The sequence below is a fragment of the Hirundo rustica genome, chromosome 11 (assembly GCF_015227805.2).
Source record: "Hirundo rustica isolate bHirRus1 chromosome 11, bHirRus1.pri.v3, whole genome shotgun sequence".
NCBI classification, from domain to species: domain Eukaryota; kingdom Metazoa; phylum Chordata; class Aves; order Passeriformes; family Hirundinidae; genus Hirundo; species Hirundo rustica.
In genome coordinates this window covers 10390664-10452716 of record NC_053460.1, presented here as the reverse complement: position 1 = coordinate 10452716, position 62053 = coordinate 10390664, and the positions used below count along the sequence as shown (strand labels likewise).

At 41.3% G+C, this 62053-nt stretch overlaps 2 long non-coding RNA genes across 2 annotated transcripts; both read left to right on the top strand.

Moving 5' to 3' along the window:
- The first annotated feature begins 1625 nt into the window (after window positions 1-1625).
- On the top strand, window positions 1626-50624 carry LOC120758017 (uncharacterized). The gene is made up of 5 exons (XR_005702744.1): window positions 1626-1704; window positions 42508-42609; window positions 44667-44745; window positions 46507-46629; window positions 50529-50624. It is a non-coding gene; the product is annotated as an uncharacterized LOC120758017 (long non-coding RNA).
- A 1520-nt stretch (window positions 50625-52144) lies between these two features.
- LOC131378625 (uncharacterized) lies at window positions 52145-53555 on the top strand. Its single transcript, XR_009208227.1, has 3 exons — window positions 52145-52240; window positions 52605-52648; window positions 53434-53555. It is a non-coding gene; the product is annotated as an uncharacterized LOC131378625 (long non-coding RNA).
- The last annotated feature ends 8498 nt before the right edge of the window (window positions 53556-62053 follow it).

The following is a 62053-nucleotide window of genomic DNA, read 5'->3' as shown; positions in this document are numbered from 1 at the left end:
ACTGGTGCAGAGGGTTTCAGGCACACTGGGTGGAGAATTGTATTTACATAATTTCTTTTTGGAAGGGTTTACAACAAGGTTTACAATGCAGACTGTTTTCTAGCACTATGGGTAACTGGCTAAAAAGAACAAGGAATTGGTATGACGGAGTTTATATTTTTGTGTTGCTCTTTTTGTTGTGCCCTACCAATGGTCCCCATTTTTTTCCAGGACGAGTTAATTATCCCCCTGACCTACCAGCATAAATACCATTGGAAAATCCAGCAATCCAGGTTTGCTTCCATTTCATGTTCCCCAGGAGGTTGCAGTTCAGCTTGGCAGGACATCAGGGAGATGGCTGCAGCATCCCTGGGTGGGCTCCTGCTCATGGATTCACTGGGTGTTCGGGGAAGTACAAGGGGGACAGGCTTTAGCAGAAAAACTGGGCAGTTGGTGCAGGTGAGGCAGCTTTTTAAGGCCAAAAGTGCCATCTGAAAAACCTGGCTCAATACCCAGCTCATCATGCTTGATCTTTCTTCACCATTTTTTCCCTGTGATGTCCACACTGCATTCAGAGCCAAGGCCGATGGTGCCCACCTCACTGCAGGGGCTGTCTGGGGGGGCTATGGCGTATTTTCTGCAAGGTGCAGTTACAGCTGCATTTAAAACAGAAAGAGGAAAAGGGAAGAAACCAAACCCAGGCACTGTAAAACAGCCCCTGCTGTTGTGTCCCAGCCTGGTGTGTGGGCTCTCAGCTGGGCAGTGATGAACAAGGCTTGGCTCTGCAGTCCTTGGTGGCCCAGGGTGGTACAGGGGGTGTCCCGCCTGCCCTGGGTGGGACACCTGGGCCAGTCCTGAGCCCCAGGGACTGCAGGGCTGGGGCCACCCCTAACCCTGAGTGCATCAGAGGGTGGGTGAGGGTCACCCCACAGGGCTAGGGATGAGAATCACCCCATGGGACTGGTGACTGCACAGGGGACTGGGTCACCCCATGAGTTTGGGGACTGCACTGGGAGCAGGGTTACTTGCAGGGCTCAGCACAGCACTAGGGTTGGAGTCACCCCTCAGGGCTGGGGATGGCACTGAGGACAGGGTTGCCTTACGGGTCAGTGGGTGCCCTTGGGGTCAGGCTCACCCCCCGGATATCTCAGCAGGTCTGTGGCCATGTCCAGCCCATGGGGATCACAGTGCTGCCAATCAATCCCCACACAGAGAGAGCTGCTCTCCTCAATCCTCTGCTTTCACCTGCTCCCACTCAAGGTGTTTAAGTGCTGGCCCAGCCCAGTCCCTCAACATTGCTGGTTGCTGCCCTGGGTCCCTTGGGCTGGGCTGAGCTGGGGGTGGCGTGGAGCCCTACCCTGTGATGCCCAAAGGCTCCAGTGCCTGTGTTGGTGGAACAGCCTGTCCTGACACACTGGTGCTGTGCACAGCAGCCCCTGGCCCTGGGGTGCTGCTGCCCTGGGCTGGGTCAGGCTGGGGGAGAGCCATGTGCCAGCCACAGCCATTGCAGTGCCAGCAAGCACATTCAGCTCGTTACTGAGCTGGGCTAATGCTGACTCTGGGGGTACTGAGGTGCAGCAGCCTGTAAGTGGTTAACACTTTAACAAGGCACCATGACTCAGGGCATCGATTGTGAGCAGCAGCCTGGCCGTAGGAGGGGCTGGTGGTGGGCAGTCCCACAGCAGGGATGTGTGGAGCACTGCTGGGACTCTCCCTGTGTGACTGGTAAGTACAGGTTGTCCCAGCATGGCCAGCCAGGTTCTAGGCTGGTGGTGCAGCACCACCCTGGGATGCAGACACTTCAGTTGTCCCCCTCTGTAACACCTCTGGGAGCAGGTGCTGTCTCTTAACCCTGTTGTTGACCCTCAGATCTTCCCTTTCCATTCTCAGTGCCAAGTGTCTTCCAGGCCTTGTTCAATGGAGGTTTTGTTGAATGAATATTGGCAAGTTTGGCTGATGCACACGCGTAGGAAGGGGTTACATAAATTTTGCCACCTAACAGAGAGTTCAGATGAAGTAAGCATGAGTTTCATGCTTAAGCTTTCTCTCAAGGTTAAAGAAATTCAAATAATGATGGGTATCACGATGACAAGAGATATGAGTCAGGAGGCTCTGGGTTCCCTGTTTGAAGGTTTGCAGTGAATAGTAAAGGCTAATACAGTATGTCCTTAGATACATGGTCGTCTTGTCTCTCACAAGGTGTTTGTACAGCAGAGCTAGATACTTCCTGAGCTGAGGGAGGGAAAGGCAGGGAACTGCAGGTGAGCCATGGAGACCGAAATCATAGGCACCAGCAGTTCTACTCAACTGCTCAGGAATGAGCCTGGAGACACTCAAGTGCCTCAGAATGGGTGAGTGGCAGAAATATGGATGGGGAGACATCTGTGCAATTCCAGGCTGTCTAGGAGTGGTACAGGCTTTTCCCTGAAAAATCATGGTGGGTAAATCCCGAGCTCTGCAAAGCAAGGTGAAGTCCATAATTACTGAATAAGTACAGCCTTTATTAAATACTAGTGTGAAACAGAGGGAAATGTGAAGAAAATATGTTTTGAAGCAAGACTAGCATTTTTTTCTATTTCCATCATATAAAATAATTCTAAAATTCTGACAACACATATGATGCTTTCTGTAAAATCCCATTTTAATCAGTGATGACAGTTTGACATTTTTCCAGCTGCTTAGAAGCAATAGACAGTCAAGTATCTCAGTAGGACATGGGTTGGCATGCTGGGATGTATGTAAGCTTTAACTTTCCTCTTACTCACCAACTTACGATGGTATTCGAAGAACGGGGGGTAAAAAAATCTTTCTGCAGGTTTCACATCAGCTTATGCCATCTGTGATTTTAGCTTTGTCTTGTGAAAGTAAAATCTTTGCTTTGAGAGTGCATCCAGATGCTGTCAGCTAATATTATCATTCTCAGGAGCAAGTGAGGATTTTATTTATAAAATGTCCCAGCTTTTGCTGAACAATAAATGATTCTGCACACTTGAGGGACATATAAATAGCAATTAAAACACAGTTTAGAGTAATGCTTAGGCTCTTAAAGAAAGTGACATCAATTTAAGGGGAAGGGTAATGTGCTGGGCTGGACATCAATCAAAAGGAGGGAAGAAAATATTGTCTAAAAAGCATTTAAATGATGGGATAAAACATCTGGGTGAACAGGCTCCAAAACACGGTGGCTTACAGATAAAAGATGCCTGGGTGAAGCCACTGTGCTCGATGAAACCACCCTTTTCAGATGTGCTTGCTCCAGAGTACAGTGTCATAAATGTGCCTTATAGCCTGTTTCCTTTGGAAAGAGATCTCATTGGGGGAGGGAACGTAGTCTAGAGTTAAAGGGGATGATTTCTCACTTATTTAGCATCTCCTATTGCATCCTAGTCAGATGTCTTATCCTAATCTATCTCAATCTACCTTAGATTTGACCTTAGCGACCACCACAGTGGTTACTTGCCACTATTTGCTCACCATCTCCTCTTTCTTACTGTATCTAAGTTCCCTATGCTCTTCTGAAGTAGGAAAACACTGAAAAACCCTTTTAATAAATGGGAATCTGATGTGAAATGTGCCCATTGTCTCACTGTTCACTGCTATGAACTATTGTGTCATGTGTCAGGTTATTTCTGTAGCACTCTGCCCAATCCCTCTGCCTTACTGCTCCTGTCATCTCTTGTTGCTTGTAGTTGTTTCTTCCCTTCTGTTTTTCAGTGGAATGAACCCCAGTCTGCTCTCCAGTGCAGAGGTTTTTTGTTTAGATTACAATTTCTGTGGAGCAAGACACCAAGTTTTAGCTCACAGGCCCCTGTTTACACACACAGCTGCTTGTTAACCACATAAACAATGAGAATAAATTAGATTCAAATTGTCAGTATTGTAGTGGCACGAGGATAGGCAAGTAAAATCAATGCTATGGACCTAACCTGCATGTGTAGTTACTGCAATTATGCACAAAACCAATCATTTTGTGGATTGGTAGGGACATTTATCTTGACATGCACTTGCACAACTACTTAGTGCTCACACAGTTTTAGGCAGAAATGCCCCCCGTGAGTTTGTATGGCACTGGGGATGCTGAAACTGGGCTCTCAATCAGAAGCTGTTGGTTTATTTTTAGTTACAGAATTGTGTTGCTGGATTGTTTGTGGAATTCATAAGTGTTGTCTGAAGAGTTTTAAAAGCTCACTTCTCCCCATGTGGGCATTGTATCTTTCCGTTTCAGATAGGGGATTGGGTATATTATTGCTGGCATTACACTTCCATGAAGAGTGGGCATTAAGTTGAGGAAACTGCTATAAATAAGTGCAGAATTTGCACCTGCAGATGAAAAGACTTTGAGAAATCAGGTCTACATTTTTGTCTTTGTTTATTCCTGCACTTAATGTATTTTTTAAAATTAGTTTTAAGTAGCAGAATGCATGAAAAAAACAAGACATTTAGATCAAGGAGTTAGAGATCTAATCAGAACGTTGATGACTTATTTACAAGTGTTTTCTCAGCCCTGTTGCTTTTCTTTAATTTCTACAGGATATCCTTTTCCTTCAAAGTCTCCAGAAATTACAAGACAGGCTGCATTTCTTTGGGGACTATTTGTGAGGAGTCTGACAAGATGAATTAGTCAAATAATTGCTGCTAAACTCATACAGTGCCTGCTATTTAAGGTGTTTAGTCTGGGTAAATTGTTCTCTGTTAAGACACAGTCATTGTCTCTCAAAAATATATCATTTTTGATAAATTTCCATCTCTATTTACAATGCTTATTTTAGCTTTCCTAATATCTAATGATGTATGCAGTGTAAAACATTACTTGGTTTTATGCTGAAAAATCTATCTCTTTCCTCCCTTCAGATTAAAGATCCTTGGGGCAAAAAAAGAGTTCAAATACTTTATTTTAAAATATTGATTTTGGTGGTAATTATCAAAGATTTAGTTTCTTTAACTTCAGATGAAGCATTAACCATGTCCCCAGCTTGTAAATCCAGTTATTAATGAAAATCTGCATGAGTGAACTCTGACAGAAACTTTGGTGCACGTCTCTGTGGGTTTTTCCAGGGAGGCTGCAGCAGTTCTAGTACTCAGAGAATCCCCGGGGCTCCAAAGATGATTAATGATAACAAAGCTTTCCCTATTGTGTTAGCGGATAGGAAGGAAGAGTACTCTAAAAAGAGAGTGCATAGAATTTCTGAGCATTGAAGTCCAGGAGTAGAGTTTAACCCTTGAAATCAGCTACAAAATGTCTTCCAGTTACGTGAGGAGGATGAAATCTACTTTCCTCATTTTCACAAAATCTGCCTACTGGCTGCACGATCAGATTTCTACACCAAGTATGTGCAGAGGGAAACCAGTGCACTGAGATGTAGCAACACTTTCAGATTTGGGCTGCTTGCAATGCAGCAAACAGGCATACATACCCACAATCCACTTAGGTTTAGCTTTTTGAAATGTGTTAGAGATTTCTGCTAATGGGTTTTCCCTGTGGGCAGCATTACCAACCTGATTATACAGGTTTTAAGAAACTCTCTTAGGAAGATTCTTTTTCATCATAAGTTTTGACATTGACCTACTAAACTAGGTAATTTAGCATTTTATTTTGTAAGAATGAAAAAGAAAATTGAATATTTCATGACAAGAGAGGGATTATAGTAACACTCTTCTTTATAGGAAACCTATCATGTCCGGGGGCCAGATCATGCTTCTGAGATCTGTGCATCTACATGGAGATCTCAATGCTTGCCTTCAGAACAGCAACAGGAGCCCTTTGGTTGTGATATCCACCCCAATTTCTTGCTGTGGAAGCTTCTACCATATGTGCTTCTGAATTTAGCTTGGGGATAGCATTGAGAGGTGAATAAAATACCTTCCTACTAGAAAATTTCAGTGGAAAGTGATACATTTTCAAACCACGACAGTTTTTGTAGGAATTTTCTATTTCAAGAGGAACAGGGAGATCATGGCAAAGATGGTTCTGATTGAGTCACCTGGAGCCTCTGAAAAGAGAGGTCTGATGGCCAAAAATCTCAAGGTTTCTCCAGGATTAACTGTGGCTTTTGAACAGAGGTGGTGAACAAACTTTTGCCTTCTCCCACTCTGACACACTGCAAGAGAATCTTTCTGAAGAAATTTTGGTGGAGATTGCATCACAGAAAACCCAGTCCTAAAGCAAACTGTAAGGATGTGGCAATTTAGCCCCAGTGATTTAATTGCTATTTAGTAGCAATTGTTCTTTTCTATTAAGGGGAATCAAGCAGAACCTGATTAATTGTTGGCTGAAAAACAGGAGTGCTTAATTTCACTAAGGCATGCTACTCGATGCATTGGAGCTGGGATTCCATAAACAAAACAAAACAAAACAAAAACAAAAACAAAAAAAAAAACAAACACCAAAAAAAAACCCACCACAAAAATACAGAACTTTTAAACTGGTTTTAGAGCAGGTGAATTTTATTAAGATATTTCCCTTTAAAAAGAATCTCAAAAGCTGTAGTACCTGGCCAGCTGTCCTGCTGCTATGCTATGGTTTAAAACAGTACATTTGCCCACTCCAGCCCCCCAGTATCACGTATCTGGTCACAATTCTGGTCAGTCTGTGCAAAACAGTGTTTTACAAAAGTGTTGTTTAGTATCTCCTTTGAGCTTTAGAGTGAAATATTCAAACTTGTGCTTTCAAGGATTCCTTTTGGTACTCATTGTTTTACTAATTCGTTAGTAATTTGCTACTATTGTTAAACACGGAGTTTAGAAGCACATTTCTAACCCTCAAGCTGATCCCAGAGAAAAGTAATGGCTTGTTGGGATTGTGATATTTGATAGTTTCCTTCCTCTCAGTGCCTTCATCTTTGTGTTCTCCTTTCTCTACTTGACTTTTCACTCCGGAGTGTCCAGAGTTGGAGGATGTCCAAACACAGCAAAGCACTGTGAGGATGTGAAGCGATTCCATGGTCAGCTGAGGAAGGGGGGGAAAAGCATCTCAAAGAACGTCCAGAAAATTAAAAAATAACGTGGTGTTCACTCTGAGAGTGTATCTTTGTGTGTGACCATTCTTACCTGACTGTGTAATTGATGCAAGTATGGAAAACACAATGTGCACGGCAGAGGGGCAACATCGTGCTCTTCAGTAATTTTCTAAACATAGCCCAGAAAAAGAGTATTTAGCATGTCTGCGATGCCTGTTATAATGTCTCAGAGCGCTTCTCCAGCGTGACTTTAGTTTCAAAGTATGACTCCAGCAGAAGTTTTTTGTTCTGCCTTTGGTGTTTACGCTAGCGCTGGTTGGCAGAGCTGCTGCCCGCGACTGAGCCCCACATGCGGCCAGGTCCTTGCAGGTTTGCAGCATTCTCTGCCTCAAACGTAGGGTTAAGGCTTCTTCCTGTGCTCTGACCCCGTTATGGTAGGTAAACAGGCCAGAGCAGCATAAAAGGGCTGAAGGGCCGTTCCTGGCTGGGGCGGAATTCCCTCGGCACAGCCCCGCAGAAGAGGCGCTGAGGCACCGCACAGACTCTCCCCCAGATGTGTGCTACCTTTGGTATGCAAATGCTGGGGACCCTGATCGGCGGCCAGCACGGAGCCTTTCAAGTTCTCCTTTAGCTCCTGCTGTGTGTCTTTCCCCTCTTACTGCAGAGAGGAGAACACTCTGGTTTTGTTATGTTTGAATTAAACTATCTTTTATATTAGAACAGATCAAAAAAAAGCTAACACCCAAACCGTTTTCAGCTTGCGTAGCTATATAAGCAACTGTTTCGTAATTAAAGTATTTAATTAAAACGTACATACGTCCTCAACAAAGGAAAAATTGTTCTTTAGCGTTGCTGCTAGCGTGAAGTTTGTACAAGAAGACGTTCAGAGATTTCTCAGTCACTTACTACGTAAAAACAATTCCAATCCCACCTTTAATGTAACCCACAAAATTCTTCATATAAATAAATATTTCACTGGCATAATTTATAAATTACTTTGGTTAAAAATGTTAAATTGCCAAGAAGTCTGACTACAACTGGTCTGGTTCCTCTGTTTTATATACATATGAAAAAAAAAAAGAAAAGAGAATGTTGAAACAGCTGAGGTTGGTTTGGTTGAGGGTTAATGTTTGGGTAAGAGGCCTCCAAGGAAAACTGAAGTGCTGAATGAACACCACTCTATGGTAATTAGTGAGTGGTATTTTTCCCTTGGAGTCAGTTGCTGAATCAATGTAATAGCTAGTGATGGGAACGAGGAGGGACACTGGATGGAGGAGATGATAAATTTCTCAGTGACGCAGTGTTGAGTTTGTGGCCAGTTCACTAAGGAAATATATGTGCTTCTAGCAGAAGAAGGCATGCAAGTTTTGTTGCATTGGCTAGAGTTTGATTGATTTAAGTTAGGGGGTTTTTTTTTAGTTTTTTTTTTTTCCTGGTTTTTTTGGTTGGTTGGTTGGTTGGTTTTGGTTTTGTTTCTTTAATTTTAATATCCTCAACTGATATATGGGTAATGCGGTACCATAGTAAATTGTTGCTGTCTTCCATGTTTGAGATACCTGAATTCAGAGGCTGGTAAAATGTTCCCTGTTTATATAGTCATGTCTGTAAAATCTGCAGGGCACTTTAGGATCTCTGAAAAAAATATTGGTCATTATATTGAACTTTGAATGTACTCTTCTGCACAGAAATAGAATATTTTTATTCAGAGATATGTGAAATGTGGATGGATAGATATCTCCTAAAAGTGAGCATGTTAGGAGATAAAAAAGTAAGACTTTGTTTTATTCAGTTCCACAGCTTCCACTACGAACATCTATATAGTTTCAGACCTGTTAAAGCAAAGACTCAGTGAATCAGTTGGTGCAAGAACTGTGAACATTTTTCCCTGTCCCTTCCAGAACAGTCAATCAACTTAAGGCTGGACATTTTTTGCACAGAAGAGAGTTTTTGAGAGGGAGAAAAAGGTTCTCCACTAAATAGAAATCAAAATTTAATTGAAAATATTGTGATTTTTTTTCTGAAAAATCCAAACATCCAATCACAATACTTAATGAAATACAAGTGTATGAATGAATGTGGGAAATGCACCAAGACCGCAAGAGTTTCCTCTTGACCCTTCCTTTTCCAGACCTTATGCCATGAATAGCTTCTTAGCAGGGGAGATGCAGGCCAGCCTAGAGTGGCAGCTTGAGGGCTGCTTCTGTGGCCTTATACTGGAGTCAGCCAGCTCCCTCAGCCCTGGGACACGTCTGAGCTGGGATCATGGACCTGTGTGAGTCCTCCTGGGAGCTCAAGGACCTGTGTGAGTCCTCCTGGGAGCTCAAGGACCTGTGTGAGTCCTCCTGGGAGACTGCTCTCTTGGCCCTAAAGGGAAAACCCTTGGTATTGTGTGGTGGTGCTTTTGAATGCAGCCTCTACTTTAGCAAAATAGCAGTCATTTGCCTTAAAGATAAAGGAAAAACAATTCTTTTTAGTGGAATTATCTGATTTAAGAATATATGGCATATGCGGGTTTTTAAGGGTGTCAGGCTTTGATTTTAATAGACAAAATGTGCCCACCGAGAAAACTCCTGCTCCTCTGGAACAGCACAGAAGACCTGTGGGTATCAGTGGGATCAGGTTTTCTCCAGAATCTTCTCTGGCTGTGAGTGGCTGTGGTAGCTTCTCACCATCTTTAGGGTTATGCCTTCAGTGCTGTTCCCTTGGACACTGTTTACACCTTTTTTTGGAGGTAGGTTGAGGGGGTTTTATGGTAATGGTGGGCAGAGGTTTGTCAGGGTGCCCAAACTGATGCTGCACATTTAGGTCCTTTGATGGGAGTCAGTGGCTTTTAGAGAATACGTCACATTCTTAAAACTAGGCATGTGTGAAGCAGTGGGTTAGCTAAGGCTGTAGATCAGGTTTTGTGTATTGTGGCTGTGGACTGTTCTTTCCATCTATTAAAGTGATATCCTGTTTTCCCAAGAATATCATATTTAGGAGAAAGCTGGTAAAGAATTCTTCTAAGTAAAAGACGGGTTTTTTTCTGTACTTCACATAATAGCAGTTCAGTCAGATAAAAATAGTACAGAAAACAAATTAGACTTACAAATGAGAGGATATTAGACTTTGGTCATCTTAAAAGTTGGTATTGGCCTTTTTTCTGAGAGATTATTTTATTTGTTTGGGGTTTTTTCTTTTTATTGATCTTTTTCCCCCTCAATGTTGCCAAGGTTTCTCACTGTTTTGTTGTTGCTTTCTCATAAAACTCTCCACAATTCTTAAGGGAAACATTCTCATTAAGGTCACAGTGGTAAAAGAAATCTTTATGGCAATGTTAGGAAGTATTTCTAATGATTTGGAAGTATTTTTCAAGGCAATTTATCCTTACAGTGGTCATTTAAAACTAAAATAAAACTCCGAGTAATAAGAGCCATTCTTTTCCACCAAACCACGTAGAGTCTTGGACTTCAACAGGGGATGATACATGAAACCATTGAACATGGTGTAGAAGAACAGCAAAACCAGCTTTCCAAATGGAGAGTAAAAGAGTTTTAAAGCTCTGTCTAAATAATTTTGCTACTTTTAGCTTTGCTGATAATTAATTTGATGCAAATATGCTGATGTTTCTCATACCCAGGAGTGGGAAAATGCTTACCTGCATGGAAGAGTGACTGCCAAATAGGTTTGGTGCTCCCCCCCCCCAGATACAAAGGCTACATTTAGAGCAGGAAATCAAACAAGGCTGGAGAGCATTCCCAAGCACTGGCACGTGCAAAGCCGTGCTGGGAAGTTCTCGGGAGGGTTCTTGATGGGCTTCTGACCATTGCCAGCTGCCCTGTGCTGCAGCCTTGTGCCTGTGGCTGGGAGCTGGGGCGGGATGGGGTTTGCAGGCAGCCAGTTTGCTCTGATGGTGCAGAGATGTGAGCTCTGCGTCCGTCCTTCCTTGGTGCCCTGCAGTGTTCCCAAGCACTTTTAATTTGTTTTACTGGTGAGGCTACTAGAGGTACAAGTGCATTTGTGTGAGGTGGTTTGCTGTGTTTTGCATGAGAGTAAGCTCCCTCACCTCACATGAACATGCAGTAATTAGCGTGGAGTTAATAGTACACCTGAATGCTGCAGCTTATTATACAGTCACACTGCCATGTAGGCCAGCCCTGTGCTGTACAGAAGTAGGGCATGTTTGTGCTGCTGTTACTATATCAACCCTACAGCCTGCACTACACTGGGTTACAAATACCTGCTCTAACAAATATAATTAGATGAGCATGCAAATGTCTGAGTGGCCTTAGTGGTAGTGAGCTGTGAAGAGGACAGTCTAGGAAATCTGCAGGAATCCAGTATTTTATAAGCTGGGGTGGGGTTTTTGAAGTATTCAAAGCATATCTAAGTACATTGTTTTAGGATGATATTTTATCTGTACAGATGTTCATCTTCCAGTATTGATGGTGTGTACTTATTTTTTCAGTAATTGCTGCAGAGCCTGTGTGGGGTCTAAAAGCTGGTTGGCAGGCTTTCAGTTTCTTGTGTTTTCACTGTCAATAAAGACTTTATCATCTGAATTTAGTTGCCAGTTCTGTTGAGAACACACAAAGTGGAATATCACAGGTTTTGCTCCTGTCAGCTCCGTGGTTCTGCAGTACCAGCTCTCTGTGCAGGGGCGTGCAAGGGGAGTGCACTAGCAGGACATTGGTGCCAGGGTGATTTCTCCCCAAGAGAGAGGCAGAACTGCACAGGTGGAGTTGGGGGAGAGTTCAGGTTTCGAATCTGAACTCTGCTGGGAATAACAATAGAGTTCCCGTTTAGTTTGATGGAGTTTAGCTCAAACATTGATGGTACAGCTCATCATCTTAGTCATTGCGTCAGTCTGGTGAGGATGATGCTTCATCTTCCTCCCTCATCCTTCCAGAATGGCACTGTTGAGCAGAGTGGTGTGTAGGAACAATGGCACTAGTATTTAGTTAAGGCACATCAAGCTGCAGCAGGAATGGAATTCTTGCAAGTTTACCTGTAGCAGATGCAATAGAAAATAGTTAAATTTTTATTTTTACCAGGTTGCATGGAACACTGGCTACAAACCAGGTAATCTTTGTGAGCATGTCAGGAAATTGGGGCTGCTTTCACTGACCTTCTGGCTAGCCCCTGCCATTGTCTGACATGTCTTGAGCAGTGAACATAGTGACTGATGGCTCTGTGAGCATCTCGGTGGTGCAGTTCTTCCTCTGCAGCACGACGCTATTGTGCTGCTGATTGTCTGAAGCTACACTTGCTATTTAGGGTGGCAAAGCAAACAATGCTTTGGTGGGTAATTGCCAAGTTCCCTTCCCTCAGAATGGATTCTGACTGCTCTTTCAGTCTGGAGACCTCTAATACCAATGCCTCTCTCTTGGCAGTTACAAAATTTCTTGGAATCTGGATTTAGAGCTGCATCTGGAGGGAAATGCTTTCTTGCAAAGGATTTTATTCAGTTTGCACAGGCTAAGAAGCTGCTTCTAGAGCAGTTGCTTGTGAAAAAGCAGGCCCCAAAGTGACTCCTAGGTGTGCTTTTTGGTCAAATGCTGGAGGACTCCCTGAGCAGGATATTCTTTTGCCTTTACCTCAGAGGAGCAGTGCATGCTGTGTGCCAGCCAAATGTGCCACAGCTGGGCCTGAAAACTATTGTTTGGTGAAAGCTGGGGGCTGGATTGAAAAAAAGGGCGATCTTCAACTTCCTTAAGGAGAGTGGTTTGATCATGCTCCCTGGGAAGTAGCATAAAAACAGCTCTTCAGTGTCAACAGAGCACTTGGTTGTGGATGGGATAAGTTAAAGCCTTGTCTGGGACTATTAAATGAAAGACTAATTGTAGTTGTGCTTTTGGTAGCTCATTGATTTCATTCTTTGGCTGTAATCTGGGAGAAGCATCAGAGTCATTAAAACACATCGGTACCCTGCTAATAGTGAAGAACTGCACTCCAATAAAAATAGAACATTTAAACAGTAGAACAATATTTTACTAGTGGAGTGTCTCACAGGGATTTTAGCTGAATCTGTTTGTTTTTCATTTGGAGCTCATTCACTGAAATTTGCACATGCAAATTAGCAAATGGTTACAACAAACTAAGAACATCTATGTCGCAGGCCCTTAATCAAGGATTGCTGTGTGAGCAGAGCTTGTGCATGGGCATACATCAAAGCTGATATCTGTGTATGTTGTAATGTATTCCTCCACATGACCATATCCGATACATGGTACTTATTATTCTGTTAGTACCTAAACCACAAGCCCTTTCCAATATCCATCTGTGAAGATGCAAATAGCTGCATACTTTGTTTTATTAAGGATCAGCCATTAGGGGTTTGCTGGTAAAAAGTCTGAAGATCATTAGAGGGATTCTTAAAAATAAACAAACAGCTGTTGTCATACATCTTGAAGAGTTTCTGTTGTACCAATGCAATTTTTATCTGTGGTGATGATGTTGTCATGGGAACATATGCACAGGGGAATTAAGTGATGTCAGGAGACGTGTAAATGATGCAAACAGTCCTCATTTGAATTGTTAATTACCACCCTTCCCACTACTCCAAAGTACAGTTGAATTTGATTTTATTTCAGATGTAGTGAAAAAATGACACTTTTGTCTAACAATAAGTAGCTTACATTGTTGTACCAAAGTGAGTATGAGTCAGTGAGTTAATCTGCATTGGCAGCATTTGCACTGGGGACCATCTGCAGCCCTGCTTGTCTGAGCATCAGTAATATTCCTCTGTGAATATCTCATCTTGATGGTCAGGGGAGGCAGGCAGCCTCTTTAAAGAGTTCCATAAATGCTTATAATTGCTGCATTAAACTTCAGTTTATTATTTTCTCCAGGTGCAGGTATGCGGATGATATGAAACCCCACTGCATTTACATACAAATTGAAGATTTTTATTAATCAGCCCAGTAACAGGAATCAAACAGCAACACTCCATCAGGTCCTTAAATACATTTGGTGACATTTTTACCATGCATTAGCATGATAGGGCAAGCAGAATATAATGTACCAATGATTGCTTTTCCATTGAAAGCACAAACGGTTTCATTTTTCCTGTCATCTCAAATAAGTGTTAAAGAGGGTTTGGAGGCTATTGTGTATGTTCCGTATGCTAGGGACTTACAAACACTGATGGCCACATTAAATAACCATTAGTGGCTCGGCTTAGATCATTGCAACATCCCTCCTCTTCAGAATTTATTCTTTGATTTAAAGTGAAAGCAATCTGTGACTGCTTTCATAAAGTCCTTCGGCTCCCTCCATTTTTTTTTTTTTCCTCAAACAAAATGCATTACAACAGTAATTTTATGACTGTTAAGATAACTGCCGTTAACAAGCACTTAATTAAAATGTACAATAAATAGCAGGCTGCAGTCTTATCTCCTCTCATGAGCTCCCAGCAGCCTGAGACTCCAATGCACAGCCCTGCTGTTCCTCGGCTTGTTTGCAGATTAATTGCTTTTCTGTCTGGCAAAAGCTGCTTCTCCTTCAGCCAGATCGTAAATGACCAGATAGGGACTTTATCAATCAAGCTACTACTTTCTGTGATCACTTCCATTCAACACCTTCTGAATTTCGCATTGAGAGGAACAGAAGTTATAGAGATAGGATTTAACATCTTAGTTTTTGTGTGCTTGGAATTTACGATAGTGCTGTCACCGTTTGACACTGTTAATCTTTACATACAATACCCTTGGAGCAAGACTGGTTTTGTTCCTGGGCTGGAACCATCCCTTGTAAGAACTGTGAAGAATACATATGGAACACAACCGAGGTGCCCTCCATAGTGCAAGGTTGTGTCTCTTCCATAATCTGTATGCACTTGCTCATGTGGCTCAGTATCACTCTGTAACCTTGGATTCTGACCAAGCTAGCAGTTTACGGTTGTATTAACTGAAAACTTGTTTTCCTGCCATTATTTTATTATTATCATCTATATGGGGCAGTCGTCTGAGGACCTCAGCCATGGCTAAATGTGCCTTTGATAGAAACTATTATGCTCAAAGGAGGTTTTGTGAAATCAGAAGTTAGAGATCTGCTATTTAGACTTTGCCTATTAACAAAATCTCAGTGCATATAGATTTTGGGAAACACAGTTGTTTGCAAATGAATTGTGATTCCTGAATTAAGAAGATGATCTAAACAAGGCTAATGGCTGTAGAAACGCTTTTTACCGAAGGGCTTTAACAGAACAACTCCTCCTGCTACTTACAGAATGCACAAGAGTTAAAAATGCAAATGTGATACCAGAGTGCAAATGTACTATAGGCCACTATAGAGATACAATCCTTGAACTGCAGAAGGTATGTTGTTTTCTCCTTACCTGCTCAGAATATAAACAAATCTCTAATTTAACAGGTTTCTCTCACATGCTGAGCAAAAGGAATGGCTTCCATTTGGAGTTCTAAACATGCACTGCAGAGTAACTTTGAAAATGCACTATATTAACTTAAGGCTGGCTTCTGAATACACATGAAGCTGCAGTGTTAAACATAATTTGTGTAGCTGCTTCAGTGTATCAGTAAGGTCAGTCTTTCTAAATGAAACCAAAATGCTTTTACCACCCACCCCCACACGCTGAATACAGCAGCCCTGTGAACAAGTTTTGTTATTGTTGTTTGGTTGTCTTTAGATTTTCTCCTCCTGTCAGTTAGAGAGGCAAGGGACTTCCCTCATGGAAAAACTTATGCCTAGGAGAGCCAAAATGCAGGAGTTCCCTGACAGCGGCATGTAGATTTATGTTAGCAGTCTCTAAGGACATTTGGAGCATCTTTGCAGAGTGTTTTCCTGTCTCAGTTCCTTTGAGTGGTCTTCTCAGAGCTTCATTCTTAAAACACATCAACAGGAGTTAATTGTAAATGAAAGAAAAGGAGAGTTGCCCTTCAGAGGCCACTGCTGCCAGTCCCGTTGGCAGATGTGCTCTGAGACAGTCCCTGAGCAGATACATCAAGGGCCTGGAGGAGTTTTGGGGTGAGTGACACAAGCGTATCAATGGAAGAAAAACACTCCCCAAAGAAATAGGAGTGTTCTCAAGGCACAGGAATGAAGAAACTGCTGATAAAGAGTTGTTGTAAAGCTGCTAAAGGAGAAAAACCACAACTGTTTGGAATCCTCCAAGCTATTTGTCACGGTCACTACACTGCTACCACTTAAATAAACAAACAAACAAGCACAAAAGATAAAGACAAGAAATAATCACTGAGAGTATCAGTGAGAAGAGAATGCAGCCTGTGAAGATAGTAAAATTACATACGTAGGTCAACCAATTTGCACTGTAATGCTGCTGCAGGTGACTAGTCCTGGTGTAAGAAGTGTATGCATGGACATTTGCAGCTCTGATGTGGTTTTGACAGAGAAATGTTATTATTAAGGTGTTCCTGTGCGCTAGGGTCAGAACAGCATTTACATCTCACACCTGTAACCATGAGGTGAACAGACAGATTCACAGAACCTTCCTTTGAAGGAGAGGGATTCACAACAAACCACTGTGTTTGTGTCTTTTAATGTTTTTCTTTTTTAAGTTGGACTTACTTTTAAACTAGGCCTTGCAGTTGCCCAGCACTGATGTTTTCCCATGGCACCTGTACATTTGAAATTCTGAGTTCCTACCAGTTTTCCCTCTGCCTTTATATGTCAGTAAAGATGGAGTGTTTTGCTTTTGGACACCGGATGTCTTGAAATCTCTGCTTAAAATTTCACTGGCGCTTCTTTTTGTTGAGTTGGCATTTATGTCCTGAGCTAGTAGCAAGCTGAGCTTTCTTGGTGAGATCTTTTTCATTTCAGATTCTTTTCAGATAATTTTTCAAATGTTTGGCTCTCCCCTGCCACCCAGTCTTGTGTCATTTGTGAGAGCCTTGCTGAAAAGTGAAATGGCTTGATATAGACTGAACTTTTTCGGATCATTTCAAATACACTTGGATGATGGCTCAAAAAGCTGTTGCATAAGCAAGATTTTTATGTGAGTTCCTATGGGCTTCTTTGCAGGTGGGAGGGAAGAACATTAGGCACTAATGGGGCAGGGCTCACTTAAGAGTACAGCCATGGCTGATTAATCCAGATCATCTCACTCCACTCATTATAGCATATGTGTTTTAATTTTTTATTACTTAGAAATTTATTTTGAAATTATGCTGATTAAAAAGGTCATATTTCCATCAGTACCTACATTAATTCAACCTTGTAATATTTACTTCACCCACTCAGCTGGGTGGAGTGACTTTTTTATGGATGAGCAGATGTTATAGCTGAGCTGTCAATTTTTATATTACTTCATTAATTTATTCACAAGAAATGTTTTAATCCCAAACACTCCACTGTGAACACGTGGCACGAGTTCTGCAACACCCTGACAATTCAGTGATATCTTCTTCACATTTTGAAATGGAGACATTCTCAAATCTGACGTAAGCAAATGTAGTATGCACCGAATATTGTATTTTGACATTACATCTGGTGTGATGGTCTTTGCTAGTTCAGCTGAGTGAAGCAGTCTTTACCTGTGCAAATGTCTATAACTTCATATAAGTCAATTAAAAGATTCAGCAGGTGAGGTTTTTTTGTTCTCTTGTAATATTCTCAGTTTAGGCCTCATATTGATCTTTATTCTTTCTCTCTCCTTATCCATCATAGCAAGAGTACAATCCTAAGGTACAGAGATTTCTAGTTGCCCTAATTTATTTGATACATTCCCATGGATTTTTAAAATTATTATTTATTTACTTAATATGTTCCTAGTTTGTTGAAATATCTCCTAACATTTATGGTAGGGAAGGCTGGAGGATTGGGCACTCAAGAGAAGAACAAATGAGAATTTTGAAAATTGGGGGAGGAAAAATAATTTCAGGCTGTGGCATTAGGTCGTTGTATAAATAATTCTGCTACGTGGATAATTAGGTATTGGGAGACACTGGATTTTCTTTAGATTTCGTTGTTAGCAACGGACATGTTTTCATGTAATGAATACGTATTTGAAGATTTTCACAGTCAAAATAGCTTGAAATAACTATCAAAAAGAGTTATGCTTTCTCTAAAAACCTGCAGTTGAAGGCTGGCATCCTGGATCAGAGCTGTGCTGCACATGGCCAGCTGTGTGATGGGTTTTGTTGAGAGCAGTGCACAGACATGTGACGTGGCAGGGTTGGGAAACCTGGATGCTCAGCACTCTTGGGATGGTGATGACAGCTTCTGCAGCTCCACCAGAACAGGGCTGCACACTGCCCCACCTCCAAGTGTGTGCTCAGAGCCCTACTCAGCACCGCTGCTGGCGTGGTGGAAAACCAAAAATGTCCTTCTTAATGCAGCCAGTGCTGAGAGCTTCATTTCCTTAAAAAGAAATCTGGAAGACTTCCCAGATTATATATGTGTGCCTCTAACTTCAGAGGATATGACTGTGCTGAGAGACTATGAGTTAAATTAGTAGTAGAAGGCTGTTCTTGTTCTCTTGGAGTACTCTCATTTTAGCTCTTCTAATGATTTTGGTGCTCCTTCATCGCAGAACAGGTGCAAATCCTAAGGGAAAATAAACAGGTACATTGATCCCTAGTTGGCTCAAATCGTGATTTGGGGTTGATGAACGAAAACCAGTGAACTTGCATAGACTGATACTAATCGAATTCTCATTAAGAACAGAAACTAATAAGACTATTTAAATTTGCTTAAATGCTTATAGCACATTTAACTGATTTTTATCTATAAGACTTTGTGAGGATGAGACTAAGACTTTGAAGGGACTATTTTAGTGACACGGTGTCATTCTAAAATCTTCCCCAGCAGACAGTCTGCTCTTCAAAGGCAGGAGCTAAAGCAATGTCCAGTTCAGAACATGTTGTTTGTGTTTCTTCCAAGGTAAACTTATGATTTTTTTTCAAAAACTTATCACAGGTATAAAGCTGTACTTTTCAGAGGTTACTTTTCAGTAATGCATTTAAACATGTTTTTGGGTGTGCTGAGTTAAGGGAAAAGTTGAATTTCAGCTAGAAACCTAGTTTTCAGATATTTTCAAATTTTGATGATCATTAGTCCTAACAATCAACCAATACCATTTCCTTTGAAATGAGGAGTGACAAACTTTGGAGTGATCAAAAAGTATATGATTTCCTGATTTTGTGTGTGGAAGAGTAATTGTGAAGTGCTAATTCATTAATTTTTTTTGTGATTCTTCAATTCTTTGTGTGCTTTTTTTCCCTATAGAAATCTTTACTATAGTTTACATTTAGGCTGTATTCAAATTAATTATTGAAAGAATTTTTGTTCTTCTCTGCCACTTATTTCTGCCCTCTGGCTGATCTGTTCATGATCAGCACTCATATCTCCAAGAGGCCTAAAATAGGAAGAAGGCTTTGACATTTAGGGAGGTCAAATGAAAGTGGTTGGAAGAGAGTTTTGACATGGAGGAGAGCATTTAATGTCCATTTGCATTCAGGTTGTTCAAATTATTGTTATTAAAGAGGGATAAACACTACTTTTTATCTTACTCATGCTGATAGTTTTGGAACAGACTTGCACCCAACCCAGACAGATATTCAGACCTAGAATTCAGGATTTGAGGAAAAGGTTCAAAATCTTACCTGAATTTTGCTGAATCTTCCTGGTTTGATTGCAGTAGGATTTACAACCAGTGTTCCCAGTCTAGCAAATTTTCAGGCACAGATACTGGGTGCAGGAACAGACTTAAAAACCCAAGTGAATTTTTGTCTGAGGAATCAGACATTCACTTTCTTCCATCCCTGCTGGTGTTGTGGAGATGAGTGGGCTCCTCCCATTCATGAGAGAGCAAAGTCAGAAGGTTTTTCCTCCATGTCTTTCTGCCACAACAGATACAATCTGCTCTGGTGTACTTTGATCCAGAAAGGGTTAAGGCAAAATTCATGTGTTTGCTGGGGATGTGTATAGGTAAGATGTAGTTATGAATCAGTATTTTACGATGATATTCTTGGTGCATTTCTTTCAGCAGAGAAACAGCAATTGCAGTGGTTTTAAACTGTGTGACATTCTTGGAAATGTAAGTTCAGTTAAGGCAGGCTGAGGATTACGGTGTGTATTAGTATTAACCAATTACAAAAAAACCCTTGACAAATTAAATGTCAACTCCTACCTAGCTGTGGCTGCTGAAATTCAGATCCAGATGCAAGATTGGATCTTGGGTGTATCTTTACTGTGCTGAAAGTGGCAAGAAGCAACGATATTCTCCTCTGCCTCTTAGCTAGCAGTTAATCGAGCTCTCTGTCTCAAATATCTTCTCAGTGATCAGGGGTTCTTAACTGCTCACATTTTTCATTCCTCCCATCACCTGAGAAGGCTTTTCTATTGTTAAACCAAGCAGCAGTGACTTCCCAGTAAAATAAGATGAAACAAAGCAAACCTTTTTTTTTTTTTTTTTTCTGTGAAATTTGTTTAGCTCTGTTGCAAAATACTTTTTCTACCTTAGTTATGAGTAGAAAAACTCTTGTCATTTTGTACAGCATTTCAGTACCAATCTCTTAAAAGTAATGCCACTGGAACTGGGAAAGACCTGGGAGGTCACCAAATAATGGCTATTCCCAAGCAGGAATTTTCCCTGTAGTGGGTATATATTCCCTAGAGCTTTTCCAAGTCTTGTTTTTTAAAAGTCTCCATTAAGAGAATTAATTTCTCTTGGGAAATTATTGCACATGGAAAAGGTTTCCCAAGAAATCTTTCCTATTACATGTTAAATCAAAATTTGGGAAGTTGTGCTCTGATGCACAAGCTCTGGTGTGCTGCTGATCACATTCCATCTCTGAGCACTGTCACTGCTGCTGGTATGTCTGATGCACCTTGTCTTTTCTTACTGGGTCTGACCAGAAATAATTTGATTTTGGTATTCCCTTCCCTGGGCCATTGTGCTGTGCGGAGCAGATGAGAACAAACCCTTGTTTTTGGGATTCGCTGTGATGAGTGAATTCTGTTTGCTTCCAGCCACAGCCCAAGGGCCCAGGCTCTCTGCAGACACAGTTGCAGGAGGGACAGACACACACTTGGGTCCAGGGGAGCAGTGGCACGCCACAAATAGTCATGGCAGAAGAATGGTGCCTTCCCCTTTCACTTGCAATTGTATTTGCTGTTGGTCATTTACTTTTGCTCTAACAATTTTTGCCCTAATGAGGGGCTTTCCTTCAATCCAGAGTCAAGTCCTGGACTGAGTATAAGAGGATGGAGGTTTTATAATTCATTGTGATGCAATGTTCAGGAATATCCCCCATATGAAAGAAAAAGCTCAGTAGGAGTATAATGAAGAGAGGCAAGGGACTAGAGGAACTCAGTAACAGACCTGCAGACTAAGCATTTGGCAGGTGGATTATACTGGCAATTCTTTGAAATGAATTTGAGCTATTAAACTCCTGCGTTAAATTCTGTCCATAGCTGGTGTAAGTACAGAGAAGCATAAATGAAGCCAGAGGAGTTATGCTGAATTTAAATTAATGTTAAACATCTTAGGTAGTGCATCTATTTAATTAACTTATTACATGAGTCCTTTGTGAAAAGAAATTCAGTGATTTCTCCTGGAAAAAAGAGTTATTCCATTATGCTCTTGTACTGATAATTTTATCCCTCTCTCTTTTCTCTCCTTCATTTATACTTTAAAAACTTCTGTAACCCCTATTTCGTCCTTCAAAGGTGTAGTCAGAGCTCCAGGTTTGTAGAAATGAAGGGCAGCCCCTCTGGCTGGGCTGTGGCACACTGGATCAGAGACACTGGCTCTGTGCAGTGTTCTGGGTATGGAATGAGAGGAAGTATCTTGTGCTGTGGGAGAGAAATGAGGGAGTTCAGTAGGAACAATAAAGTTCCCATTGTGGAAACTGCTGTGTGCTCTAGCTCTGGTCAAAAGTGTCATTAAATCTTCAGCGCTCAAGAGGTTCTTCGATGATGCATTAAATTCAGAGGTTTTGAAATTTAGAAGCTGTGCATTTGATATAAAACTTACTAGAACTGCAGAGTTTTGTTGTTTTTTTCTACATGGTAAAAATCCTACAAGTTGTTTTCTACAGAATTATATAGAAGCTGTGCATCCCTTAATTAGTTGCTTAAACATCACAATCTTGTGTAGCATTTTGTTTTTTGTTGTTGTTTTGGGGATTTGTTTGTTTGTTTGTGAGGGGGGGTTTGGGGTTTTTTTGTGGTTTTGTTTGTGGTTTTTTGTGTGTGTGTGTGTGTTGGGTTTTTTTGTTACGTATTCCTGGAAAGCCTTCCCTAAACATGGCTTCTCCCACTATCTGAGACAATTTTATCAAATGCTTTGCAGGGACTTGTTCTTGTCTTATGGTATGTGTATGGACTGTACAAATATAGTGGATCATAGCATGAAAAAGCAAATAATAATTGAAGACAAAGGTCCTGAAAACTGCCTATTTCGTGTTTCCAAACTGGATTTTGGAGGAATTGGTGTTCAGTGACTCCTGTTGTTGTCTGGTATGTGAGTGCTCAGGGTCATTATTGGAAAGGAACTGCACTTGTGTCCCTAGCCTCATCTCAGTATCCCCTTTCCTGTATCAGATGTACATTCACCCCTAGAACCCATGAAAGGGTTTCCATTAGTGTCAGATCAGGTCCTCACCTGTCTGCTTGAATTCATTCTGCCAGAAGCTTTCCTACCAGCCCATCACCAGTAACCTACAGTGACCAGGCATCCAGCTGTCCTAAAATCCAGTTTGCCTTTAACAGGACCTATGGAAAATGTTACAACATTGAACACTTTATGCATGGTGTTTTTTGATGACTGGTCACTTCTCTCTCTGTGGTGATGCAGACAGACCTTTGCTGGACTTTTAGGGTGTCAGAGCACTCAGAGCACCACTCTTCAATGTCATTCTCACTGAAGGGAAATTTTCTTAGGAAGATGTTTGGGTCTCTTTCACTCTTCAGAGAAAGGAGATGTCTTTCTTCATTCATTACTATTCTGCTCATTTTTATGGATAGCTCTTATTTCAGCTTAACCCAAACAATAAATATCCAAATCCCTGTGTCAGTAGTTAATATTCTTTAAGATATGTAAAGGTATTATATGGAGCACTTCTGAAAGACAGACTCAGGGTGTCATGAGCTGGTTGCTTCTAGATCAGTAGTTGGTTTGGAAAAATCAGCTGTGTATTTCCAGCTTCTTTTTAACCTTTCTCAGTGTTAAAATATTAGTCCCTCTGCAGGACGGGCTGCCAGGGGCAGGCAAGTGTCTTTGTATAGCCATCTCCTCGGGAAACAATCACCATATCTTTCAAAAACTCCTTGGCAAAGTGTATGTTAACAAAGTGTTGGGAATTTTAGGTGTTGCAAGGGATTGAACTCCACACCTGGAATTTAGAAGATGCCAAAGGAAGAAAAGAGAGAAAACCAATGGAGGGGTTCAAATCAATTAAGTACAGAAAGAAGAGCAATCATGATGATTCAAAATAACACTCCCTAGCTGTGAAGGTAATTGTGGCAAGGCATAGCTTATTTTTTGTTGCAGGATGATGTGTCAAAGGCAGCTATGCATCAGCTTCAGAAAAGACTTATTTTGTGTCTTAATCTTGGTCATGTGCCTCCAATTAAAACCAGAAGTGAGGCCTATGATGCTGTGTGGAGAAGAGTATGGTGTGCTAAGGTCTTAAGGTCTGCATCCTGGATGATCTCAAGTGAATAGGTGATAGTGTTCCAGTACTTTGGATTAAGAATAATTTGCTTGTCTAAGGGTTTGCTGTTTTAAAAACAACAACAATCACAAAACACTGAAGAGCTTCCTCCCCTCAGATCCCACAGAGAGCTTTGGCTGGCTGTTGTTTTACACACACTAGTGTGGCTTTCCTTGTGGATTTAAAAAAATCACCTCTAGGACAAAGATTTTCCCTGTAGTTCCTCTTCCCTTGCACTAGATGTATTTATGTCTCATACATAAATATCGTCAAACCTAAGTTACTAATTCCTTCTCAATTAGTTTGAAATCCTCTGGATCCAAAGCTCATCCCTTTTTAATGTTTAGCACTTTTTTTTTTTTTTTTTTTTTTTTGACTCCTAGTGCCATAAGAAGTGTGGACTTGGAGACTTTTTTCAAAGAGAAATTAAAGTCCCACTCTTAGCTGGGAACTGCATTGAGTGTAGGAGCTGTTGTGTTGCATGCAGGTCTTAGAAGGTTTCTGTGAGCTGGTAACTGTAGCCAGTGCTGCAGGCTGGATCGGGTGTCCAAGCTGCTGTTTCAGCCTCCTCTTAGTGCCCTGAGAGTTTTAACAGCACAAAAGGCCAATTTCAAGTTTGATTATTTCAGTTTACTGGAATCTATGCTCAACACAAAACAAAAAGCACAGTGAAGGTTGTGTCTTGTATTCAACAAGGGGACAACATACTCTCATAGGTTAAAAATGGACATTTTCCACACGCTCATGTACAAAACAGATAAAATATGTGAGCTAACCTTCAACCTCTTCAGCTTGTCTCCTATTTCTGGAGAGCTACTCTGTCCTCTGAAGCGTAGAGGAAGAGCTGTCCATGTTAATGAAGGCTTCCAGGACACTGGCATGGTGTGGACTGATGTAGGTACGTTTTCACTCAGAGCAGGAGCCTGTCTCCCAGTGTGTTAAAACTGCACCTCGCCCCGTGTTCTCGCTCAGATGAAGCAACCAGAGTTCAGCTGGCACCGGACTCTACTGTTTGGGCTGATAAGGTTTAGTGTAAACAAATGCAGGTCTCTGAATTATCTGGTATGAGGATCAGTTAGGGGTGCTGGCTTCCTATAGCCTTAATCTAGTTGGCCTAAATGATTTATAAACTGGCAACATGATAAATGTTGTTTTAAGTGGACAAATCACATTGAAGAGGTGTAACTTTCTGTCAGTGTGTAACATGACCGCCTCTCTTAGGGGAAGAATAACAATCACAAAGTGCAGTAAAGGTAACAGGATCACTAGTAGGCATATTCCTTCTCTACAGCATAAATCATTAGAGGGGCACTTCTTTCCTTCCACTTTGCTTGCCCTTCTTCATCCTTTCTTCCTTTTTTTTTTTTTTTTTTTTTTTTTTTTTTTGGTGTGTGTGTGCTATTTTCTAGCACCTCCATATCATTTTTGGAAAGCTAAACCCTCCACTTGATTTGTGCTGCACTTTCTTCATAAATCTATGAAGCTTGTCTCCATCAAGCTGTATTTTCCATTAAAATATGGTTCCCGGGTGATTTTCAATACTTTGAAAAACATGTAGCCATAAGTCTTTTACTGATTGTTTATTATCTGTTTAGGTGCTCCTGAGGATTTTGACAGCTAGGACTTGTATCATATGTAATGTAATAAAAGTGGATGTCTTCAGCATAGCAGGGATAGCTGGCCTTTTATTTCTGTTGCCAGGGCTGTATTTGTTTTCTGTGTGTTGGTTTGGTTTTTCTAACCTGAAACTTTGAGTCTACTCCAAATCAGGTCAGTTTAAACTTTGTGTTTTCTTTGCTATATAGATGAACAAACCCCCCAAAATAAAATCCAAACAAAACACAACAATATTTTTCCCTTTATAAACAGCAAAGAAAACCCTAAGAACAAAGCTGATATTTGCACTGTTGCAGGAGTAGATTTACTTCCACTGGTTTCAAGTATGGACACATTGTTCCACCTGTGATTGCAGGAAATGCAGCAGGACATTCTTCACATCTGTCTCGGACAGAAGTAAGAAACATGCTGTGGGTTGCAATGCATGAAGCTGTTCAAAGGAGCTGTAAGAAGTTAATGCTCTAAGAGGCTGGTTTGTGGTGAAGTTTGTGAAAACTGATAGGAATTCATTGAAGATGTCTATCTGTGGGCAAAAGTGCAGACTTTTTGCAGGCAAAGTTACCTCTGGCCTTAAAGGGAACTTTACATTAGGATTACAGGATCAGCCAGTATTAAAGCACTGATTATCTGGTAGAACACAATAAGGCTGGCTGGGGAATAAGACCTTACCTAAACCCAAACAGCATGCTGTGAGTTCAGTTTGTCAAGTCTATGTATTATTACATATCTTATTATGACAAGAAAATCCACAGTCATCCTGACAATCCCTGGAAGACTTTTGCTTAGGAAAGTTTGGCAGGGATGGCCCCATCAGAGAGGGAAGGGAAGGAGGAAAGTCTCTTGGAGTTGGGCTAGGAGAAGAGAAGTGGACTAGCACGTAGCTGCTGATGCTGGTTAGCAGCAAGGCCAGTCTTGTGTTGACTCATCATTTCCTCATCAGTGGAGCAGGGAAGTATTGATTATTATTATAAACCAGTGCAGGACTCAGAAAGGACATAACTAATAATTATTAGGACAATTTGTAATTTAAAGGTTGGCTTAATAACCAGCAAGCAAAATAATTTACTATGGTCAGGAAAACTACTCCGCTTGGATTCCAGCACCTTTATAATATGGAAAGTCCTCTCCCTGCCCTGCAAAGAGAAGTTGTCCCAGTGGTATCCACACAGTGGTTACATAGATTTGATATAACCTTGGGTTTGCATTGTATCTTCTCCAGCTGGACCTCAGGAATGGCTGTCCAAGGAGAAACTACCGTTTCCTAAATGCTTGGTAAAGGACTTAATTGTGAAAATAACTAGTTTACCTCACATCAATTTGAAAAATTGCTAATTAATGTTTGAGGTGCAGCCACCTTCCCTGGAGGACAGAACTACTGATCTCATCTGTACCTAAAACTTGGCTTTGCTTGCTAGTAGGCGTGTCTGATCTGCAAATGAAATTTGGCTTACTGTCTCAGTTTCCTTATAAGCAGCCTTGGCTGCACCTTTGGCAGAACACATGATAATTAAACAGTTGTGGCTTATACTCTGCAGGCTGAACAGGGCTGGCAGAGTAGAGTTTAGATGACTGTCATACAACACAGAAATAATGTTTCCCTCTGCTTTTCAGGGGCATTTACTAGCAAAGTAAAGTTGAAGCTCTCTGAGAGATATGTGAGCTTAAAATAGTTGTAGTTTACTTTTCTTTCTTATTATGTCCTTAATATATTGTTATTTAAGCCTATATTATCTGTTTAGCTGATAAAGAAATAAGTCAAGATAGATTGAGAATAGGGATTTGAAGGAGCTGAGGTCTGAATCAGAACCACTATGTGAGAAATATTTTCTTTACCTACCAAAGTTTTAAAGCATCCAGATCTTGTTTAAATATAGTGAATTGTTCAAACCCTCTGGAGGCAGTCAACAGCAGATTTCTACCAATGCAAACTGCATTGGTAGATGTGCTAGGCACATTTTTCAGTGTTTGAAATTATCTTTGCTCAAAACTGAAATAACTTCAACTGCAACTGCTGAAAACTGATTTGAGTAAGTTTTTAGAAATATATTTTGTTTTCAAAACAAAGTTTTGTTGGATCTTTATTTCCACTGGACTCTGGCCATTGCTAGCTAAGTAATTCCACATGTGGACTTCTCGTTTTTCTCAATTATTGTCTTCTGCCTTGCTTTTAGTCTGCAGAATTGCCATTCTCTGCCCTCAGTCTTGGATGTAGGGATTTCATGTCCTGAGATTCAGCCCTCCTTTTTCCACAGTGTCCAAGGAATGTTCCAAGGCATAGAAGAGAAATTGAACCAGGATGTCCTGAGTCTTCCCAAAGTGATGCATAGCGCACACAAAGGTTTTTCCAGTAGTTGACTGGCCCTCAAATTGTGTTCTTCCATCCTTAGTGTAATATTTTAGCACTGATTCACTCCTGAAATGAAAACCTCTTGAAGAGCAGAGGCTGATGCAGTTAAAATCCTCTGGGTTATGATCATTTAGAGCCAAATGGCCGCACTGGTTAATGCCATTTGCCTTATGACCAATTATTAGGTATTTCCTTTTGAACAGAAAATCTCTTTTACCCAGTGTTGTAAACCAACTTAAAAGCAATTCCTAGCAGTTGGAAAAAGAAAATTGGGGAAGTAGGTTCATTTACTGGCCATTTCAGCATTTGAGACATTCCTTTTGTTTTATTTTTGAATGAAAGCTAATAATCAGAATATTTGTCTGAATATTACCTCAGTAAGGACATTAAAACTGGAATATGTCATATCTTTGGTTCTGACACCCTAAAAGGATTTTGCTGACCTTCTTGGTGATGTTAGTTTGGGGGTTATGAAACTGAGCCCACCAGCTTGGGAGAAGGAAAAATCTTCCATTTACCAGTCATCCTACTTGCCCTGATGCCTCTTTCCAAGCCAGGCCTAAAAACTCCATTTTCTTCTACATAAGTGCACCAGGCTTTCCTAACTGGTTTCAGGGTTCTTATAGTTCCTGGTGGACTGCACAGATTTGGTAGCAACTTGTTTCATCCAGCTTTGAACATCCACTATTCTATTTTCAAATACTGTGATTATATGCCCTGTGCTGCTCCTCTTGGCTGTTCTGGGAAATTATCATTCTCAGCTTTCCCAACCTCAGGTCATTTATTCCCCTTTTTTCCTTGACAGGAGAGATCATTGCTCTATACTTTGGGTGTTTGCATGCAGCATTCAGTACATATTTACAAATTAGATGGTAGCCTTCTTTTCCTCGTTGAGCTGTGGGCTTTTAGCCTTCTGTCATAGATTATGTTCTTCAAGCCCCTGAACTTCCTACTCTCTTTTTTTTCTACTCCTGCTGCAGTTTGAATTTGTCTTAATTCTGATGCCCTAGGTGGGGAGAACCATACCCAATTCTCCAGGCCATGTGGTACAGAGACTTGACCTATTTTTTTGGGGGCTGACATGCCTTGACTCATATTCTACAATTTTGTTTTGCTTTTTATGCCCACATCAGCAAGCTTGTTTACCATCTTATGAATGATAAATATGCCCAGGTCACTGTCAGCTGAGATGTTTGTACTTCACTGCAAAGTTATTATTGTTATTTGTCCCTAAAAGCATTCACTTTTCACACTGTTGGGTTTTTTACCACTATTTCCAAATCTCTAGTTCATCCCTTTGTTCTTGTGGGAGCCGTCTGGCCTTGCCTGTGTACTGATAAAGCCTCCCTTGGGCTGAAGCAGAGTTCCACTCTCACCTTTGTAGTCTGCATTTAGAGGAATCGATTCCTTACCTCCAGTGACCGTGGTCTGCAGTGAGACAGCAAATGTGTGGCCAGAGGATGTTCCAAGATCTCGGTGACTGGTCACGTGCATGAACACGGGTGCTTCCAGCTCCTCGTGGCCATTTCCCAGTAGCAGGTTGTAGCTAATAGACTCTCACAGTGGCTGTAAAAGACTCCTGTGCCCTGGACTAATCTATCTGATGGAACAGAATGAGGTTCAGCTACTAAAGCCTCCCTCCTGAGGCCAAATGCTTTAAAGGAAGATCTGATGCAGATCCTTATCCCAGGACTGTCAATAATGTTTTCAGAGCACGTCACCTCTTTTTCCTTTCAAATGTAGTTTATTAATTTACTGTTCTTTCCAAGTCAGCAGTTGATATACACTATTGTGTGAATTGTGTGGATTTGATTTAATTAATAAATAGTGCCGAGTTTAGTTTAAAATTTATGTTAGTATTGCCAGTAAGAGTATGCAAAAGTCATAACTAGGAGCCTTCCTCTCCATACAAACACACACAAATGAATAGTTTCATTACAAACTTCCCAAAAATTAAAGCTGCACTTCTTTTCTGTGTGTTGTCCAACTCTGAAACTTTAATGATTTAGGCTTTTCTCCGCTACTGTGATGCCTAACAAAAACACCTTCTGTTGAAATGTTTTTATTCAAGGACACTTAGCTACCGAGCTTGAAATGTTTTAACAAAGTTAAACCAACAAAATCCAAGATGATGCAGTGAAAATCATGAAATATTACTTTTCCCTCCACACACACACAAAAAAACCACCAAAAAAAAACCCCAAAAAACCCCCAGAAATATTTCTCTCTTTGGTCATAGCAAGAAATAGAGTTATTTCCCCAGGTGGTGATGCCTCTGAGAAATGTGTGGAGTGCTGCTCAGTAAGAAGTTGACTTGCTTGGCTCCAAACTTTTGAAATGAGAGTTTAGTGCTGCAAAGGGGTTCATGCACATGGGCACTACCATGAGCATGCAGTTGAGGCTCCAGGGTTGGCTTTAATAAAGGAGACGTGGCCTGGTTTGTGGCAGAACTGTGGTTTCCATTGTCCAGAATCACAGGCCTTTGCATTCCTTATTGTATTTATGAAAATTATTTGATGCTGTGAATAATTCAGGAAATTTCAAGATTATTGGGCTGCCTTTTTAGTATTGTGCTCTGGTTTGTTTTTAAGCACATTCACTTTCAAACTTGTGGTTTCCAAATGGCTACAACTGTCATTTCTCTCAGGCATAACTCAATTAAGGAAAATCTCATGACACTTCATATTTTTTGCTTTATATGTAGAAATTCCCTGTCAAGAATAATAACATTTTCTAGTTGTGTGAGTTCTTGGGTTTGCAATCTTGGAATGTGTTTTCTATGGGTCCTCATAATTTTTCATGCTAGGGTGAACATTCCTGGTTCGCGTTTTGAATATTTGGTAAAACAAATACATAAAAAAGACGTGAAAAGTTAATAAGTATAAAAATGGGAATGATTTTTACAAGGAATTTCCAAGTATTTTTGCAACACTGGCTCTTGTACATCTTCTGTTTTTGCCTGAAGAATTGGTCTTCCTTTAAACATTCACATTTAAGCAGCTGGATTCATTATTGTACCAACTATCAACAACCAAGGGGTATAGCTTTTATCAAATCTAATAAACCTTTGAGGACTGTAGAAAGAATATACTTGTCTTTAAAGATTAGCCTGTCCAAATGAAAACTAAACAGAAACTCAGATCAAATTCTTACTTGTGGATGCATTGTGAAAACCAGCTGTTCAATGTTTTGCAATAGAAATTAGTAATTTTAACAAAGCATTATACTTCTTTTGATGGCCTACAGTGTTAATTCTCTGTCTTGTTTTTTATTTTTCTCATTTTTTTTCCTTCTCCTTTGACATGGAGATCAAAATCTGGCCTACATGTTGTAATATGGTAAGAGAAGTATACAAATATATGCATGTCTAAATATGTGAATACAAGTTAGGCTATTAATTCAAAGCACCTTACCATGTTTATTAATGTTCTGTGTTATGAGATTAAAGCTATAATTTAGAGTTACAGGAATTATAAACAACTCTTTAGCAAGTCATATACTAGCCATAATAACTTTTAAAGGGTGGAGTGTAATTTATTCAACATTGTAAGGAAAAATAAGGTAAATGAGTTAGCTTAGGGGTGGGGCAGCAGCAAACTGCTTGTGGAGACTCTTACTCCCTGAGGTGATAGAGGTTAAATGCATTACAGAGCTTATAGGCTGGCTCCCCAGGGAGAAAGGGGGCCAGACGTTTCTAGCTGACATGTCAAGGACACCACACATTTGCCCTTCTGACTAATGGCACGATACTGAGCTGATAGCAAGGCTGCAGCAGCAGTTTCCAGAGAGAAAAATGGAACACAATAGGTGGCTCCTAATTAGAGAGGAGGGCAAGATGCTGGCACAGTCTCAGTGTTTAAGAGGTTCACTAACTAAAGGCACAGTGAGCCTGAGACCACTAATACAAACTAGGAATATAACGCAAACATTATTGGCCAAGAAGGCAGTTTAGGTGAGTGTCCACAAAGAAGCCTTCTCCAGGGTAGGAGAAATCTGGACATTAGACTCAGGCCAGGTCCTGCACCACTGAAAACAGTCTGCTGCTTCAACTGATTGTATAAGTGGGTTGTCTCTCAAGTTTCCACTCCAATTCACTAATTTTACTTAAGAGCAGCAGGACAGATACATAGAAAGAGGAGGGAGACATACACTGCAGTGGTGGAGGGGGGATGTGTCAGTGGATATGCACATGAAAGAAGATGCCTGGGGAGTGGCAGGATTACTGTGTGAAGGAGAGAAAGTTGTAAGGAGATTAGAGTATAGAAGTGAGTAAAGGGAAGACTTGGAGTAGGCAGGTGGAAATGAAAGGAAGGAAGGAAAGAAAATGAGGAAGGAGGGGTCCTAGTTGATCTCAGTGTCACAGCTCAAACCAATAAATATGGGAACACAATAAATATGGGAAACCCTGACCTAAAAAAAAAAAAAAAAAACAAAAAAAAAAAAAAAAAAAAAAACACCCACACAAAAAAAACCCACCACAACAAAAAACCACCCTCCAAAACACCAAACAACATCACTTGTGTTGCAGAGATTTTTTAGCTAGCAGATGCTCTATAGTAACATATTAATGAGGCTTGAACCTGGAGAAACACAGCAAGCCAAAACTGTGATTCCTACTTGCAAAGTTATTTTACTGCAGCTGTTTTAAGTCTCACAAGAAAGTTATTTGTTTCTTTTATTTTGTTCTTTTAACATCACTCTTCATGACAGTCCCAGATACAGAGGGGCTACATAGGTGAGCAGATAGTCTTGAATGTGGAGCCATGTGCTAGGAGATCAATATTGCAGCATTATGAAAAATCTCTTGACAAGTCTTGGACAGCGTCCTGAAGAGCTTGATGAGAAAATGAGAGCAACATCAGAAAAAGAAGGACTTAAAGAAGACTAGCACCATTCCAGTATTTTCTGCTGCACTGAGTCAGACATTTTGACAGATGAAATGAAAAACTGAAGGTGTGGGTTTTACATGTTGGCTAGAATGGGTTTTGAGCTTAGCTGCTTGATAGCAGAGATGTGCAAATGTTGCAATAGAAAGGTAGGTGGAAGGAAATGTTCCATTGATTAGGGTACATGGCACACAGAGCAACAAAAAGCACATATCTACTGCTTCTCTGCCAGGCTCCTGCCTTTCCAGCAACCTCTCTTGCCCAACAAGCCTCAAGAATGCACACTCCCTTAATCCTCTGCTGGGAGGTTTGGGGCTTGGTGGAAGAAAGGACCTTCAGCAGCAGGGGGGAGGGTTGTTTGGAGAATGAAATTCAGTAAACTCCAACCTCCAAGTGAACCTGCTGGGACTGATTTGCTGCCAGCCCCTGGGAACAGAACTGCAGCACTCAGTTCCTGAATCCCATCAGCTCCCGCAGCCTGGAGGGCTCGCACCGCTCTATCTGGCACCTCTTCCCATGTCAGAACAAGGCATTGTGTGTGTGATTTCAACATGCTTCTGGTTTTGTTCTAACTGCCAAGAAACACTAGTTGCATTATTATGAAATGATTGAGGAGTATTTGCTCATACAAATTATTTGTTTTAAGAGTTTAGTAATTAAATGTCAACACAGAGTGTTGGTGTCTGAAAAGCTCTTGTGTGAAAGCCCTGTTCTAACTTGAAACTACAATACACCGCTTCTCTTCTCTCAAAACAGATTTGTTTGAAACACCCTGTTCAGTAGAATGCATCTCGCTGTAACACGCATGGTCTTTGGCCTTCAAAGACACCCTTGTGCAAAGGGCGTGTTGCATTAATTTGTTCAGCCAATTTAGGGTGTGTGGCATTAATTTGTTTGGCCAATTTGTTTAGAATCTGGCAGGGCATAGGCACCCAGCACAACGTCTGTGCATAATGCCTGTGTCATCTATCTCTACACCAGATCTCAGAGCAAGAGATTTACTGTGTGATGCCGGCCACACCTTCAGCTGCTGCTCAGGGGAACAAAGGTAGGAGCCGAAGCAACATGGTGTTTGCTGAGGGCCAGTATGAAAATGCACTTTATACTTGGAACAACTGGTTTCCACACACAGTGCCTGAGCTGCAGGAGTAAGCGCAGGTACGATTTCACTGCCAGCACTGACTGTGCTCCCCTGGGGCACAGAGGGTAATGATCACACACACAGTAAGCCCCACTTCACCCCAGTGAAGAACCACGCACAATTCAGTATGGAATTCAGTATGTTTTAGTGCAATAGTGTGTAACTTACTGAAGAATGCTAATGCTAAAGCCCATTGAGCTTTTGACTTGCATAGAAATAATGTATTTTAATTCTTTATAATTTTCTAGGATGCTTCTCTCTTATTCCTGTTTTCTGTCATGCTCAAGATAAATGGCAATGTGCTTTCCAAAATATTTCTTTGTAAGGATCAGCTAGTTATAATTAAAAATTGCAGAAGTGACCAAGGTCAAATTGAAAAGTAAACAGCTGTTGTTCAAAATGTGAACACTAATTGACTGCAACAGCACTAGGCTTTACATGGAATAGTTGATGAAAATCCTTGTGGTGGGTTTTTTGTTGGTTTTTTTTTTTTTTTTTTTTTTTTTTTTTTGGTCCTAACAGCCAACAAGATCTGGGATTAGAGCTGATAGAAAAGATGGTAACACTTTCTATTTTCCATTAATATTAATTTTTCACAAATGTGTATAACACCAGTTAGTTTTCTTCAGAAATTAGGCTGAATGTTCTGAGATTTGTATTGTGGTTCTGGGAACACCTCTATATTCTGAGAAAGACAGGCATTGAAGTTGGTGACATCATGAAAAAGCTTTTGCTTGACTTAAGTCAGAGTTTTTTCTGGGTGCCTACTGTTGAATTTAATAGAGTAGATAAATGCGAGAACAGCTACCAGGCCTAGATGTGGTTACATCTAGACTTTCTTATACATATTTATATTGTGAGCAGTTGTCAAATGATAGGGTAGGCTGAGAATTTTGTGCCATTTATAAAGGTGTCCTTATACAGTGGTTTAAAAACACATGTGCAAAGTCATCAGGCTTATTCATCGGGCAGCCAGGAGTGGTCACTGAGATGCTGGAGACTGGGACTTGTGCTTTCCACATCACATATGAAATGCCAAAAAAAAAAACCCCAGGTGTACAGGAATGATCCCATTTCCCAGAATATGTCTGTACATTTCAGAATGTGTTAAGGATACTAATGGATGACCTACAGTGAGCTATACACTGTGCAATCTAAAGCCAAGGGCTTTATGTCAGGCTTAGAGATTTTGAATGGTAACACACTTTTCAAAGAGCCTAAAAGTAATTAGCCTTTCACTCCAAGTTGACACACTTATACTTTTAATATCAGGAATAAGGAAAAAGACTAAGGCTTCTAACCTCAAATCCATAGCAGCTTAGGCACTTTCACCTCACTGGTTTTGTTATGACAGCTCTTTGTTTGGCTGATAGTGAGTGGTGTTTTGAATAGAAGTGCTTTTGCTGTTGCTTTGGCGCTTTCCGGTAATAAGGGAGGACTTGGAGGTTATGCAGCAAGGTGCTAATTGACATTAACACTTGAGACAGGAAATGCTGACACAATTTAAAATTAACATCCTGTCAATATACTGCTGACCTGTGTTAAACGTGTACTTTGTCAAACTTTCAGAATTAGATTTTAATACAGAAACAGAGTAATGATGGGAGTATTGCTGGTCTTGAGAAAAGTGAATTTAATACAGTGAGAAGCCACCCAACTGTTTCCCATTTTAGCTTACCTTTTCTCAAACAAGGAAAGTTAATTTTTGCCCCAAAAAGTCAAATATATGTATAAAGCCATCTAAGATGGTTAAAAATGATACCATATATTTAATTTTCAGTTACTAAAAGAAACTGTTCTTCAGTTCTTAGTTTATTTTAGATGTTCCATTATCAATGGTAATGACTCCCGGATATGGAAATACTGTGACAGATACATGGCATAATGCACCAAACCAAACTACTTGGGTAAATTACCTATAAACTAAAACAAAGAATAAAAAAAGCTGAAGAAGAAAAATAATACACAGCAACAGATCACAAAAGCAACTTATTTGCCAGTGTGTTATTAATTCCTTAACTACAGAGCTATGAGGATAATTCCACTTATTAGTGACTCCTGGGTAGAAGAGAGAAGAAAAAAATCGTATCATGGCGCTAGCTCTCAAACAAATAATTACCAGTTGATGGGACGGTATTTATCAACAGTTATTAAAAGGTACACAAAAACTCTTAAAACACACTGCATCTCTGGTTGATGCTGTACTTTTCCTTTGGTTTATAGATGACAGTAGCCAATTTTGTGTAAAACTGTCCCATTGACTGCTGACATGCAAAGCTCTGGTGGTGCTTGCAGAGAGGCACACTCACAAACTGTTATGTAACTTTGGAGAAACAAAGGGTGCTGTTCACTGTGAAGCAACTCAGAGCCTCCTCTTTGGAAAGGAGGAAGGCACGAGACAGAATGATGCCCATAAGAGAAACAGCATGCTGGGTGTGGTCTGATCTGTGGAGGAGGCTGTTTGCTGAACATTAATCAGAGGTTGTCCCAGGTGTCAGGAACAGCACGAAGAGAGGCACGGAGCCAGGAGAAGGTGATGGGGAAAAAGGAAGCAATTGGAGGAGAAGATTGGGCTGTGTGGAAGGAGGTGGAGCAGGGCAGTGTGAAGTGGGAGGTGTTGGTAGGAGCAGACCTGCGCAAGCTCAGGGAGTGTGGAAACATTTCAGGAAGGTGGTGCAAGCTGCGTATCACTCCTGGCAAACTTTCTCTAAGAAAACAGTAAGTGGGTGGCCTGTTGCTGTATGCGCTTCCCACTGATGGTTCCTGGGAGCCAGCCAATATTGTGTGTTGCAGTTAAGGTTACAGTGAGACTGGAAAAATATTGGCTGGAGCCCTGTTTCTGCAAATTATTTGCACAGGACACCTACTTCCATTAATAACGAAGTGCTCTGAAAAGCGACCGTCTCAGTTTGAGCATGTGAAGAGGGGGAAGGTGCTCCCGCAGGGAAGACACTGGTCTCGTGGAAAGGGATTCTTTAGAGCAGCTGCCACTTTGGGAGGAAAATCTCTAAAGGAACAGCTACTGGGTGATCTTATCCTGTGTTACAAGGTACTAGTCGGGCATGTAGGAAAGCTGCTCCAACCTGGGGAGGAAGAAAATGAAAATTGTAAATGGAACATACATTGGAGACTTGGAACTTTTCTCTGAAATTATTTGGCAAAGGACTCTCAGAGCAAAATAGTCACCATCAGATGGTCTGGTTTATTCCGTTTTAGTACTTTCCCACCCAAAAAACAATTCTTATTGGGCATTTTTCTGTTGTACAAAAGCCAGAGCAATTTCTCTGTAAGGAGCTCAACTATCATGGCCTCACTGTGCTCTTGGGGAGAAAAAAAATTGCCTTCCACTACAAAATGTTTACATTGGCTGCCGAGGTTTCTCCTGATTTCCTCTGTTGGGAATGAATAATTAGGAAGTGAACTGGGAGGTGAAAAAGGCCTCTCTATGTGTTTAAGTCTAATGTCACAGCTTTCCAAGGACAAAGCTTTTAGTACATAGAAAGGTTTCTCTGTCAAGCAGATGAATTCAATAGCTAAGCAAGACAGCAAGAAGAGGAGTCAAACAAAGCAGAGAACTCCCAGTGGGCAGCTTCTGGTATGCACTTACGACAGGTACTGCATGAAATGGATGCAGAGCACACATATGTGGGACACACAGGCAACACACATAAGGTGTTAATAGTCTTAGCTGATGCCAAGGAAGAAAAAGAGCAGACAGGGTCAGCTACTGTTTCCTGAGCTAAATGTTCTTTTTCTTATGGTGGTCAGAGCCAGGGGTGGTTTTACAATGTGCAAAACATGCACTTGTAATTAAAGTGAAACTCACACTGACAGAGAAAGCGGATGGTGAATGTTGACCTCACATGCTGCATCTGTAGAGCATTTGGGGACGCATTGTTTCAGCAAAAGGGATGTTAGCTTCTGAAATTCTTTTTTAATAAGAGGTGGACAGGAATAAAGTTCTGTTAATTTGTATGCATGGCATGAAGCCATTTCTCAGGAGAAGACAGTGCTGATGGTTCTTTGGAATAGAGAACTACTCCTTTATATTTTTTTAAATTCTCCATTCTTGTATTTAAAAACAGGTTTTTCGCTATTGTTTGTAAACAGTGGAATTTAAAATAGTAAACAGGAGACAGGATAAGTAAAACTTTTTTTTTTTTTTTCCTCCTGCTGTTAAGCTGTTCAATACTATATTCACATAGATATTTAGGCACGTAAGTCCCCTATGTACCTTAGTAACACATCTACCCAAGTCTGGCTTGTAAATTTCTTTGGAAATCTATGCTTTTAGAAGAGACTTGGGATAGGAGCCACTGTAAACTTTGTCCATTTTCAGATGCATGTTGGTTGATATAGGTGGGCCTACAGAGAGAAAAGTGTGGAATTTCTGCCAGAACCAGTGTGCTACTGACCCCAAGAAGGTGGGTGGAAAGACAGTCAGTCCATATGAATAGAGTCTCAGATCCTCAGCTGTTGAGCCATGGCTTGAGTTGCTCTTTTCAGCTTGCCTCGGGGAAGATCTCTCCCCTGGTGTTTTGAATTGAAGATTGCTGGGGAAGACAAGAAAATCTGCCCCCTGCTCTAGCCCTTCTAGACTTTTTAATCTCCTGCACTAACCAAAGAATCAACAAGTATATCATCTCCCTTCCAGAGAGATAAGAGCCTGTAAGAGCCAGAGCGCTCTGCCTTCCAACAAACTCATGCATAAAAGGTTAATTTAGAGGGTGAGATATGTGTGTATGTTGGACAAATGGGGAGCTGAAGGGATTCTTTTTATTCCTCCCATTCTCTTGGCCTTGGCAAGTGATTGCAGGTTGAACGCATGACTTTACATTATGGAGCACTTCTCCATCACCCAGGCCTTTGTCAATTCACCAAATGTGACAATTATAGCATTTCAGAGATGAGACTTTCTAATCCTATTACTCATTCATCAACCTGCGGATGATAGCAGAAGCCAGATCGAACAGTGCCAAAAGAGCAGTGAGGAGCCTTCTCCAGTGCTGTGAAACTAGGCTTAGCTCAGGCACAATAGGTGTGTAATTTAAGGTTTTGTTGAGCTGAAATCCAATCACATACTTGACTGGTAGATCACAGAAAGACACAGACAAAAAGAATGAGATAATTCTACCTCACACAAACACTTGAATCCGGCTTTGACTTAATAACAAGTGTGTGATCAACCTTACACTGTTTCTTTCTTTTTATTTATTTAATTTTTAAAAATTTTTATTTGAACCCAGAAATGGGATGGCACTGAAATACTTTACCTACTTGGGTGTCAGCCAATAATATGAAGAAAAAAAAAAAAATACCTGAAGGAAATGGAGGTACTTGTTTAGATAAATAAATCTAAAAAGTACAGATGCTTGTTGTATGAAAGATAATCAGAAAATTTAGCTTCCAGGCTTAGCTCAGTGCTATCTTCTCAGCATCTGGTACCTGTTGTTTTTCAGAGCGGGGAGGATCTAGCAGAAATACGAGGAGAGCAAAGCTAAAATGAAACCAACCTTGACTGTGAATATTATTGCCCTCTCTCTTTTGCTTCTAAAATGCTCCTTTTACATTGTTTTGTTTCAGACACGGGAGCTATTGTGTGTGGGCAGGTGCTGGGTGCTGCAGCCCTATAACCACGTGCAGGGGACTGGGAACGTGGAAGAGAAGAACCACAGTCTTCCATGGAAACAGAAAATTGAGTTTGTTCTCTTCTGTGTTTAAAGGTGTAGCTTTTCATCACACAGTGTGTTATCTACATTGGGTTTTGTAAAGGATCGTCTTCAATACAGGCTACTGTAGAAGTAGCCTTTAATATTTACAAAATTAAGTGTAAGGCCTTTAAGTTAAAATCTTTGGGAAGAAAGCTCCTCGGAATAGGAACTTTCACGTTTATGTCCATCATCAGTGCTTCCACACAGTGAAGAAGTCCAGCTTCTTTGCCCAAGTCTTCTGTCAAGACCAAACTTAAACAAACACATTTCCATAGTTTTTTTGGGCATCTCAAGCTCTTTGAAGTGACAAATTCAGTGGGATTAACTGTACATGGAATTTGGTGCTAGCTTGTAGGTGTCATGACACTCAGACATGTATAAACCCCAAATGGAGGAGACATTAAAAACATGAGAACAAGCCCACTGCTAGCAAAAAAGGCAAAGAGTTTTAATGACTCAAGCCTGGCAGAGGAACAAGCACTTTAGTGTAGCGGTGGAGAAAGTATGGGGTTTTAAAGTCTGCAAATCAAGAAATGCTTTCAAGCCACATTACTTGAGCGGATATGTAAGACTCCAAATGCCTTAGCCCAAATTACACATCCAGGGAATCTCTGAGGTGCAACCAGCCCATGAACATGGGCAGAGTGAAACTTGTGTGGAGGGCAGCTGACAGAGCTCCTCTGCAGCCACAGGTAACACCTGCACTGTGCCTATGCCAAAGCAAAACTGCCAAGCCCTGCTGCCAGTAATGCAGTGAGTAGGGCAAAACCCAAGAAGCCCAGAGAGACAAAAAGGAAGGGGAACCTTGGGCATTAAAGGCTTAAATTAAAGTTTGAATCTTAGCATTAGTCACAAAATACCAAAATTCGCACAATGTTTTGCTAATGAAAAAGTAAATAAATTACCAATTTGCAGGATATCAGACTCAGAAGCATACAGAAACAATATAAATTGAATTTTTTTCTTTTTTAATAAGTGAACTAGTGGAGAAAAATCCTACAGCAGTGAAGCTCATATTTAAACATGACAGAGGGAGATATTTTCAATGGCTCATAGGAATACAAGGAGATTGAGATATGTTCCAAACACAAGGAAAAAAAGATATCCACAACACAGTATAATCTGAGAAAGTCAAATGGGGTTTAATGTGGTTCCCAAACTGCAGAGATCTCATAAACATAGTGATTTCCTTTAGCAATATAAACTCTGACATTTGACCAGACAATTGCCTTGGGGACATTAGCTAAAATAGCCTCAGCTTTAAAATTGAAATATGAACTTCTAAAGGCTTTGGTAGTTGCTTTCCAGTGACACTGAGACAGCTAACATGACTAGTGGCTGCTGCTGGATATATCAGGATTCCTAATTTAGAAATAGGCTTGGGATTTTGGCTGCTGAGCTGCAGACACCCTCTGATCTGGAAATGTTCTTTCCCTTCACGTGTGGGTAGCTCAGCTGCTTTTCACCAACAAGAAAACAGGCATAGTTTTCACCATCCTTTTTGCCTGTCAGGAAGCCAAACACGATTGGCAGTGGTGTGGAGCAGAGTTGGTGTGGCGGGGTGGTGCTGCAGCTCCGGGGGTGTGCGTTCACAGGGGCGATCCCACGGAGCACGGACTGTACGTGCCTTGGAGAGAGCTCGCACGGAGGCTGCCGTGGCCTTCCGTGTTTTGGGGAGGAGGCATCAGGCATTTATGCTCTTAGCTGGCAGGTCTGTAATTCCTTTTCCTGGCAGGACACAGTTTGTGCTCCTTTGTGCTGCAGCCTGAGCTCACGGGGGCAGCCCACTGGGGAGCATACCCTGAGGGGAGCAGCAGCTGCCAGGACAAACGCAATTGTTGGTGGTCTCGGGGGGCTGCAAGTGCTCTCTGTGGGAGCTGTTTGATGTTGTTGATCCCACACAGAATCTGGAGGGGAAGGAGGAAACCGCATTCAGCATTCTCTGTATAAGTACATCTGCTAATGACCTGTGCCTGGTAAGGTGTAAATGTATGCATACAGTCAGCACTTTGGCAAGTGCCCTCTCTTTATAGACAGTGTACTGTATTTTTATTCAGCATACTCATTTATGATGTTATATTGCTGCAAAGTGTTACCCAGATTAACAGAGAGAAAATAAATCCTTTTTGTTGCTGCTGGCTTTTCAATATCCTGGAGCAACTGGAATGCTTTAAACTGTGCAGGTGAGCATTTGCTCACCTGTGTAGGCCCCTGATCCCTTTCTTCTTTAGGGACCAAATTAGCTGAGGGGATAACTATGTGATTTTCCTGCTTTTATCCAATATAATAAAGACAACAAGGTAAACCAGCTTATGTGTCATGCTGTCTTCCCAGCCACTGAGTACTTTGTACTGTGTGCTCTCAGTAGAAAAAGGAAGTTAGGACCTCTTTGGTGATAGGGTCCCTTCAACTCCATGGGTTCATTCTCTGCACACCAGCCCTGAATGCTGGTGTCTGTGGACTTCATCAGGACAGCACGTGGTGAGGAGAGCTGGGGAAAAATGTGGTCTTTTCCTAACTTCTCAAACCAGACAACCAGGACAAACATCACTTCTTCCCCCTTGCTCTCTTCCACCCCAGCCTTTGCCTTGGCTCCTATGGCCTCCTCCTTTGCAAACCAGTGTGAGCTGTGGGAGACCTGGCTGCCTCACTAAAATCCTGCTCTCTGCACTAGCCTTTAAAAGGTCAACCTCCATGGGCCAGTGGTGGGTGTGTTTGCAGCTCTCTTTTCTTTTTGTCTTCATACTCTTCTCCTCGGTTCCTTGTCAAACTCTGAGAAAAGCTCTTGAGGGCCACAGAAGTGGGCAGCCTTGGCCCCAAAGAAATTCAAGTAGCATGTTTCTGTCTGTGCAGATCCCAGATCGTTGCTGCCTGCTGCTGTAAAGTGTCAGACTCCATTGGTCGGTGTCTAACAGCAGCAACACTTAACGAAGTTGAGTGAGGATGATGTTTAAGCATTTCTCATCCTAAGGAGCTACTATGGCAGCTGCAGAAGGCTCCTACAGTCTGGCTGTGCTCTGAATAACCTCTCTCACTATGGTTCACATTAAAAATTTTGATTATCTGTCAGACTGCTGCTCCCCTTCTCTTCAGCTATCAGAGTTGCAACACTCTGTAGAAGTCATTTACTTGCCAGTGGTACTGTTAGCCCTTTGTGAACAATTAAGCTGAGGTCGGAGGTTGTAATATATCAAATTTGAGGACCATATTAAATTTTATTTTTACTGAAAGGAACTTTTTGTCTCTTTTATCAGGAGGAAAATTAAGATGTGAACTGGAATTCCATCAGGCTGTCTACTGTGAAGCCCCGTGGCTTTAGAAAAGGGGCAGTAGTGGTCAGAAATGACACTCAAAAGGTAAATTTATTTCTTTTTTATTAAAAAGGATAAGTTACGACCTGTACAGTATATCTTAAAGAAGGAGGGATGTTAAGATTATAAACTGCATTTTCCCATTTCTTTTAAAATGTCTGATCTTGCCAGGCCAGAGAAGTTCTGGATGGGAGGGAAGGGGATGCTGAGCTGCCACTGAAGCTGCAGAGTATAGCCTTACTCAGCCTCTATGCCGCCCCCACCACAAAAACTTCTGGGTTTGGTTTTTGGAAGAAATGCAGAAGGCTCCTTCTGGTCTGAAAACAGCATGCTAGTGTGAGCTAAATATTCTACCTATCCAATGATAAATGAACAAGCAGCTCAAGATAGGTTTTTGCAAAAGATTTTCTGTTTGATTCTGGAGCTGGAAGTTTCTTGACTTTAAAAACCTCAGTCTGGGCCTTTTCTCTCACAAAACCCACCAGAAGTTTTGCCCCTGAGAGATTACTTTCCAAAGTTTTGTTCAGACTTACTGTCTGTGAATTTTAGCCATTCTAAATAATTATCATGTAATAAATGGAAACATTATTATAAAACCAAACTATGGTGAAAGCCTGTGTTGTTCACTTGTTTCCAGAGAACAAGCATTTTGGGATATCTGGTCAGCACCTGGCCAGGCTGATGCTGCCTTTCACCTCTCTGGGGCTGTATTCTATAATTTAGATAGTTTAAATTGTCTTCTGGACTTACATGTGCAAGTATGTGCTTGTTCGCTTCCTATAAGATATCCCTTCCTGTCTGTAAATCAAAGAACATGTGAGAGGCTGAGGAACCTGAATGCTGATCTTGTCACTCCTTACACAACCTGCTCTCTTTGCCCAGTCTGGCCACCTGTGGGTTACACGCAGACCTGGTTGATTTTGTGCACAGGGGCTGATGATATCAAATTAGGCTGAAAAGTTCCAAGAACCTTTTTCATTTTTTTCTGTAGGATTAAAGGATTGCCCTGCTATATTTGGCATGGGTTTCTCCTCCCCTCTTTGCTGCACAGTGTTATGTTCCACTCATCCATATCTCCTGTGTTTCCACCCTGAAGAAGGCGGAATTTCAACAGCAAGAAAATGGATTCTATTGTGCTCTGTATAATTTGAAAAACACCCTGTGGGATGAATTGTGCAATTTTAATATTCATTATCTCAAATGCAGACAATAGAATAGACCTTAGTAGGAAAGACTGATTAGCAGATTACTGAAGATAGTTTTTTCGACTTGGCACATTATTTGATAAGTGGGTAAAACAGTTTCTCAGGACCTGAGTTTTTGGTATTAAAAATGAAATGTAATGGCAGTGTGGGAGCCATCCTTCTGTAAACACATACATGGGAGCTCACTGGTCATGCACATGCAGAACTGAATTCCTTCGAAGGTCTACGGCGTTGCTGGTTTAGCAGCTGAGACCAAGGGATTTCTGTTGCTCCCTCCAACTCTAAATGAGAGACTGGAGAAGGGGAGCATTAATTCAGTCCATAAACTAAATGGTAATGTTTTAATTACATTCTATTGTAATTCTTCTTATTTGTCTATTTGTAATTGTGTAGTTTGCATATTCATTCCTTTCTTTCCCGAAAAGGTTTTGTTGTGGGTTTTTTTTGTTTGTTTGTTTGACAAAAGTTTGACTCCAAAAAGAGGCCAAACTTGTCATTAAAAAGCTATAAGGGAAAGAAAGAAATATAGAAGGATGGTTTTTCCTACATTCAAAGATTTCTGTGGGAAAAGGGTACAAGGTGGATACAGTTTTGTGGAAATAGAGACACTAAGAATATCGTAGACAAGAGCAAATGAAATTATGTTTGGCAGCATGATTAGGGAGTATGATAAAACTTAGCCAAGCAAAAAAAACCTTGTAACCATCACCCAAATGCATTCAAAGTAACCTGATAATTTTTATAAAGGCTGTGGTAGTTGACAGTTCTTTTCTCCAAGTGAAGTCTTCTGGGGTGTTAATTCTGTTAAAAACTTCAGTGAAATGTAGCCACTACATGCTGGCTTAGTTCCCTTCCCATAGCAGACAATATTAACCATTTTTTGTTTTTTCTTTCTAGCAAATAACAGGGAATTAGTAGAATTCCAGTTCCTGTGGAAGAGAGAAGATGATTTTATTTCACACAACCGTCTAAGGAAGTAAGTTCATCTCCTTGTAGAAACACTATCACAGCTACAACCTTCTTGACTAGTTCTTTATGTCCTCCTGTCAAACATTATTCTTATTACATGGACACTTGTCAAGGTTTTGTGTCACTGTGCCTTAGACTCATAAGAGCCTGCTGAGACAGTGCACAAAGCTGTAACATTTTCCATTTCCATGGCTGCTTTGATAGAGACTGGGACTCTGCTCTTGTTCTGAGGTCAGGATGGTGTTAGAGGGTGTTGGAGGTGTTTCTTCAAGCCTGAGCCAACCTGAGGTTTGGGAGGTGCATAGGAACTGAAGCAGTCTCGGGTAGTGTCTGAGCATAGACCAGGACTGGAAGAGGTTGACTTGAGGAACATTTTCATTCATGGTAAAGTTAAAGTAACAGTCAATGCAAGCAGCAGCCTCTGATGCCTGCCTAGAATTAGGTGTTCTGTGCGCCTACTACACAAGACCAGGGAGCGAGGGGAGCCCAGTGCAGCCTCCACTCGTGTAACCTGTCCGCAGCCGTCACTGGAGACACTGGAAGGCAAGTCCCCACCACAGGGATTTCCTGGCACTGTCAGATGATGTGTAGTGACTAAAAGGGCTGCTGAGGCTAAGAAAAGAACAAGCTTCAACAGACAATATCTCATAAGTGCATCCTGAGATTTTTCAGTTCTTTCCTTACTTACACGTATCACATATATTTTCAAATAGCTGTGTTTGCTTACCTACTGTTTTTCCTAGCTTATGCTGTCTCTGGGCCTGAGAATTTTGTCTTTCCATTGTGTACTCTCTCACTGACATAGTATAATGACAAACCAATCCCCTTGCTTCTAATTAATGAATAGACTCTAGTTTTTGGGGTTTTTTTTCAGGCAAGAGTCTTTTAAAAAGCCTAGCTTTCAGCTGTTAAGAATATTCAATGATATTTATGACAGATTTTCCACTTCTTCTTTCCTGCTGCACATAATCTTCAAGATCATTAAAGGGAAATTCTGAGATTTTCCATGCTTAGTGCTAATGTAGCACTTGTTTCATAATGAAGCTTGAAATGGTGGGTTTTTCTCTGCACATGATTAATGTTAAAGTCCACATCCTTATCTGATAGAAAACACCCAGAACTCCACTGGAGTAAATGAAGTTAGGATAATTTGCATCGGTTGAGAATGTGGCCCTGTATCTGGCATATAATTTCCAACTGGGGTGCCGTTGTTTCATTTCTGTGAGGGGATAGGAAGGGTCTCAGTGGGAGAGAATGAAAGTGGAGACTGGTCATTGCTAGCACAAGATAGGAATGAGTTCTCTGAAGTATAGAACGATTGGAATTAAAAGGAAAATTCACCATGGCACAGTGAGGTGCAGCTGAAATGACCCGAACCTAGTGAGGTTGCTCTGCTTTGTGTTACTGCAGAGGGATCAGTGCTCAGAGGAATTCTCCCAGCCCATGTTCTGTGATCAGGGATGGGAAGCTTCTCCCATGCCCTGGGGTTTTCAGGTCAAACTAAACTGCTTAGGGGCTGTACCTCAAAGCCATCTGGAGGCTCTAACTACTACTGTGCGAAATGCCCTGTTCCTCAGGTGGAGCTGGCAGGAACCAGTTCTTCAGCTGCGACATGGCTTTCTATTTGCATTTGGATGGAAACCAAGAGGTTGCTTTTTTTCTCTCTGACTTTGAATAGAACTCTGTCTCCTCCTTTAAGCTGCCCTACTTCTTAAGCAGAGATGCTGTTTCATTGCTGCAGCTACCTGGTTCTGGGCTTTTGTTTCAGAACACTTGTGCCATAATATTCCTCTCCGGAGGTGTCTTGCTGGAGGAACTGTCCCCGCTCCAGCCCCGAGGAGAACACTCTGATGAAGACTCATGTCTCTGTGCCACCACGGAAACTTCTCAGGTTGTCATTCTGTCCAGCATGACTGAAATAGCTGTAAGATATGGTGGGCATTTTTAATAGGCTACAACTCTGTTCCTTGAGGTGAAAGAAGAGAGCGTATACAGTAAAACAGGTGAAGTTTTTACTCATCTTTTTTCCCCCAAATAAATTTTTGCTGTAGTTTTTCACAACTAAACTTCAGTTAAACAAAACTTTATAAATATTCGATCCAGGCATTGTTTAAATCAGAACAGAATTCCTGTTGAATTGAATGAGGTCAGACTGGGGCTCCAAGTGAAAGTCAATACAGTTTTTTAGTTCCTTCTTTCTCCTTCTTGCCCGATCAAGCAGTTACACATAAGAAAGTTGGCCAGCTGTGAGCTGGTGATTCAAGAAGGATGGATATGCCTCAGAAACCATTGCTCCAGCTGTCTCGGGCTGTTCTGGTGAGCCAGGGGTCTGAGCTCTTCAGCCCAGGGATAGAGAATTACAAATGTGTGCTGAAATAGAAGCCAGAGTTCAGGGTGAGGACACAGTAGAACAAAGCCCATTGCTGTGGGAGAATTATAATAAATGGCATGAAAAAAGCATGATCATTTCAATTTCTTGCCAAATGTGACTTGTGATTGTCACTTTACTTGGGAATATAGTTTGTTACAAAAAAAAAAACCAAAAACCCAACCCCAAAAAAGAACTCGAACAAAAAAATCCAAACGAAACAACAAAGTCCACACAAAACAACACCAAGCCAAAAGAATCCCCAAAAACAAAGAGAAAAAAGAGATAAGTTGGTGATTCTTTGGAATTAAAGGTTTAGGATATGACATGGGGAATTAGACATGGGCCTCCTGTTAGCAAGAATGTTGACCTCCCTGCATAGTTCTGAAAATAAACCCTATCTCCAGCTCAGCTGGGTTTTTTTCTTCCGCTGAAGAACATGTCACCAGGGAGGAGAGTAGATCTCATGATTGGAAACTTTTGATGTCATTTTCAAATGCAGTTGTAAAACTGAGTGTTGACATGTAGGTGTCCGCACTCATAACATTTACAAACCAAGATATGTATGTACCTAGTTTTTATGGTGGCAATAAAATATTGCTGGATGTTTTCATGGTAAATTTTTAGGGTTCATCAATTATTGCTAAAAAGAGGGGTAAAAAGGCAACTGTAGCAGAATTAGCAGTATAATGCATTAAAAAATCCTGGTTTTTACCATAGGTTTAGAGTCAAAAAATTGTTCTGTAACATTCTGGACCCTTCAACAATCTTTATTACAAGATACTTTTGGCAGGTAGCTCCACCGTAGTCTGGGCAAGTGATGATGACACTCTGAAGTCAACAGGAGGGTAAGGTGGCAGTAAAACCTAGTGTGCAGAATACTAAACTGGGACAGCATCAAGTCCCACCGGGTGCGATTTGGATTCTCTCAGCCTCAGTTTCCTCCCGTGCAAACAGCGATGATCTCTTTTGTGAAGTTCTTTGAGGTCTGCAGAAGAGAAGTACTGTAAAAAGGCTTGCTTGCTATTATGCATATCTTCAAAACAAAGCTTAATGCTTCAGGTCTTTGCTGGGTTGGGTGAGTGTGCTTAGCACTTTGTGTGATCAAGCTGAAGATTACATAGGCAGTGGTTTGTAATAAGAGCCTTATCAGTAACAAAACCCCTTCTGTCATTATCAGACAAGCAACAATCGCATTTTAAAATGGTTGCCAAATGTGTTTATTTGAAGATGGTTGTTTCTAGCATGGCTCAAACCATTGTGTGGCAAGTGTTCAATTGCTTCCCACTAAAGCCAACATTTACAGCTTGGAAAACTCTGTTAGATAAATGTCAGTTTCTGCCATAATTTGTGGAATCAATACAAACTGAGTCAAAGAATCACAAACAGTAATGTGAAAATAAAATGATCTGTGTTATGGTTTTTAAGTAAATGATGATAAACTAATAAATGCCATTAGCTGCTGCCATTACTTTGTTGAATTTAGCTGATGTTACTGTGTTGACTTTAAAAGCTATCAGCTTAACTATATAAATCCATTTGACATGTCTTTATTCAGATAAAACTTTAATACTGCAAGTGTAGCAAATTAGATGCAAATGCTCTTTTTATTTTAAGTATATTTAAAGCTGCCTTTTCAATGCAAATTTTACAGGAAATCTCAACAAGCTAGGACAGACATCTTAGCTGTCAGCGTGCAGCACTTTCATTTCGGTCTCAGGCATGGGAGCTGCGTTTTTTCCCTGCAGACTGAGATAATTAAAACTACAGAGAGATGGTTTTAAATATACATGATACACAGTTACTTAAATTGTGGCATAATGCATAAATGCAGCCCTTAACATTTTTTGATAGCACAACACTGACCAGATAACATAGCAGAGTGGATTGTAGAAAAAAAATCTTTGTGTAAACAGTTTTATGTTTTTGGGGGGGGGGGGGGGGTTGTGTTGTTGTTTGGTTGTTTTTTTTTTGTTGTTGTTGTTTTTGTTTTGGTTTTTTTTTGGTGGCTGTTTTTTTGTTTGTTTGTTTTGTGGGTTGGGTTTTTTTTTTTTTTTAATTGCTTTTCACTCGAATTATTGTGGAGGCACAGAAATACCAATTCAAAATCTGGTCTGTGAATGCCCTCATTAAAAGGTACTGATACTATTAACTTTTTCCCCCCTTTTTTTTTAATTATGCTTTAACTTCTTTGTTTTCGAACAGTCCATAACCTCCTTGGAATACATATCTATTTCAGCTTTCATTTGCTGAACCCCCTGAATGAGTTTATCCAAACAATGTGAATTTACTCAGATCTTTTTAAAATCCCACATCTCTTGTGGTTGATAAAGCTGACTTTAGCTAAGAAGAGTTGGATCAGGGTGATTTAAATTTCACAGTGAAAATGATAAGGGCTTTACTAGAAATAATAAGCACATTCAAATACTGTCATGGGCAAACAGTGGAATGTGCAGTGAGAAATTTGGCAAGGCTAGTCTTTTTCAGTGTTGATTTAATGAAGTAATGGATAGTAAAATAGAAAAAAAAAAAGAAAGAGACTTGCATTCAGAGGTAAACTTATGTTAATTCCATATCAGTAGTTTTATAAGGCTTTATTCATTAAAAAGCAGCATTAATGCTCTAATAACTTTTAAAATGTCACGCTGTTTAAAAACAACAAAAACCCCAAACCAACCCACCAGCTAGGGAAGGAGACTTGTCTCTTTTGGCAGCTCTCTACAAAGTGGCTGAGTGATACCCTATTATTGTCAGGAACCACATGTCAGTTTTTGAGCCTGAGGATAATTTGTGTTTCAGGGGAAAAAAAAAAAAAAAAAAAAAAAAAAAAAGGGGAAAAATATTAAAGGCCCATATCTATTTAAGCTCCAGGGCAAACAATAATTGTCCCCAGTTTAAAATAGTTTTGAGCGTTTGCTTGTCGATTTAAACAACACAGAGCTTCACCCTCCTCATTCAAATGGTGCAGGGAATCTGCAAAGCCCCAGTTGCAGAGGAAGGCTTGTCTGGAGATCTTACATTTGCAGGACCAAAAGGATCCATGAATCCAGATGTGCTTTTGAATGATGACGGCTGTTTTGACCATGGCTGTGGAATAGGGAAGGGAGAAGGGTAGGAGAGGGGCAGGAGCAGCCAGGAGAAGACAGTTATTTTTCGAGGGACTCTTTCAGATGCTTTATTCCCTTCATTAACAGGGTTTGTGTAGGGCAGGGAACTGGCGTCCAGAATTAGTGTGGCCTGATGAGTGAGGCATTTGGAGGGAAAAAAAAAAAAAAAAAAAAAAAAAAAAGGCAAATCACTTTCAAGAAGAGGCTAGGGAGAAGAAAAGGGAAGAAACATCACTGTGTTGCCAAAGGGCTGAGGTTAAGAATCCCTCTGTGCAATTTAACAGTTTTTAATTCCTACATTTTAATGCCTCGCAGGCCATTGTGTCAGTCTACTTTAGCTCCTTCAAGGAGCCATCTCGCCGCTGCCAAGTGGATTAGCTCCCGGAGGGGCTGCGGGCTCCCCCCGCCCAGGGATGGATCCGCATCCATCACCCCCGGCGCTGCTGCCGCTGCCCCGAGCCCTGCCCGCGCTCCGCCCCTGGCTCTGGGCCCCCGAACCGCCCGCTCCAAGCGCTGCCAGACGGTCTCTAGGTGGGAAGCGCTTTGTTTTTCACAGGTGCCCCTATGATCTTGCTTTTCCTTTTTTTTTTTTTTTTTTTTTTTTCCTCTCCTCAAGGAATGTAGTAAAAATCTAATAGAAAGCTTCCTTCCATCACGGCAGCGGAGAAGTGGTCATTAGCAGACACAGAAAGATCAATATTCCTGCCCAACCTCCCTGGTTGCAGTTCCAGTCTGTAATTATATAGCTGTTATAAATCCATGAATATCATGTATAAGGGAAAACTAATCTCTTCAAAACAGCTTATTTCCATAGTTAATGACCAGAGAACTACAACTGACTTTGTCACTGACAACTTCTTTGTGTTTGGTAAACAGATTTTGTAGGAATTAAATTATTCTAAGGTTTAAAGAAAAAAAAAAAAAAAAAAAAAGAAAATCCAAAAAACAAACAAACAAAATCTGAACAAACTTATGAGGTAAAATTCCCCCATCTACCATCACACACATATTTCCTGCATTTGGCTCATTACCGGACAAGTATGTCCTTTAAGACCCAGAGATTAATGAGCCATTTTACGAGACTAATACATTTTAAATTTTAACACTGGAGTTTGCATCTGTAATTGTACAATTATACGTTCATTTAGATTTTTTTAAAGATAACTAATCACAGGTGACTAGAACTGTGTGAAAAGGCAGAATTTATGTTTCTCCTGCTGTAGGAGTACTAAATCATGCAGGAATTGAAATTGTTTTCCATATGACAGATAGCTCAGGCAAGATTAGTCAGTCACTGTTTCAGATATAATGCTTTTTTTATTATGCATACTTTATGTGGGACTATTATATTTGTAACGTATATTTCTGCATGCAGCAAATTAACTATTGTGTAATGCAAGGACCAAGAAAGAATATCATTAGTTCTTGCTATCCCGCAGTTTCGAGCAGCTGGTGAAATATATACCAATCACCCAACAGCCAGCTTCATGTTAACATGTATAACAAAGCCTGAACGGTTCCTGTTTGACAGAACTTTACCATGTAGTAATAAATAAGGCTGAATTATTGATGGTGAATAACTGATAATATTATTATGACCTCAATTAAGTCCCTTTTTTCAGACACATTAGCAACAAAAGGTCTTCTCTTTGCTCATTGCTGGTTTTTTCAAGTTCCACTTTGCATTAAAATCGAATTGATCAAACCTATTTGCCATTTCTCTGTGAGTGGGTAACCATAATGGGCAATCTATCAGCATGACGCTCCCCTTAAAGCTATTAACACCTTTTGTTGTTTTACTCAAGTTTCTAAACGTGCTGAGAGGTTCAAAAAGGCAAACCCTACAATCTGTTAGGATTGCACAGAGCTGTGACTTGTGGCACTCTTTTAATTACCATACTTTTTTAACTCTACTGTTAAATACTGGTATTTCTGACACTAAGTAAGTCTTTATTTACTTATGAAGCTGTGAGACAGCTAAATTAAAGCTGATTAGCAAGATGGCAGCTCTGCTGCTTGTAGCTGAGGTGAGTATAGCTGCAGCATGGCATCTCCTCACAGCTCGCTGCTTGACTCTTAGTCACTGTGGCTGAGATCACTCAGCAGCAAGACAAATAAAGGGAGCTTAGAGTTTTTTACCCTTTGGCAAATTGGCAAATTGTGCTAGTTACATGGATACGTGTGTACAGCAGTCTGTTTGTGAGGGAGCTTTGTAAAAGGCAGAGGGAGTTAATTTCTAGGGACAGGCTGTGTAGTGTGCATGCTTGGGGAGTTGTGGGATTACACTCATTAAAAAAGTGAAGAGCTAATGAAATAATCAGAAGAAGACTGAATAAACTGGAGAATACAAATATGGACCAGCTGTCTCAGCAAGGTTTTCTCTCCTTTCAGTTGAGTCTGTTGGAGATGGCCGCCCTTCTGTAACCACTCCTCAGGTTTGAGCATCTGGATTTTGGAGTTGCCTTACTAATATTTGTATGGAGCTGAATGGCAAAAGCTAGAGGAAATTCCTCATTTACCTGCTTAAGTCAAGTCTAGGCTGAGAGCCCTGGTGGTATAATGCTAATGCCATGGCAAGTCAAAGTATGTGCTGCCTGTGTTCAGCAGCACAAAACCCTGGTAAAGTTCGTGGTGAAAAATCTCAGCAGAAAAGTCTGGACAGAGCAAGCTGGGGAATCCTTCATTCCTGCACATGTTCCTCTTTTATTTTTACTTTTTTTTTTTTTTTTTAATTTTATTGATTGATTGATTTGTGTGTGTGTGTGTGTGTGTGTGTGTGTGTGTGTGTGAGAAGGTGGTGGTATTGTAGTTAGTTCTTGGTTTGGTTTTGTTTTTAATCTTCCATTCCGTGGCACCTCTAGTAGCTTTAATGAGTGTGTCCTCTGCATGGAGAAGCCCAGCTGGATATGTGCTCCCTCAATGGATAGCGTTATTGGAAGAGACTGCTGTCAGCCCAGAGCAGACTCCTGTTCCCCTGTGGGTTAAGGAGAAGTGGGAGCACCTCGGTGGGAACCTCTATACAGGGTTTGTACACTGCGTGTGTGTTTGGTGGGGCGGTACCGTTGATTTTCCATAAGAGGTAAGGGAGAGTGTCTCTGCCTAGCAATTGAAAGGCAGCCTTGGGATCCTGCAAACCTATTGCCTGTGACACTCCATGAAAGGATGAGAATCTCGTGAGTTCATTCATAATTATTCTTACGTCAAATTCTCTTAATTGCAGTGTCACGAGTGAAGGCAGAGATGCCAGTTCATCGCTGGCACAAGAAGAGCCAGTGGCATTGACTTAAGCCAGGTTACACCTTTTATGACGTTAATGTCAGCAGTGGTTTGGGCCCTTTTGCTTCTACTTACATAGTGAGTCAAAAGCAGGGTGAAATGTAGAAATATTTGTGTTGGCTTCAAAACAGGATTGAAGATAAATTGCTGTTAAGCTCCATTTCTGTCTAGCTGTTGATACGTGTAATATGGCAAATTAATTAAGAGCTTATACTCACAATATATAGGGATTTCAATAGTTTTAAAGTGGTGGTTAGTCTTTCAGCAGCTAGAGGATACACACGCCTGAGTTATTCTAGTAGATTCTGTGCTTCCAGAAGCATATGTTAATTTACCACGCTTGCAGTTTCTTCGTGTCAATCACTTTTTGTGCATTTTTATCGTGTGTGGAACAAACCAGAACTGTCCTTTGCCCATTTTGTGAGTGTCCTGCAAGGCAGGGAATGAAGTGGGTTGATGACAGCTCATCCATCTCACTGTTTTTGAAAGGGATTCTCCTACTGGACATCATGCAGGGCAGTGCTTTTTTGAAGCCCACCCACCTAGTACTAGTCCCCCTTCAGAAGTGGTTGTATTTCCCCAAGGCACTTCTTGGAGTGGTAAATGTGCATCATCAAACAGCAGATTTCTTAAATGGTATATACTGATGTTGACTTTCCTGATGCTTCAGTTGCTGTTGTCTTAATGTAGGCTGTCGCTCGTATGTCAGCTGGAAACAAAAATCAATAAGCAATGAAAATGGGAGTGAAGGGAAAAGAAAGAAACAAAATGATGAACAAGAATTCGGTATCTTCCCTCATAAACTTTATTCAGCTGGTGTGTATGTGTTTTACCGTTTCACAGGATCTGCAGATAATCCCCACAGTCTCTCAGAGTCTCAGAACTCATCCTGTCTCGTGAAGAAGGAAAGGAAGGCACAGTGGCCATGGCAGAGACTGCTCCAGCTCTTCAGATTCACCTCCAGTAGCTCGAAACAATTTGTTGAAGGGCACCCAAATCTGCGTAATTACTCATCATGTCTACCAACCCCTTGTTCCCAAACTATCCGTACCCAGGCTTCCCAGGCCTATGTGTTTTTGAGGGTGTGACGCACGTATTTAGTCAGCTGGCAATTTTAAAGAAAGAAACATGTTATTATTTAAGAAAAATATTAGAGGTGTCTAGCAGGCTCTTGATGCTGTCCGCTGGCGTTGTTCGCCGCTGTCTGTGTGTGAGGCGGGCGGTGGGCAGTGCGTCCTTCCCCCAGCAGCGGTGCAGCCGCGGTGGCTGGGGCAGGAGGGGCGGGGGCGGCTCTGAACGCCCGGTCGGACCGTGCAGACGGGGACGGAGATGCTCAGTGAAAGCACCGAAGCGGCCACATCTGTGACTGAATGCTCGGCCCTTCCGTCCCTGCTGCTGTGTTTACCGCTCCACTGCGGTATTGTTTACTCACAATTAAGCTCTTTAGCTCTAATGTCACTCTCTGAGGCTGAATTGGTCACAGGGCCGCAGCTGCCAGAGCCCAGGCAGATGTGCTGTGCGCACTGGTGTGAGCAGGGCTGGGGTAGGCAGCAGCTCCCGCAGCCGCTCCCGCAGCCGCTCCCGCAGCAGCTCCCGGCCCCGTTCCCGCAGCCGATCCCGCAGCAGCTCTCGGCCCCGCTCCCGCAGCCGATCCCGCAGCAGCTCTCGGCCCCGCTCCCGCAGCCGATCCCGCAGCAGCTCTCGGCCCCGCTCCCGCAGCCGATCCCGCAGCAGCTCTCGGCCCCGTTCCCGCAGCCCATCCCGCAGCAGCTCCAGGCCCCGCTCCCGGCCCCGCTCCCGCAGCCGATCCCGCAGCCGATCCCGCAGCAGCTCTCGGCCCCGTTCCCGGCCCCGATCCCGCAGCCGATCCCGCAGCAGCTCTCGGCCCCGATCCCGGCCGCCGGCGCTGGGCTGCGGCGTGGGAAGCGCTGATTCTTGTCAGCCTAAATTTCACACCGGAGATAACAAACGCTTGGAAGCCAGGCACTGCTCGGAGGAGATAAACGCATTTTCCCCCATTAATTAAAACGTATCTGTAAATTTAAGCGGAGATGGTGGCTATAATAAGTTTTGAACCGGTGACAAATGTCAGCAGCAAAAGGCCTGAGATAAGACCGTGTCAGATCCCTGTGCGGCGATATGTGAGCGCCTTCACCCCCAGCAAGCTGGAGCATCACGCGGGTCAGGGCTTGTGGCTGACGCCAGGCAGTTCGGGTAACCTGTAACAGGCGTTCTGGGGAAGTAGAGAGCCCTGCTAGAAGTGTGGTTTGTGCCCACCTCATAAGCAAAGTTGGGGGCTTTCGGTGATCTTGAATATTTGGTATTTCCCTAAACTTCTCTTTTGATTCTTTGGCCTCAAAGAAAGTACTTCAATGTACAAGCTGTGTATATTGGTGTGTCCAACATACCTGTTGCAAAGCTGAACCGATGTGAGCCTCTAGAATATGCATGGATTTCTTTGTAAACCTCCTCTGTTCTCCCTCAGCCCTTTGCTGGTCATGCCAGGGACACTGTAGGCAATTATTTGAAGCGTCCCTCAACCTTTTCCGTGTAGCATGTAATTATTTCTGGTACAATGTGTGGGTGTATTTTATGTTAAACACAAGAATGTTAATGAAAATTGGGAAGAAAACAGTGGCAGTGAGATTCAATTCCTTGCTGGAGGTGGATACCAGAAGTGATTAGAATCTGGTCTTGAATCAGACAACACGAATTGTGTTGCAGCTTTTGTTCCCATTCCCTTTGTCAAGGTATGTGATATATTAGTTAGGTCTAGTTTTGCTAACTGGGGTGCAACTGGGGGATTCTGGGTGAAAGCTCTACTGGCCCAGCTGTCCCAGTAGCTCTAATGCTGCAATATTTTCTCCTTGCAGAGCAAGAACAGAGACAGGAACATGCCTAGGAATGCACATCCAGATTCTCCTCAGAAAAAAAAAAAAGAATCTTTCCTTCTTCCTTTATCATCTATACTGAACTTGCCAGAAATGTGTTTACCGTGGAGGTGGATTTATACTTCTTTCATGATAAAGACCATCTCATTCAGATAACCTGCTGGGGATTTAAAGACTTTGGACAGTCCTGACTTGTTCTTTGTTTAAAGCAGTGACTGAAATGGGCTGGTCTGGTGGTCCCTGTTTGGATCCGTGAGCCATCCATTCGGTATTACAGAGAGATGGTTTCATTTGAATTTCTGAGTATTTGTGTACCAAAACAGGAACTCCATCTCTAAGTCTTTTGCATAAGGCTCTATGACTTATCTGGTTGGTTATTAGGTTTGAAGTCTTGTTTTTTTTGTTTGGGGTTTTTTTCTGGTTTGTTTAGGACTTTTTTTGTAATATTTATATGCATTTATAGGAGCTACTCAAGAGAGCAGATCTGTAAGCCTTTTCTGATGGAGTCAGCCTGGTTTTGTGAGGCATCAGTACAAAAGATGGCAAGAAAAAAAAAATTAAAACAGTATACATTTAGAATTCCTAAATTCCCCCAGATGTTGGTGGCAATCAAGTGGTAATTCTTAACATTTGATTTATTTTACTTCTTTTCTTATATTAGATTACCTCCTGCTACATACTAATTATGTAAATTATTACATAAATTATTATTTTCATCTCAAAACATTAATAAAGTTAGTATTTCAATTATTTAAATTGAGCTGCATGAATGATTCAAAGTGAACACATTATTTGATCAAGTTCCTTATTTCTGTAATTGCAGTATATCCACAACCATGTTCAAATGTCTTTAAATTTATTACTAGACAAATACTTTGGGCATATTTTTCTCACAGAATTGATCATAATGTTGAAACTTTTATCTGGAACGTAGGTGGCTTATTTTAGACTGTCTAAATAAATCAAAAAATATTGAGCTTGTTCCTGTAAGGCAAGTCTTATAAATACTGTACAAATTTAAAATCTGGTTCCAATAAGTGGTTGTGTTGTACTGATTTGCCTTTTAAATTCACTTTTGGTGAAAAACAGTGAACATCTACTTATTTTTTGCACTCACCTTCAATCGGTTTCAGTTTTTTAAAATAGTGTAAAGATCACATGTAAGGAGTAAGGTGCTTGCCTTGCTGTCCTGGGCTGTGTGCCATATGTAACTTTTGCTCTGCAAGTTGTCTTTTCCTTCACTCTCAAATCACTGTCAGGGAATGAGGTGCAGTGCAGGTGCCTCCCATACTGTGTCAGTTCACTAAACCCCAGGCTGTGGTTTAAAATAAGCAAAGTATTCACTAATTTTAGTTTCTGTAGAGCTCCTAGGGTGTTCACTGGCCTATTGTAGATTCTTAGGCGTTGTATCCAATTTGAAAATACCTCCTCTCCCTTCCTAGGTCCATCCCACTGAAAGAGCAGGCATTTATAGACCTCTTGCCCATCAGCTCCTGTCTCTTAACATCATGTTCACGATGTTTCTGATTTTCATAAGTTTATGATCAGTCACCTAAAAAAGGAGATACCGCCAACTTTCCCCGACTGGGAAAGCTGACGGTGTGCACTACACACCTGTCCCTCGGTGGCGTATTCGGCAGTGCAGCGATAACTACTGTTTTAAGGCTGTCTGTGTGATTTAGCAACCCAAGTGACACTTCCCAAGGCGGTCTCGGAGCCCGGCGGTGGGTGAGAGGCACCGCCCCGAGGCGGGCGCTCCGGGACAGCCGCCGCCAGGTGCTGCTCCGGCCGCTGCCGGGATGTGCCCTCCGGGACACGGGCAGGTCTGTGCCAGGCCCCTCCTTCTGCGGGAGAGTTACGGGACATTAATCCTTTGGAAATGCCCTTGCTAATTCTGGCCGTTTTGTTCCTGCGAGCCCCGGGTTTCTCCTCCCTGGAAGCCCACGCATTTTATTGGGTATTGTGAGTGGCTACACCTGCAGTTTTAAATGACTAACGCAAAATGTTATAATGGTGGCCATCAGTCAAAGGAAAAGTTCAAAGTTCAAAGGTCGGTCTTTTGTAACTGGCGAGGAAGAGCTAGAGGATAATAGCTTGTTAATGTTATTCACCTCATTCGCCGAAAAACTTTCTGCTGTGTAAAGACATTTACGTGGGCAATTCTGGGCATTGTCATTTGAATAGGGGTTAAATTATTCTGTTTTGTCATTAAGTGATCCTTGATTGGCAATCCATTACACAATGGGTGATCATTAAGGAAAGGCCATAAAACTGTTACACCATTTAAGAGTGAATGGTGAATGAAGCCAGATATCTCCCAGACCTGTCCTCCCTCCAGCCCCAGACTACAGATGCTGGAGAAGCAATTTAAAGCAGAAAGGACTTGGAACAATTGGAATAGTCATTTATTCCCTAACTTTGTTTTGAAAATATTTACACTGAGATGAACAGTAGATAAAACAACTTATAGTTACCTAAAGGGTGCTTAGTATTGTCGGGTCTCCTGATTTTATTGTATCAGGGTAAGCATAAGCAAGGTTGCTCTATTTAAAACAGTCTGGGTATGAGACTGTATCAGAACATTAGCCTCACAAATAAAAACAAGCCGTGGTATACTAATTTCAGAGAAATTATTAATTTCAGAGAAATTATGAAAATGAGGCAGAAGCCCAAATCAAAGAACTCGAGAACTGGCTGACACAGAAGGAAATGCAACTTTCTTGGTGAAATTGCCTCCAAATCCAGATGTTAATGCTGTTCTAGGCCTGAGCCATGGCTTTTGTGGGCCCTAGGCTGATGGCTGCTAATCAGACCCAGATGTTTTCAACTCTAAGTTTTCCGTCAAGGGACATGACAGGCTTTTCAGTCTACTGTAAATCACTTCAATTGCTGTAATGTTTAAGGTAGGCCAGAGCCCAGATTGTTCAGTACATACTTATTAGACCCTGGTTCTGCTGTGGTTGGACCTGTGTGAGTAGAGCTCCTGTGCTCCTCTCTCCCCAGTATGATCCTGGCCCTGGCTCCTGTCCATGTTCCCATGATGTATTTCATCCCACTGGAGGAGCAGGAACGTGCAGCTCGGGCAGGACAGCTCTCTGGTCTTGACTTGCATCAAGTTGTTGTAGGACCAACATGAGGAAGTTCTCACGCTGTAGCAAATTGATGGCTTCCAGCCAGCTTTACCTGACTTTACCATCCTCAGCCTTTGCAGTTACGATGCCCTAGGTGACCCCTGGGGTCTGGGTTTTCCAGCATCTGTCCAGATAGTTTCACCCATGCTCTTGGGATTGGTGATTTTTCCATGACTGAAAAGCCAATGTAACATTTAACTAAAACTGCAGAGCTAATTAACTTCTTAGTTATTTGTCCATGCTTCTTTATATTCCAATTACAATTGTGGCTCAACCCACTTGAGAAAGAGCCTGTTATGTGGCCTGCAAAGAGACTTATTTTTTTCAACTACACTTAAAGATAGGATTCTTTCCCTGTAATTAAAGACATGGTGCTGCAAGCTGTGAAAGCAGGCTGTAAACAGCCCACTGTGTGCTGGGGAGTCCGTGAGCTGAGGCAGGCTTTGCCTGAGCTTTCTAATCCCCCAGATGCAGAGTTAGACACCCAGTCTGCAAACACTCACTCTTTTGCTTGACTTGGAAGGATCCGTTGTCTTCAGGGCCTTTGGAGAATATCATGGTGACAGGTGTATGAGATCAGATATTATGCTGTAAATCTGCCTTTAAAAGGGGAAAAAAGAAAGGAAATAGGAAAACATCAATGTTTTTACATTGAAGTTCCAGCCTAGCAATAGTCAAAGATGTTTTGAATAGCAACAGACAAAGCTGTTTTAATACATTCTGTGCATTTTCCAACATCTGAATGTCTCTTTAAACTTGTACTAGGTAAATGTTACTCAGTTGCCCTTTTAGAAAACAACAATTTGACTTTTTTCCCCTCTTTGTATTCTGACAAATATTGGTCTTGATGAGTGTTAAGGGAGTAAAAACGCTAAACATCAAAGTGCTCATTATCAACCAGCCAGCTGCACTCCCCCCTGCACCTCCTCATCACACACAAACCTGATCTTTTCTGTGGGGACTGTCTCCCCCAGAGACACAGAACAAGTTCTTCTCTATGCTAACAGTGCACAACATTGTCAAATGATGTGTAATGATTTTATAATGTGAACTAATGCCACTAGGGACTGAACTGAGACTTCTGATTTCATTACACTCAATGCCGAGACTGGTTTGGAATATGAATTTGGGGCAAAGATAAAAGGCTATGCTGATGTCCTTTACCTATCAAACCCTTGACCAGTATCATTTGACATGGATCCAGACAAGGATCCCATCTCATCTATCTCAGGAAAAAATATTTGTGATTTATGTGTGTTTCTATCAAACCCTGTGAGTGCTAGTAAGTACCTTTTACGTCTTTGTGCCACAACTGAAATCTTGGCATAAGTCAGAAGAAACTTCATCTCTGTGTCAGTATCAGCCCCTGGCTGGCCAAGATGATGTTCCTAAAAGCTGCTGTTGATTAACATTGTTTTGCAGTTTTTGTGTTATAACACTTAAAGGTGAGATTTTGTTCTTCCAGTTTGTTTGTAATTAAAATAGATTTATTAAAAAAAATAGATGTATAGTTAACCTTTAATTTATAGGTAGCTCCAGAAACATAAAGGCACTGTGCACTAGATCTATGGTCTATTTTGTTGAACTGAATAAAACCTTTTTATACAGTGACAGAAACATAACTACAGTAGCAAATTGTGCTCCTTTACCTATCATTATCTCTGTTACCATGAAGCCTAGGATACCTGTCTGATTTAAGTTATTTCATCTTTCCGTGTCCTAGAAGAGTGTGAAAAATAGAAAAAAATGCCATGATAATTTTCTCTAGAATGGATAATATGGGAATTATCTTCCTTCTTCATTCTGATGTAAGGAAAAAAAAAAAAACAACCCACAAAAAAATAAAAAAACAAAACAACAACAACAAAAAAAAACAACCAAAAAAACCAACCCAGGCTTTCAGTCAAATTCTCATCTACTCTAAGTATGTCTGGTTCTATTGTTTTCAAGACAGTTTATCCCATTTGTACCAGCAGAAAATGTAGGCCATGCTAGTGACAGCAGGGAGATGAACATCCTGAGTCTTCAGCTAATTTTCAAATGTAATCTACCTGCTAATGTGTGATAGGGAACTAAGTGTCCGTTATATACTCTTAAAGCACTTGAGATGCAAGAGGGATAGAAACTAATCCACCTTCAAAGGTAATTATATTGGGAATTACACTACTTCATGCAGTAAACTGTATTCAGTACCCTGCCCTTTTTTTGCAGCTCTAGACCATTACCCCTATTTTAGATATGGGTAAGAGTTAATCGTAAGTCAATTAAATTCAATATGTGAAATGGAAAAGAGAATCCTAGCAAAGATGTAAAAGCATCTAAAATATAAGTGGTGGTTAAGCTTGTTTCCTCTTGTGCTTACTCATATGGGACAAATGATTTACGTCATCTAATATATTTAAACTCTCTTGGTTGTAGGGGTCACAGCCACTGTGAGATGGGAGGAAAGACAATACTAATCAAAAGTAAGCCATGACACTTTTTTTCTCTAGTGTTGCTAATCTTAATTGAATCAATCTCGCGGCATACGTTGACAGTGAAA